The following is a 63,365-nucleotide window of genomic DNA, read 5'->3' on the forward strand; positions in this document are numbered from 1 at the left end:
GACCTCCATTAAAGAGGGATTCCTTATGGCATGCTGACTTCAGATGCACATATGAGTCGAATGAAAATAGTTGGGATTCCAAGATAGCGATCAAGGGATGAAGTCTCTGTCCATGGATAGACAATTCTCAAGGGATCACCTTCTTTTTCTTCTTGTTGCTTTATGGTGGGACACGGAGAAACGGTAAAATTATGGGACGGGTGTTGGGTTGGGGAAACAGGTTAGTGCACTTACTTTTCTCCTCTTTATAGCATCAAAAAGTGAAAAAGATTAAATATAATTTTGAAGGAAATCACCATTTAAAGGATCTGGAGAAGCTGGCATTTCAATGCGATTGAAAGTGGTTGATCCTGACAGTGGTTGATGGTTGTTAACCTGGCTGAGAGCAAGATTTATTAACTCGCCGACATCTTTGAGTACCTGATAGTCAAAACATAGAATGGCAATAACTTTAGTGTATAGGGAGTGGTGGATTTGGTAAAATACAGGTTGTTCAAATTGTACAGTGAAAATTCAGCCAACCTTCAGTGGTATCTTCTCTTTACCCATGAACTTAGAGAGATCAAACATAACATTGTCAATGCTTCGCTGACCTCCAAGTTTAGCTTTCTTATCTACAGAAGACCGTTCCTTTTCACGGGCATCCTGTTGGTTAATATCTTTCTCAACAGTAAAGGAAAATGATAAACGTCCCTTCTTCTCCATTTTAGCAGGTACTCGGAGCAAATTTTTAGTAGGCGGGCTGCTTGATAGTTTCTGCCCAAGATCACCAACAACAACTTTAAAGGCAATTTCACGTCGCTCTGCATTTTGAATAATTCCAGGATCAGCATCCAGTTCTATCACTTCTGTCTCTTCATCACCTTCAACTTTTTCTTCATCTTCAGCATCTAAACTCTCTATTTCACTATCCTTATCTTCATCATCTTCCTCAATAATCTGTTCAATCACTTTTGATATTAGATCCCTGTCTACCTTCCCTGGTGAGGTCACTTTCAAGACCTTGACCTTCACATTAGGAATCATATCTCTCAAGATACTTTGAAAACCAGAGATATCCTCAGAAAGATCAGAGCCATCATCCCCATCATTACCATCTTCAGCATCTTCACTATCTGCAACAAACAGATCACCTTTTTCTTCAGTTGAATCTATAGGATTCAAGCTGCTACTAGCATCCAATGATTTGGAGCTAACTTGTGGAGAATCCTGAAACACCCCTCCCCGCTTTAAATACACAGCCTGAAATTTATGGCATTAGAAATATTAAGTATATTAGCTGCACATCTTTAAGCACAAAAATTGATGCAATAAACAAGTATCAAGTAATTAATAAGTATCACTTCAAAATTGTCCTTTGTTGTTCCAATCCTATTCCACACCAAAGAATAATTTAAATCTTCACTAATTTACACCAAATGCCATTGCTTCTAAATTAAAAACCAGACTGGACTGCCACAAATAAAGGATTGACCAGGATCTAGCACAACTGTCCACTTCATTTCACCCCCAAAGTACTGTTTCCTTAACTAAACCCCAAAACCAGTTTGGTTAGTTCAACCAGCATTGGAAACACAAAACTGTTATTCAGAAAAGTAACCTCTTTCATATCTAGAGACTGATAGGCAACTTGAAGCACAAACTGTACCCCTATAGTTCTTTCACCCCTATGCCTTTATAATCCACTTATGTCCTATTCCCTTCCAGACAAATGATCCACCGTCAAAAGCAGTAGGCCTTGTGTTTTCAGTCAATAATGCGCAACATCCTGCTGGAACCACGCAGCTCACCCTGCCTCACCAAATAATTTTGATCATAACCTACAGCTAGTGGACAGTGCAAAGTAAGTTATCAGCACCTTCTCCCTTCTCCATACACAGATTTTTTTCTGTTACTTGCAATGTTTTAAAAGGGCCTCAGGGGGCGCCTAGGCGTCCTCTGAGGCTGGGCGTGAGGGTAGCTGCCTCTGTTTTGAGGGAGTGGGCGAAAGGCGTTGCCGGAGCTGCCTAGGTGTGCCTCAGGGGCTTTTTTGCTTTTTTTTTTTTTTTTTTTTTTTTTTTTACTCCCAAACCCAAATTTTGGGTAGGTTTTAACTGCCTCATACCTCTTCCTTGCACTATCGTCTCTCTGCTTTTTTTTTTTTTTTTTTTCTGATTTTTATTTTTTTATATAATGGATGTGTGTTGTCTATGTGCATTGTTATATGTGTGCTCATTGTGCTTTTCATCCTCTATTATATATATATATATATATATATATATATATATATATGTATAGTATGTATATATATGTGTGTATTTATATTTATAATATATGTGTACGCTCAGTGTATATATTAAAAAATTTTGGTGCCGTGAGGCTTCGCTGCACGCCTAGGCCGGGCTATCCCTCAGAAGCCTCGCCCACACCTCACGCTTTTAATACATTGGTTACTTGACATAAAAGTCAAAGAATTTCTTTTTCAAAATTTTCTTTGGAAAAACATAAAAAGTATTCAACAATCTTAATGTTTGTAGTTGAATATTCAACACTACAATTAAAATATTGATGTGTGCATATTATGATGTCATCCTAATTGAACCTCCAACCTGGCCCTGGTTAAAATCTCTATGCTTGCCCCTCGCTCTTCTAATTTGATGAAAATATAGTTTGGCAACATAACCATATTATACTACAAATCTATACAGCACATTCAAATAAGTCAACAGTCAATACTCACAGTTTAACAAAATAATTATCTTATGGTGCCAGACTGTCAAGCAAGTTAAAATTCCACAATTCAAGATTTCATTATGCATATATGATAACAGATTCTTAATTATAAAGAAAATACCTAAATAAGAACTGTCCATTTGACGAAGAACACTCAGAGGCATCTTACCAAAATTTGTTTTGGAATCTTGTGTTATAGTTTAAAAATCTTACCCTTTTTCATTATGGAATATTACCTACTATTTTTTATCTTTCATTATGTTTCACTGCTTTGTAATTATTGAAGATTAGAGGTTGCTTTTAGGGTTTGCTGCCTAAAGAATTTTTTTTTTAACGTAAGATTTTGAAAAAGGTGGTTTTGAGAAGCAATGCTAAAATAGAGTTCTGTTCTATTGTCCTATGGTTCTAGACATTCTATGAAAACAAGAAGACCTAAAATGCCCTAACTTCTGGATTCTGTCTGAAAAATCAAAGAATTTTTGTCAATGTGTTTCCCTATCTAAGTTGGTATAAGAGCCAGCATGGTCATTAATATGATGCACGCTGTGCTAATTCTTGTTTAGTTTATTTTTTCAAATGGATGTAAAGTCCAATTACGATAAAAAAAGTCCCAAGCATTCACTGGAAATGCAAGCCTATTACTGCCCATTTTAAGTTTCGACCACTAGAAAGTTGTAATTGATGCATTAGATTATACTAAAAATTTAAACATTACAAAGATACCTGCTGTCTGTATTCACCATTCTTATTTGCTGTTAAATAAATCTCAAAGAGTGGAACACCAGCTGCAGCAGTAGCAAGCTGCCTGAAGAGATGAAAGTCAATAAAATTATACACACTGCAGGAAGTACCAGTAGCGTACAGAATGGAAAACTACATTTGAAAGAAATTAATTGAAACACAGACTAAATTCATTGGAAAATACAAAATGATATATGTCTCAAGTAAAATGAAAAATAAGACATGAGAAGCATTCCATAAATATCTATTCTTCAACAGGCAACATATTATAAATCTGATGAGTCCAATATTTTACTATATATTTTACTCTAATCTTCGTATTAATTTATTGATTATTTTGGTGAGATTTTGATACTTTGAATTATATTTCTAATGTAGGACATTCGATTTCCTCTTGAGCATAAAGTAATCAAACAGACAAATTTTAGAGTGATTCCAATTGGAGGATGTTTTCGTGAGTCTTTCAAGATGATTGTATCAAAGTTTCAGATTTTTCTACTGAGCCGTTTGACCGTGGCAAAGAAATAAAGGCCCAGCGTGCAGCTTTTCCAGATTGACGTTTTTGGACGTTTTGGGTATTTTGGAGGTCAAGATGGCATACTTTGAGGAAGATTGCTTTTGAGGATTTGTTGGGGACGACTTAAACTTTCAAAAGAGACCTTTTGGGAACAAATCGGAGTTTATTTGGTTGGTCAAAAAGTCTGATTTTCTGAGAAGTCGAATTTCGGTTCAAATAGGAAACCTTTTATTTGCTGTTTTATTATTTTATTATGTTTCTTAGTTTTATTCTAAGATCTTTTCTGGGTAGGGTTTTATTTTATAGTAGAATAAATAAGGCTATTTAGGCATTAGAGTGAAGAGGGGGAAACGCACTACTTTGGATTCATGATTCAAGTTTATTTTCTAGGTGTTTTTTATCTATTTTCTTAATAATATTTTGTTTTATGATTGTTCATAACTAGTCTCTTTTCCTAGGGCAAGGCCATGAGCCTTAGCAAGAATATATAGCTTCTTTTCAATTTACTTATGATATTATGCATGTATGTTATGAATTATTAATCACCGTTGTAAACTATCTAAGTGTCTTAGTGATTTACGACCATTAAGATGTTTAGAAAAGTAATTTGATGCAATTTTGGTATGAAGGTTCCCCGAAATTGGCGCTGGCTTCTTGTGGTTAATAATTGTAATTTCACTTAGGATTAACAGCACGTCTTAAGGGTTGCATGGTTTTTCAAAGGGTTTTCATAACACTTAATGAGTCTTTCGTGTTCATATTTGTTCCGAATGTCCGAATGGATTGCATGTTAAATATACGCTCTATGTTGGAGGTTCCAATTAGGATATATATTAGGAAAACCTAACCTTCGAAATATGCATGAGTAATTCATAAGTGATTGGGAGAACTACATATGATTGTTAAGGTGACAGCGGAACCCTGGTGCTTTTACAAATAGTGTCTCTTTAAATTGTTTTTTAGTTGATTTATTTAATTGTTTTTATTTTAAATTCGTTTTTAATATTTTAAGTCACAAAATCAACCTTTTCCAAAACTTTGTTTTAATTAATTAATTAAGAATTGGTTTAAATACAAATTATTCATTCAATCCTTGTGGAAAACGACCTTGCTTGAACCGTTTATACAACAGGTACCTTGTTCTCTTGCAAGTATTTTTAAGTGTTTTTATCCCTATTTGTGCAGTGGTAAAAATCCTATCAATATCAAAACAGTGGATTTTGAAAATTTCTCATAATTCCAGTGCAAAAACTGCTGATAGAAAATTACAGGGTCCGATCCATCAAAAGTAAAAATAGGTTCCGTCCTTAGGCAGGACTTCTTTTGTAGTTTCCAATACTGACACTAGAAGTCACATGGTACCATTTCAATCCAAGGTAGTGATAAGTACGGATATAAACGGAGAATTTTAAAAAAAGTATCTTGCTACTAGTACTATCACATCCAATTCAATAGCATCCCTTGTTTAGTGTTATTTTTTGGCAAAAATATATGCAAAGCCACTCGGACAAACTAGCATCTAAAATGGTTATAGATAACAAAAGAAAAGGAGAAGGGGTTATCACTGTCCCTCGTAGATCTTCACAAACAATAACATGCCTCAACTGTTTGTCTTCTCAACCCCCATAATTCTTCCCATTTCTTCAGATTAAAACTTTAGTCTTACAACTACAAAATAAAGTAACTAAACTATTAATTTTGAACTTTCTCTTACTTTTTATTGATTTAGAAGCTACTGTTACCAAATTATCAATGCTCTGCTGGTCATGGTCACAACAAAAAACAAAAGGTATACCCAAAACTAAACAAACAACGCAAAACAACTGACCGGGGACTGTAACTCCTTGCCACATATCTTCCATGCTCTGCAGTTACTCGAATAATTATGCCACGGGGATCCTTCTTATCTTTAGAAAGACCTGCCCACCAACCCACCTACAACACAAAATCGGAAGTCCAACACAAAATCAGAAGTCCAACACAAAATCAGAAGTCCACATACAATTAAACCAAGCGCATTTTTATCAATGCCAAGTTGAAATTCTACAACCCAAATATACTTATCCAAATGCATTAAACTGAAAAACAGGTACATTTTCACATTACTAATCAGAAACTCATTTCCTTGTTGATTGACTCACCAATCCTGCACCAGCATTATCTCGAAAAAATGCAGCGTCCTGGTATCGCTCTTCCTTTACAGCTCTCTGAAATATGAAAACCAACAAAATCTATTTTCAGAAAATGAAAACCAAAATTAGAGAGCAAACGGAGAAGTGCAGGGAGGTAAAAGCACATACATTGAGATGAGATATGACTCTGCCCACGACATCGTTTGTGGCTGCAGCGGCAATTGCCACCTTGAGCCTTGCAGCATCCTCGAAGTCCTCTGCATATACAGCCCGACCCAACTGTGACTGTTCAAGTTTCAAACACAAAATTCACATAAATAAGCAAAATCATCATCGCTTCGACAAATGTGTGTGTATATATATTGTTGTGATTTGGCTCGTCAAAATACCAAGGACAAACAGGTATAGGTTTCCAGTTGATGTTGGGAAAGGAGAAAAGGAATGTGTACAGGTTATTGTCCATAAGAATTGGGAAATAGGTTTGCTTTGTAATCCCAATCAGTTTAGGCTTGTTGGGGGCTACGGAAAGCAGAGAGAATACAAGGGTAGAGAGTCAAGAGTGACAGAGAGATCTAAAGCAAGGTTTCGGGGTTTAGCATAAAGGTTTCCAATAAGTTCTTGTAACCGAGTGGTTATTCTCTATAGTGCAAGTGATTAAGTTCGCTGAACTTCACTATATTCTTTGTGTTTGTGTGTGGCGTGTTTACTTTGTTGTTCATATATTTGCATGCATCATCTTATTAGTTTGCATAACACCGGAGACTATCGATAAATAAGGATTAAAATCTTCATATATATATATATACACAGAGAGAGAGAGAGAGAGAGAGAGAGAGAGAGAGAGAGAGAGAGAGAGAGGAGCAATTGTGGTAAAAGGAGTGACCTTGAGAAGGGAGACAAGGCGCTCTTGTTGTTCGACCTCAAGGAAATGGTGGCGCCAGCGATCCCAGTCCCAATCAGGATCGTCGGTGTGAGAGGGTGCGGATTGGGCGTCGGGTTGGGGTTTAAAATTGACGTAGGAATCGAAGCTTTTGATGGCGTTTTTGATGAGGTCCTGGAGCGCAGAGTCCCACCTCCACTGAGTTGAGTCGGAGGAGGAAGAAGGGTTCTTCTGGCATCGGCAGAGGGAGGAATCGGGAAACCTGGAGGAGAAGTTGGTTTGGGAATGGGAGGAAGGGGAAGAAGGGTAGGAAGGTCTTTGGGCAACGCAGGAGGGGTATGATTTGGGGTTGGGGAAGTTGAGCTTGTGAGGACTTGGGGTCGGAGAAGATATGGAAGCCATTGATACAGCAGAGAGAGAGAAGGAAGGAGGAGAAGGAGGAGCAGGAGTAGGATATGTGTTGCGAATTTGCGATGACGCGTGCGCGCGTCTGTGTGTTGTTTGTTTTCGTGTACAAAAAAAAGAGGGGCTGGAGGCTGTAGCCAAACTTGGGGATAAGGTCGTCTTGTACTTTATACACCCGTGACATTTCAGGTGTTAAAACAAAATGGTTTAGTATCGCTGTGCTTTGGAAAAAAAAACAGCATTTGTTGTACTGTGGAAAAAAATGTGAAATAAAACAGTAAATTGTTTGGTAAACTTTTTTGTAAAAGTGCTTTTGGAAAAAAAAATAGTATGATAGTGTTTGGTAAACTTTTATGTAAAACAGCTATAACTGTGTAAAATAACCAAAAAGGGTATAATACTAGGTGTGCCATTAATTTAATTTTCTTAACCAATAAAGGTGAATTACTAAATATACTTTATTTGTAAAAGAAACATATTTATAAATTTTATCTTAAATATTAATTAGTATGACAAACTACTTCAATTGAAATATTTTAGACTGAATAGCTAGAATTCATTAGTACAATATTGTTAATGTACTTAAAAGCAATCTAATTAGATGCATTCATCAAACTTGCCGCTATTCTATTTCTTAATGCGTCTATCTTATGTGATTCTTCAATTTCATAATTTTGGTATTCTTCATCATCATCATCACTACTATCGCTCTCTTCACAATAGTCCCTAGGGTCATCAAAATGACGATCACATTTAGAATACCTCCGTATGTAGTTACGAAGAGTCATTGTAGCAATGACAATCTTCACTTGCTTATTGAACGGGTAATAGGCATATCCCTTAAAATTGCCCGTCTTTTCTTCCATACGCCAAAAGTTCGTTCAATGATGCTCCTAAGAGAAGAATGCATGTGGTTGAATACCTCTTTATGACCCGTTGGTTCAGCACCCCTACGAAAGTCCGGGAGATGATATTTTTCACCTTTATATGGTTCCAAATAACCTCTCATTTGTGGGTACCCCGCATCTACAAAGTAATATTTTCTTGACAATTGAAAATTTTGTTTTGTATTGTAATAATTATACAAAGCAAGTATGTAAAATGTTATAATAATACAAAGCAAGTGTGAAGATTACCATTTAGAGGCTTAGAAAAGTTTAAATTTGGATTCCGTAGCACGGATAGAAAAACCCTTGTATCATGTGCAGTGTCTTCCCATCCGGCACAAGCAAATGTGAATTGCATGTCAAAATTACATGCAACCATAACATTTTGAGTCGGTATTCCTTTCCTACCAATGTATGGAACTTGATCCGGATGTGGTATTGAAGCCTCAACAAGTACTCCATCTATAGCACCAATACAATCGTAAAAATAATAACATAAAAGAAAAGCGTCAACCTACACTTCTATTTTGCAAATAAGTTAGAAGACGAGTCAAATTTTACCTTAAAATAAAGCATGTAACTTGTATTTCTCCTTATTTCTTGGGGAATGCCATGAAACTCCGAATCCATCGGTTTGATAATATCTATTGTCATCTTACATACAATATCCAACATAGCACCAAAATATCTACTAACAGTCTCACCAGAATGTTGAAATCTCTCTTGCACTGATCTATTTTTCACACCATGTCCCAACATATGCAAGAACATTCATAATATTTCAATTGCACTCATTCTCCTTGAACCTTTCAATCCATAATTAGTTTGCAAGTCATAGGATAATCTATAAAAGACATATTTGTTCATCCTAAACATTCTATAGCATCGCACATGATTTCCTTGTAGTACTTCCATTAACCAAATATTACCTGTTAGGGAAGAATTCATACACGGAGTTTTGTGAACATATTTTAAATAATATGTTTCAACATCTTTAGCTATAGCGCATATAATTAGACCATCCTCCAAATCCTCAACATCATCATCATAGGTGTTCATATTGAATATACACCTGTAACATGACACATAATTCAACATTCCACAAGTCATAATCCAACGATCACTAAGAAGTCATAATCCGACATTCAAGAATAATCCAACGTTTGATAAGAAATCATAATCCAACATTCAACATATAATCCAACATTCAATAAACACAAAGTACAAGCAACATTCAATAAATACAAACCACACAGTCCTAATTCATAGTTTTAGCTCCTTATTGTTCTTTGTTGAACATATATTTCAACCAAGTTAGCTGCACATCAGGATCTTTCATAGTGGCAAACATCTCTCACTTCTCTATACTACAAAACAAACATGTAGCAAACAACCATAACTCGCTAGGTGGCTCACAACCAGGCAATTTTGCAACAGACGCTATCACTTCCGCAATACTATTGCCTATATGTAGCGGCCTCATCAATGAGTTTGCAGAACTCCAACTTTCATAAACTTCAACAAGACGGTCAATTTAACCACAAAGTTTTGCAGCATCTCCAATTTTTTTTCCTTTCTTATCAACCTTCTTTTGCAATTCTCCTTGGTTAGCCGTTCTTTTTTTTCCCTTCTTAGTAGCTTGCCTTAGATCCTGCATAATCTCACTTTCTTCCTCATCATCTAAATCAATCTGTCCTATGGATTCCTCTCTTGTCTCTGGTAGTAGTACTCCAGATGAAGGTGCCTAGGCATGTTCACCGGTGGCAACTGTGTTCAAAAACATCCTATCTAACTTTTCCTCCATCTCAGGACTAATGTCTTTTTTTTCACAATTTTCCATTTTCTTTGTTTATCTACAAGTAAAGAAAGAATATAGTTAATACATATTGCATGATATCATAATACATATTAAAAGATAAATACACAAACCTGAATTTTATTATTCCACCACTCCTCAGAGGCATCAATGGTACCCTTGCTCGAATTCCACCCTAGGCCAGTTTCTTTACCAACTAGCTCTTTCCACAACTTCCACTCATTTTTAAGTGCATCCCACTTATTTTCAGTTGCTTTCTTTTGTAATCATGTCTTGTCTCTGCCTTGAAGTTAGCTCTAATATTTGCATATCCTTCTTTGTCAAAGTGAGTGCCCGGACGATGTCCGACCTCAACCTCCTTGATGCATACATCACAAAATATAGATATATTGTGGGCATTCCATGTAGTTATAGGATTTGACGAAGATGCTCCCTTCTTTGCCATCGATACCAACTAGTGATTTGTATATATACATATATATATATATATATATATATATATATATTAAAACAAGAACAAACAATGTTGTAATATAACCAAGCAAAAAACAGGTAGTAAACCTAACATAAGCAGAAGCAACTCGCATGCAGAAAACAGGTAGTAAACCTAACAGACACCACAGTAATAGGAACATATGATTGGGCATACACCACAGTAAACCTAACAAATACTACAATTGCAACTCGCAAGCAGAAGTAAACCTGGTGGGTTATATGGAAGTGCCATGTGAGTTAATGGAATTCCCTGGGATACATGAGGGTTGGGGTTGCATAATGCATGGTATGCCATCTAAATCTCCACAACAGTTCGCAAGTCTTAGTACAGTTAGAAATTTCATAATGGGTTCATTAGATCCTCCATCAAGGAACAAGGACAGAGGAAATGTGAAACTCAAACAAACTTCCCATAACTGATACTCTTGTACTCCCTATTCCAAAAACACGACAATAAACCACCGGTTAGAGAACAGACAGGGCTCCTCACTAGCATTTGGTGGGTTTAGTGACTGAATTGCAATCCCCGAATGACAAACTCTGTTTGGTTTGTAGAATATATCGATAAAAGATGGTATTAAATATTTTATTTGTAACAATTTGGGAAAAAAAGTACGAGCCTATACAACTGTCCAGCTTAGCTAAAGTGCTCATATTCCACAAGAAGAAAACCCAATCACTAGTTCTCAAATTTTCTTTTTCCTCTCTCTTCTCTCCCCAACTATTTCTAGAAGCCAACTTAAGTATATATATGAAACTAAAAAGCCAGAACAAGGTTAAAGAGAGAAGGCCAGTTAGCAACATGTTTTCTATGGAACTGCAAATCCATGCATATATATTTTACGGGATAACAAACAAGTCAATTAAATGATTAAGTTTGGGTTCCCCAAAAATTAAAAAAATTGTTTGACTTTTGGACCTTTAACTAACATGTAGTATGATTGATTAGACTTGCAAAAGAAAATATGATCATTGCACTTTCAAATTATTTCAAAAAGCTTTTGTGATCTAACCGAAAATGCAGTAGCCAAATTTCTGCATACCATGAGAAAACACAGGCTAGTATACAAGCTTAGTCAGACGCTAAAAATAAAAAGTTTTACCCTACAAATTACAAGCTTTGCAGAGGAAGCCACAACAACATCTGATAAATGAAATGATGTATTCCTGACTTAACAAATGCTATGAGAAACCATATCATCATATCCAAATTCTCACGCCCTTGTATGTAAGAATTTATGTAGCTACGCAATTGAAGTCTCTTCTTCTCATCTATAATTTTCTCTTAACGATTTTATCTCTGCACCATGTACATTTCAAAATGATGTGTGTGTTTGTGATTGTGTGCTTTTGTCATAGTCTAAAGAGGTTGGTTCTATTAACAGTTAACACCCACTTGGAATGTAGGGGCTATTTGCCCTCTTTGCTATAACATGTGGTTTATAAGGCTCTTCTCTAAGATTTAAGTTTGTCTGGTGTTTCCGTGAAGAAAAACTAGTCACATCAATCTAACGCAAAGTTACAACTAACAAGTCACAAAGCTTTATTTGGTCTTGTAAGGAAACTTGAAAAGAGAAAAGAAAAGAAGTTATTTAGAAGATATAGTTAGGTTTCAAAATCAAAGACACATTGGCATTCTTTTCTAATTTAGATTATCCTAAGGTAATAGCATATAAGAATAAAACTCCAACAAACAAAGCAACACCATCGTTGCCAATCAAACCCTAAGAACTGAAATTGCTTCATGGATCTCATGATAATAACCTTAATTCAAACCCCAAAACTGAAAATTAGAACATAACCCCAAAACTGAAAATTAGAACATTAATTCAAACACCAAAACTGAAATTCCCACAACAATGGAAGAGAGAGAGAGAGAGAGAGAAAGATGGAGAGGGAGAGAGAAAGAGTTATGTTTACCTAATCAATGAGATCAAGCTCGTTCATTGGTTGCCACACAAAACCCTGTTTCAGAAAACCCCAAAAAATGGGTTCATCATCAGAGAGCAGTCAAACCCTAACCTAAAAATTAAATTAATTAATTATAGAAAAAATTGAAAGCAAGTCGAGTACCTGGTACTTGGAAAGCGACAGCGGTGTGGCGTTGAAACTGACGGAGAGAAAGGAAAAGGAGGAGGAGGAAGAGGTGCAGCGGCAAGAGGGAAGAGGGGCGTAGGAATGTTTTGCGAGAGAGAAAGAGAGAGTGCAGAATGTAGAGGATCGGGAGAAGGAGAAAGGAGAAATGAGGGGGCAGTTTTGGCAAATTGAAAAAATTCATTAACTGGGGTATTGTAGCTCTATGTTTTGGAAAAATAAGCGGCTTCTTGAAGCTACAAAATGCAGCTTCCACTTTTTGGCTTTTTTTTCATGTGAAACTTTGAAATAAAGCTGTTTTGGGATGTTTACCAAACACCAAAACCCTTACCAGCTTTTTTTCATCTAGCTTTTTTTTTAATCACCTTAATCTCTAAGGTCATCTCTAACCGGAGGGCCATTGACTCTTTTTGGCCTCATAGTTTTTCAAAAAATTAATATTTTAATGAATAATATCAGATTATTTTTTTTACTATCTTCAACCGAGGGGCCAGAGGGTCATAAGTTAAACATAGCTTTGTGACAAAAAATCATCTCCAACTGAGGAGGCCAAAAATTCATAGGGCTAAACATAATTTATTATTTTAATTGAATTAATATGGTTACTTAAATTAAACTACCTCAATAATTTTACGTTATGGATTGTTAATAATTTTTCAAGATGGAATCTCAATAATGATACATTCATGTGCCACAAACAAGTACCTACAACAGGATCTTATTGCACATATTTGGGCCAAAAGAAGCATGGAGTAGGCGTTTAAGTTATATATTGTTAAATTTTTTTTAATGTTGTTTAAGTTCGATGTTGTTAAATTTTTTTTTTTGTTGTTTAATGTTACTTAATGTAATTTAAGGTTGTTTAACATTGTTTAATGTTGTTCAATGTTACTTAATGTTATTTAATGTTGTTTAATAGCTTAGGTAGTTATAGGGGAAAAAATAGAATTAAATTTTTTTTTTTTAAATTTGTTAAAAAAAAATTCAAATATAACGGTTAGCTGACGTCAACAAGTAGCCGTTGGATTCAAACTGCTGAACCGGCCCAGGGCTGGCTGGACTGGGCTAGCAGGTTGGCCCTTTTCTCCTTTTTTGGCCTGGTGGGGCCCACAAGCCCCTTGGCCTAGCCCTCAGTTGGAGATGGTTTTCGTGTCATTTTGAGCTATTTTCGACCATATGGCCCTCTAGCTGAATCGGTTGGAGATGGCCTAAGGGTATCTCCAACCGTCTCGGCCAAAGGGCCATAGGTCAGAGGGCTTGTGGACCCCACCGAGCCATAATTCATCCACCAGGCCAATGGGCTCACCAAAAGGAGTCAGCTAGCCAGTCGGTTTGCATTAACCCAAACCTATACTAGTTGACGTGACGTCAGGTTACTGTTGGATTTGAATTCTTTTTTTTTTTTTTTTTGGATGAAATTTTTAATACCTAAGTCATTTCTACACTATTTCTCACCTCTTTTTCACCATTTCATACTATCTTACCTCATTTTATTTCAATTTTTCACCAATTTTTCACATCCTTTTCATTATATAAATATAAAAAAAATCCGGAGGCTTATTCATTTAGCGACAAGTGGCACTCAAAATATGTCCGAAAACCTTATTTTAATATAGTAGTTTAATTCAATCAACCTTATTATTTCAATTAAAGTAATAAATTATTGAGGGGGCTAAAAAATAGCCCCCTTTGGTTGGAGATGGGTTTTTTTGTCAAACGGGTTATGTTTTATCCTATGACCCTTTGGCCCCCTCGGTTGGAGATGATATAAAATATGGCATGACATTATTCATTAAAAAAAATTCTTGTAGGGCTATAGGGCTAAGCATGGCCCTAAGGCCATCTCCAACCGAAAAGGGATCAAAGGGCCATGTTTAGCCCTATAGCCCTGCAAGAAATTATTTTTTAATGAACAGTGCCAGACTATATTTTATACCATCTTCAACCGATGAGGCCAAGGGGTCATAGGCCAAAACATAGCCCGTTTGACAAAAAAACTCATTTCCAACTGAATGGGGCTATTTGTTAGCCCCCTCACTAATTTATTATTTTAATTGAATTAATATGGTTAATTGAATTAAATTATCATATTAAAATAAGGTTTCATACACATTTTGAGTGTCACTAGTCACTAAATGAATAAACTTCTGGATTTCTTATCTTTATATAATCTCAATAATTTTTCGAATAGGATTTCGAGTTACATGTATCGCTAAAGTGAGTAACTCTCCAGATTTTTTATCTTTATGTAATCTTAATAATTTTTTGGATAGGATTTCAAGTGCCACGTGTCGAGATGTAATTGGTTATGCAAATTTTAGATAGGATTCTTATCTACGTGGCACTTCATATCAATGTTAATAAATTGGCTAGATATTGGGGTAGAATTCACACATCTTCATCTTTGCCCTCTCCAATATCTCTTTCAATTCAAGTTTGCAATGAATTCCAACTTTGGATCCTCTTTGTATTCCAACTGGAGGTCCTTATCCAATTCCGAATTGAAAGATAAATGGGCGAAGATGAGACTAGAAGATGCGGATGTGACCATTTGAAAATTATTAAACAAATTAAAAGAAAGATTATTGGAAGAGGTAAGAGAATAGAATGTGAAGAATTGAAATAAACTGAGGTAAAATAGTATGGAATTGAAAAGGATGTGAGAAATGGTATAACACGAGTTGTATTAAGGAGTATTGATGGTTGGCTATAGGTCTCAATCGAACCAATGATGCAACATGTAAGATGGCATGTCTTCATGTAGAGACTGGCAATTTGGTTTTCATAAGCAGAATGCGAGCTATTAACTGAAGCCGCTTGATCAATGCTTCTGTTAAACCATTTTGAGTATGGACATGAGGAACTAGGTGTTCAACATCGATGCCCAATGTCATGCAGTAATCATCAAAGGTTTGAGACGTAAATTCACCAGTGTTATCAAGTTGGATTGACTTAATGGGGTAATATGGGAATTATGCTCGTAACTTAATTATCTGAGCAAGAAGTCTCGCAAAAGCTACATTCCGAGTAGATAAGAGACAAACATGTGACCATCGGGTAGATGCATCAACCAAAACCATAAAATATCGGAATGGGTCCACATGATGGTTGAATAGGTCCACAAATATCCCTTTGAATTCTTTGCAGAAATGATGGGGAGTCAACATTAACCTTTAGTTATGATGGTCTAATTACCAACTTCCCTTGAGAATAAGCCTTGCAAGGGTTATCATTTAAGATAGCAATGTGTCTGCTCATTAATGGATGTCCATTAGAGTTGGTAATGATCCTACGCATCATGGTAGATCCTTGATGACCCAGACGATCATGTCAAAGCATGTAAACTTTTGAATCAATGAACTTTTGGTTCATGACAGTATGTGATTCAACTGTCTTTATGTATGTATAATACAATCCACTCGACAAACCATGCAACTTCTCCAATATACGCTTCTGGGTATCATTGGAGGTAATGTATAGATACTCCACATTTTTTGCACTTTTCGTTTCAATGTGGTATCCATTTAAACGTATGACTTTGAAACTCAATAAATTTCGAGTAAATCGAGTAGCGTACAACGCATTCTGTATGGACAATATTGTTCCATTTGGTAACATAATCTGAGCTTTCCCTGAGCCTTCAATTACATCTGAAGGTCCTGATATTGTTGTTACCCTTACTTTTGTAAGCATCAATCTTGAGAAATACTTTCGATCATGAAGTATTGTATGCGTTGTTGCGTAGTTTACAAGACAAATATCTTCGCCATTTCTCATGTTTTGAGAATGACCATAGTTTTTATCCATGTTCTCTGAGTAAGAGAATCAAAGTTAAAAGCAAGTTATAACAAGAAATTTACATGCCACTTTTATTGAATCTGAAATGCTTTTAAACTACAAGTTCAGCATAATAAAAGTACATCAAACATCAATGATTCCATCGGACCAGTATACTTCATTTCCCCTCTCCACAATAAAGTCTGAAACATCTAGGTGGGTTGTATTCAATTATCCTGATAAGTCACACACTGGATCAGGTATATCCATTGGTCTAGCCTGGTCGAGGAAATTATTCTCGACACCTTTCTCCTTGAAGGAGGCTTGATACAGATCCACCAGATGTTTTGGGGTACGACAAGTACACGCCTAATGCCTATTGCCACCACATCTATGGCAGGCTCCATTAGAGTTCTTATGAGCATTGTTCATATAAGCTTTGCCTTTATGGCGATTCACATGTTTGAAGCTCAGGCCTAAATTATGCCTCGGAACCTGGTTGTGAAACTGAACTCTATGGTTCTTGCCTTTCCTATTCCACCGACCTCGCTTATGGCCACGTCCTCATTTATGATTATCACAACCAGAGGATGTGGCGTTCACTTCGAGGGAGCAGCATTCACTTTTGGGAATGGTGCAGATCCAGTAAGTCGAGAATTATGGCTTTTCATTAGGAGCTCATTGTTTTGTTCGGCTACCAGGAGCACAGATATCAGCTGGTTATATTCAGTATAGCCTCATGCTCTATACTGCTACTGGATGAGCACATTAAAGGCATGAAATATGGTGAAAGTTTTTTCTAACATATCTTCCTCAGTAATGGTATCCCCACAAAGCTTCACCTAAGAGGTAATTCTGAACAACGTAGAATTGTACTCAGCCACTTACTTAAAATCCTGGATCCTTAGGTGAGTCCACTCATAGCGAGCTCTTGGAAGAATCACCGTTGTCTGGTGATTGTATCTGTTTCTTAAAGCCTTCCAGAGAGCTAATGGATCTTCAACCATTAAGTACTCGCTCTTTAGTGCCTCATCAAGATGGCAACGAATAAAGATCATGGCCTTCGCCCGATCTTGAGATGATGAGTTGTTATTTTCCCTGATGGTATCTCCAAGATTTCCTGCTTCTAGATGGATCTTGGTATCCAATACCTAAGTAAGGTAATTCTTCCAGGTAATGTCCAGGGCAGCATAATCAAGTTTCGTCAAGTTCGCCATTTTCTTTGCTAAAAGAAAATGAGATGTGTAAGAACTTGCAATAATATGTATTCCTGGAGGAATATAATGTTAGAACTTCTGGCTCTTACAAAATTTTCATTTTGATCTTCAAGCCAAAATGATAAGCACTTGAAACTTCTGACTCGAGATTTTCAAGGTAAATGAGGAGGGCGATTGTACCGCACCATTTTCATTGAAATAATGTAACATAGAATGGGCGATTATTCTGCATCACTTAAGTAGCAGGAAAATTTAAATACGCAGAGCAAGGTGGGCGATTATACCGCACCACCTAAAATTGCAATGAAATTAAATAGCAGACAAATTTAAATATGCAGGGTAGGGTGGGCAATTATACCCCTCCACCTAAAATTTGCAGTAAAATTAGATCTGCAGTCCAAGATAAGAGATGATACCACACCATCTTGAATCGTAGTAAGAATAAATTTGCAATTCAAGATGGGCGATTGTACCGCACCATCTTGAATTGCACTAAAATTAACATAAATAAATATTGGATAAGTAATCAATCTCTACACCAAACAGGAAATCAAAGATATATGTAACTGTTAGGTTGAGAAGCAGGCATGGAGCAAACAGTTCATCGCGAGGGTATACCGCGCAGTTGAGGCAGAGGAAGAAGATGAACAGTAAAAACCTTAGAGGAAACATTTTTTCTTTCTTTCGTTCGGCGAAGAGAAATGAGACAATGATTATATTTTAGAGACTCGTGCTAATAACGTGTTATAAATATGTAAAAGTCAGAGATATAACCTTTACTAATGATAGGAGCGAGACAGATGTAAAATATCACACTATAATGATAACTCAAGTGAACGACAAATAAAAATGGGAGGAATGGATAATGTTATTGATCTTTTTTTCTTTCTGTTTTCTGTCTCTTGAAAGCATATGGAGCGCTCTATTTATATAGCAGCTCCGATCAAACATATTAATTATACATTTGAAATTTACAACACAACTTTTGAATCTGCATCCCCAAAGTCAATTTTGATTTGCATGGGCATTGAAAACTTCTGCCAAAGTACTGTGGGCATTCACTACCCACCAACATTTTCAACACTATGAATATTGTAACTTTTTACACGCAGATGCATTATTGGATTTTTTTTATTTATTTATTGTCCTTATTTTCTATGAATAGAGTTGAGTAAATCAAATTAAAATAATAGGCATGATTTTAGAGGAAAAGAAAAGTGTGTGTCTATTATTTTCCTCTTCTATAACAAGGATGTTAAACTCAATTGATAATGTTTTTCATTTGTTTATCTTAACAAATAATTTTTTTTTTTTTAAATACATGAGGTATCCCACCACACATTGATGATATTAATCATCATCTCATGCAGCCTCAATACGGTGGGTGTAAAGTTTTGTCCAAGCAAATCAAGAAGAAAATATACAAAAGAGACGACATTGTAAGACCAAGTGACTAATATCGATGTGGTGTTAGACCAAGACTTCGAAAAGCCTGCCCTGCATGCCTGTGATCCTCAAGGGAGAGATGTGTTGGAGTCATCAGACCATCTCTAGAGGAAATGTTAAATTTTAAGAATCAAATTACAATTGATGGCTGATGTGACAATCTGAAGTTTTATGTCAAATTTTATACTTCCCAAACAGAATTGTCAAATGTTATTTTTATTTATTTAAATAGAGCTTTAAATTATTGTAATTATAATAAATGATGAAACAAAATTTGTATTGGTTGAAATGTTAATGAAATAAGGGATCCACCATTAAAATAAATGATGTCACAAAGCCTTCAAGCCTAGTTAGTAAATAACACTTCTATTAAATAAACTTTGATATCAAATATGTACGGTGACATTTCACATGAGATTTTGACATCTCATTTGAAGATACTCTCAACCACTTATCTCGAGAGAGGGATGACAATTGCTTGTGACCCAAGTAGTCTGTTAGAGAGCTTGGCAAGTGATTTCCGGCTGGGGCTTAGGACATGATACTTATGAGCTTTTACGATTCTTTAACATGCTAGTTTAGTTGGCCCATTTAAGAAATGTGGTATGCTCACACCGTCAAGGGTATTTGTGCCATATTGAGCTATGATATGGTCTAGTCTAATTGGTCGTTGTTTATTTATGTCTTGACAAATGCCCTAACATTTCCTTCTGTTTGAGTAGGAGATGCTATACGGAGATAAAATAACTTCCTTTATATTGCATAACATCATGTCACTTAATTTAGCTCCGCCTCTGTCGAATTAAGCAACCCCAGATGGAAACTTCGTCGAGAATCATTTACAAAGTCACTTGTTCATGATTTAATACAGAAGCCCAACTTTCCCTTCAGCATGAAAAAACCTTCCACCGTTAACGTACTTCACTACAACTTATAAGCAGAGGTGCCTTGCATAAGCAAACAGAACACAAGGAAAAGTGTAGTTGTATAAGAACAAATGAATCGATTAAATTATCACATTTATCTTTACAATGCCAACATTTCACTCCTCTTCTCATCAGTTTAGCATGTAATGGATAACGTAAAGAGAGAGCATGTCAAATCTCCGGTCCAAAACAATAAAATCCGGCTAAAGTACCGGAATAAAGTCCCGAAAACAAGCAAGGAGAAGATGAAGCATGACTCGAAGGTGGTCCATTGGTATAGAAACCCTGAAAATGTTCATCTGGTGCAATGACAAATGTTGATTTCATGAGAGAGCACCACATAACAGATGAACTACTCAATTAATCGTTGCGGTAAATCCAAGTATATTAGAGAAAAGCAGGGTAGAAGTTTCACATTTTGAAACGGTGCAAGTATCCAAGTACAGGTAATGGCTCAGAAACACTAACATAATAAAACCGTGGATTCCTAACGATAAATCTTCTCTACGACATTGAATATTACAGAGAATAAAAAGAAGAATCTCAGTAAACTTCTATAAAGCATAATCTGCGATTGTGAAGATCGGAAACTTGAATGCCTTTTCAAGTTAAGAGTCTTATTCTACTTCACACACCCATTGCACAATGTACATTTGGCATATACAATCGAAATGAACATTAAAAACAGGGTAACAGTAGTTAACATGAACTTATGAATGAATGGACAACATCCGCACTAACAACTAGAACACTCACATCATCAAACTTAAGTGTAAACGCATAGCGAAGTTCATACAACCAAGTGACCAACATCGAAAATTTACCCATAACAATAGTATTACTTGTTAATGAATGTACATTTATAATGTAACCAGTATAAAAACTTTAAAAACTGCATAATTGTTCCATAGATAAGCAGACAACATATTAAATTGTCCTCTGTACAAAGGCTTTCGATACATCTCACCTGCAATAATCATTGCATGCTATTTGTGTCTGGGAGCTCGTCGAATGATCTTAGCTTCTCAAGGATCAGCCTTTCTTGCTTGGCGTCTATTTGATGTGTCAAGAGATGAACATTATCTTTGGGTAAATGCATAATAAAACTCTTAAATGTGCAAATAACTAATAGAGAATTTGATTTTTCATTCTTCTGAATGCACTTATAGAGCACATAAATCCAACAATATGATGACCTTAGGAAAAATTTACTGTATAATGCATACATAAGAATCTTAGGAAAAAATTAGTCGCACAAACTCTAATCACGTCCATGTTGACTGCCAACTTTCCAGCTATTTTTAATTACTCTATACACCAAACCAGTAACAAATTCTATAATACAGCTTTCATACATTTGACTTTCATTGTACAGTTCAAAACCATTAAGAATCTATAAAATTGACTTCAAATGTTACTTTTACGAAATAGATCTCTGTTCGGATGAATCACCTGGAGGAAACGAACACTGACTAATGCCCAAACACACTAGTAGACAGATAATTAATGGTGAAGATAGTGAAAGTGATCTCCACAAAAAACAGGACTACATATATAATTTTTTGAGTCATACGCACCACTCTACTCAGTTCGCTTTTTCAGGGCATACCAAATAGAGGTATTCATCAATTTACCCCCTGAACTTGTGACCATTGGCCAATTTCCCCCCCTCAACTTTCAAAATTAGTTAATTTCCCCCCTCAACTTTAATTTTGGCCAATTCCCCCCCCCCCCCCCCCCCCCCAAAAAAAACTCTCATAATTAGTCAATTTGCACCCTACTGTTAATTTGTTTAATTTTTCATCTATTCTTCCATTAAGTAGGAATCTGCATGACTGCCTTTGAAGGGCAAAAAAAGTCAATTTGCACCCTATTGTCATTTTTTCAATTTGCACCCTACTGTCATTTTCTGTTAAGTAGGTTTCCCTACACCTTACTAGAGGTAGACAAGGCCAATGGAGGAGGCGACGGGGTGTGGGCAACTGCAAACTGCAAAAGCAGCATATCAAATGGACTGGGCTGCAAACAGTGGAGGAGGGAGGCGTTGGCGGCAGTCACGGGCTCGTCTTGAAAAAAAGGAAGAAGAAGAGAAAGTTTGAAGAAAAGGAAGAAGAAAGAAGGTGTAGGGAAAATGACTTTTTTTCCCTTTAAAGGCAGTCATGCATCACCTTAAGAATAGATGGAAAATTAAAAAAATTAACAGTAGGGTGCAAATTGACTAATTATGAGAGTTAAGGGGGGAAATTGGCCAAAATTCAAGTTGAGGGGGGAAATTGGCCAATCCTTACAAGTTCAGGGGGTAAATTGATGAATTATCTGCTTCACAACAGTTTAGCATGCATGTATAAGTAAATATGCAAGGGCATAACTTAAGAAAAGATAAATACATGCAGAAATGACTGGCAAGGATACATTCTAGATCGGGGTTTTCAGCGAAATTTGAATGCAGAGCATTTCCAACACTGTCTACTATGGCCGAGGTAGTCATGGATGATTCAATGCATAAAATGGCTGTTATGGCATCTAACCGTGTAACCTCATTTCTGAACATCAGTCTTGCGTGTGCTGCAATATAGGCCAAGTCAATATCTTGGGGAATGAAGCAGGAGATTCACTTAAGAGAATAGTTCCATAAAGAAAACAATGTACCTTGAGCTAGGCGTATCAAACTTTCAAGCATGCGCACAGTTGTCCTAGCTGAATCACAAAAGACAGTGCAATTAATTAGATAGAGGTATAGAACAACAAAAGACAGACTTAATAAAGGAAATTTACTTCAGGTGGAACCTGCATTGCCGGTTGCAGACCTTCTTTGCAGTTGATAATAGTTTGAGATCACCATCTCAGCCTCTTTTGTGAGGACTGGTCTGAAGTACCCTTTTACAAAGTGAATATATCTGCAAGATTTCCACCAAAACTTGAAACTCTCTCTCAAAAAAAATATGTATATAAAATTTGATCCAAGGATTGCACAAAAATTTACTTCAAACAAAAGCGTAACACAAGAGATTACATTTTCAGTTACTGTACACAATAAGGTCAATTTCGTCTAGCAAGTTGTAACCCACTTGTTTTCAAATTTCAACCCAGCCTGTTGTACATGATGTCGTGATTACTTATTTAGAATGCATACTTGAAATTAGTATTTTAAAGAGTGGTAGCCAACTGAGCGTAAGTAGTTGAATTGGTCACACTTCCGATTCTTCTTCAAGCTATTGCCATTCTTTTCCCTTTAATTAATTCTCATGAAAGTGTGGACTCCTTACAGCTCACCACTACCAGAAGTTTCTACATTTTTTTTCGTTGGGTTTTTTATACTAACTAGTAAAATCCCAAATCTGCTTTGCAGACTCAGATTTGAAACTTGTCCCCCCACCAAACCCAATAATCTTTGGAAGGTGGGTAGGGTACCTTGACGAATTGAGCCCCAGATGACATGGGAGTAAACTACAGGCCTGACAACTCGACTAACCCCTCAATGGTAGTTTCTACTAGTTACTTGTACAAATAACAAACATACTAAACCAGAAAAATGATTTTCTGAAACATTGGCCAAGCCTAATCCAACCTCATTCCCCACCCTTGGGCACCACTTGGGCTTACCCAGAAAAACGAATTTATACATAGACAACTATTTGGGTACAAGAAAAATCAGGATTTTAGGTGACTTTTCTTCAACTAAAGAAAACATTTTACCTACGCAGCATCGAAAATGGCCAGATGTTTGCTAAATCTTCCTCATGGTTTCCTTTGTCTGGTTCTCCCTGCAGTTGGTAAATCAAGAAAGAGGGACAAGGTCATCATTAGATTCATCCAATTATCCACATGACAACAGGTGCAACTTACACGAGTTTACGAGCTGATTACCTCAGAAAGAATGTGAGATGACACAACCCCATCCCATTCAGGATTCTTTGTATCCAAGAGTACAAGGACTATATCAAATCTGCTCAATAAGGGACCAGACAGTGCCGTATTGATTGACAGCGCTGACAAACGAAAAATAAAATTAAGGATCATGTAAGTGACTAGTATTTTCAACCAAAAAACGTTGCAGGCTAAAATTTAAGAATATCGATAATGATTACTGTCAAATATTCCCTAAGTGATTCAAAAAATAAAATGTTTCTAGCCTCCCCCCCCCCCCCCCAAACTTGGGCAATTAAGAAATAGAATCTCGAAAAATATATCTCTAACTAACAATATTGCTTGCACCTGATGTCTCGAGATCAATTTCCCTCTCCCACAATATTGATTGTATAAAAAAATAAAAATAAATAAAGTGAAAAAAAACAATATCTTCTGAATGTAAGCAATACATTGATCAGGATCATACTGTCCCTTGGGATTTGTTGCACCAAAAACGATTGTTTTAGTACTGAGAGTTGTCACAAGACCAGCCTAGAGAGAGGTACATCAATAGTCAGTTTTGGGAGGACACACAATAAAAAGTTATATAAAACACAAATTATAAAAAAAAAAATCAATAATAGTAAAGGGAATTTTGTAAAGGATTTGGAACATGTACTTTACAGGGAAGAGGGGTAAGAATATAGAAATAGAACACATGAAAACAGCTAAGGCAATCCAATAACTGAGATCATAATAGCATCTATACTAAAGGGCGACCCCAAAACGGGAGCGGGGGTGGATGTCTATTGTACGCAGCCTTACCCTTGCTTTGCAAAGAGGTTGTTTCCACGACTTGAACCCGTGACCTTTCAATCACAAAGGAACAACCTTTCCATTGCACCAAGGCTCGCCCTCAATAGCATCTTTACTAGCAAATTTAAATAAATTTTACCCTAACTGCTCATCCTCTTTTACCATGATGTTTCTCAGAAATGCATTACACGCAGATAATTCATCAGACAAACAGATTTCCTCTTTTGAATTTTTGAAAAAAAAACACAGAAGATTCAAGAGCAACAGTGAAAAGGACCAGGATAATGACAGAGAGGAACAGGCTCAGTGATGTCCTAAGAGTAAATGAAATTTGTACTTCATTGCCCTAGGTGGGAGCCAAATGTACAAGGCCAACCTCATGCTTAATCAAGTCTGCACCAAGACTGGGACCATCAGAAGCTCTAGGTCTACTGAGGCCTCACCTATATAAGTTAAAGTGACCTTAAAGATGGCTTGAAAGTAAACTTATGCGTAACCCAAGTGTGTATGTCCATGTTGCTAATTTAACAAAAAGTATGTTGAGAACACTCTTAAATCTTGCCCGATTTTGACTTAATTACAAACTAAATGCGTCTTACACAGTTTCGAATTCCCCATAAGGACGACATACATTCCAACTATTTATAGAACATAATCTAGGATGTTTACCTTTGCAACACTTATAGTCTGCTGCTCCATTGCTTCATGTATGGTTGCCCTATCATGTTCTCTCATGCTGCCAAAGCAGAATTAACTTGATATCATATGCCAAGAAGCAAGGAAATAACATCTTCAAGATCAACCATTAAAGTTAAAGTTTGTATTAAGCAAATGTCTAGACTTTGTCAGAAAAAAAAAAAACTAAAAATACTTGAAAAGAGAGATCATAATCCCCATTCCTATTAATTTTTTTTTTTTTTTTAAACCTGCATCCCGAGTACATAAAGAGTGTAGTACAAATGCATATGTCAATTCCCACTGAATTATCATTGAAGGGAATACAGGAGAAGGAAAGCGGACATCTAAGATTAGAAATTTTCTATTTATCCATTGTGAAGTGACAGAGTTGCTTCCCTAACTAGGTTTTGTATTTAAATTAAAATATAAAAGAGAACTTCTCAGCAAAAGCATTATAAATATTTTTTATTTATAAGAAATGAAATTTTAATGCAAACGACAATAGAATTTCAAAAAGTGGACAAGATGTCCACTAGTAAAACAAAAAGCACAAGCCAAGTTCCATCCCCAGGATTTAAATTATGACAATATGCGTCTTGGTTTGAAGAAAACCAAATACCCTCACCTTGAATTAGCATTAATTTCAACTGTTTCGCTCAATGAATCCTTATCAGTTCTACCCTTTCCATTATTGGCCTAGCCAGAATTTTTCTCCTTTTTTTTTACAAGATATTGACACCGCTTCCTCAACAACACCCAAGTGTATGATAATAAATCCAACAAAATGAATGGCTCAAATAGATAGAATTAACCTCTATCTAAGAATAAGTACATTTGAATATTGAAGTGGAGACACCTTATTCTATATGAATCATCATACATATTTGTCTGTCAAGCACACATAGCAATTATGATGGCCGGCGACTCAACATAGTGATATTATTATCAGCAATGAATTATTAATGACAAACAATCATGGCATGGTAACTTCATAACTGATAAGTTCATAATATATGAATCATGTATGCCAATTTGAATGCATGATCAAAACAACTAGAAAGAAATGTTCCACAAAGCCATCAAAGAACATGCCTGTCAAATTCATCTATACAACAAAGCCCTCCATCTGCCAAAACAAGGGCTCCAGCTTCCAGCATCCATTCCCCTAGATATTCCATAAACATTGTTAATCCTTTTACTCTAATATTGGACCAAACAAAGAAAGCAAAGCAAAATAGTGCTTCTCAACATAATGATGTAAGTTAGAATATTCTTGTTTCTTCTCAAAAATAAAAGTAAAAGTAAATTCATGCTTAGAAGAGATCTAGAGGAGTCCAAAACAAATCTTTCTATTTTTATTTTATAAGAAAGATACTTTATCAAAAAAGAACTTAACAGTATAGGGGAAAAGTTGTCCAGTAGTATACCTAGTCATTTCAAATGAGGCAGCAAAACTAAGCAACAACGGAGATGGACAAACAAAAACTAGCCCCGAAATGACCTGACCCATTTAGAGGCCCTTAGTAATTTTTTTTTCTTGTTCACTATACCTGTAACCTATGTGAGCCACATGAACTTTTCTCTTTAGAATAAACAGCTGTACAATTCAACTAGAGATATGCATACCTCCATCCTTGACTGCAGTGACCGTTAATCCAGCACTAGTGCTTCCTAATCCGGTTGTTATAACAGATCGGTTGCTCAACTTTGCAGCAAACTTCAAGAACTGAGATTTTCCTGTACCTGAGAGTTTTAACTACTAATGGTTACATATAGTCCATGATCTAATTCAAAGTCTAAAGGTTGGTCATGATCCAAAGTATTCTGTAAATAGAACGGACTTTGGTAGGAAGTGTCTGCATGTTCAACATGCTTGCATGTGCTCTTGTGTGTGTATTATAGTCTATGTTGGCTGAGATTTTCTGAATTTTGGGATATTATCTTAACTATTTTCAAAAGTCTACTTAAAAACATCAATCAACTAAAAGTCTGCAATAGAGTCCCGTTCTCTTGGTCACCTGCCTTTGGATTTGATATCAGCCGGGAGAATAAATGGATGGGCTTTTATGTTTTAATCTTGATATCAAATCCTAAGGTAAGTGACAAGGCATTTTGTGGTCATCTAGTGACCAAGAGAACGTTTCTGTTGCAATACATAGCTCGACTTTAGAATACACTAATTGAAAAAGTACATGCTTGATATGTGTTGAACCAAAAATGTATTAAAAAAATGGCTAGATGTAGGTGACAGTGTAATATTCAGGTCTGAAACCCGCTAAAATGATAAAGAAATATTAGAAAAATAACCTGGATCACCAACCAAAAGCAAATGAGACTCTCCTCGAACCTTCGTCCCAGAAACATCCACATGTTGCACACCTCCAATAAGTGTTAATGCCACTAGTTTGAACAAAGAAAATGTGAATAAAATTAGGAAAATAGAAAGAAATGGATCATAAACTTAAAGGTAGAATAAAGGAAAAGGACAACCAGCCAGATCAGTTTACTTTCTTTGCCACACCTAAACCTCCAAATCAGTACTTCTGAATGCTATTAGTAAATAGATTGAACAAGATGTGGATGTCCACATACCTGCAAGCTTTACAGTAAAGAGTCCAAATACTTGTGGGCAAATACCTCGTAGAATGGCATTCCTCCCTGTTTAATTCTCAAAAGAAAAAAAAATGAAAAGTTATACTGGAAAACTCACGTTCACATCATAATATTATATACAAAGAGAAGTTCATAAAATACACCCTCTTGTAAAATAGATATTTGTGAATCAATGACTTTTTACCTTTCAAAGGGGTATCCTTGAAGTCTGACCAGAACTGCTTAAATTTCACTATAGCATCATCAGGTATATCAATTTCCGACTTTAGCGCATTAGTTCTCCTAAATAAGTAACAAACAGATATAAGGAAGAAAAACCAATACTAAGTGTTTCTGTATCCACCAGATTATACTTTTAAACAGTGAAGCTGCCAAGGCAGTTAATTATCCGTAAATTTGAAAATCCACAATCTGAGCCATATGACTGTCATCTCTCTTTTGGAAGGGTGGGACTGTAATCGATAGAAGCAGTAGTGAGCATTTTTCAGTAACTGATATCCATTTCAATTACACAAACACACAATGGTTTCCAAATATTACATATAGTACTATCAGATCAATTGATGATATAAATTCAACAAATTATCAAATTTACCTAATATAATTAGCAATTAATATAGGATCGAGGTCACAGCGCACATCTTTTAAGTCTGGAGACCACTTTGCAGTTAATATCCCAGTAACAATAACACCATCTGTGTCAACAATTAATTAGTCATTTTCACCGCTGCACAAAATAATTAGGTAAAACAGACGTGTATTACACATATTCTACAGCAAGAAAAGAAAAATATGCATTTATGCATCAAAAGCAGGAGAACTAAGAATGATAATTGAGAAACAGGTGCTATATAACAATGCACAAAAGAAAATTATGCAGGCACAATTTAACATGCAAACCACCATATATTCCAAGAGGTGGTCCAAATCGCCATAAAAGCAACTTTACTAATAGAAATGGTTATTAAAGTCAAGAATGAAGTTTGTGCCATCTTTGGTGAAGTTGACACAAAAACATACTGCTGCCCCAATTTTTATCTTCGAAGAAAAGGACTATAAATTATACAAAGTTTTGTTTGGTCTGACTGCATCAGTTTGGTAGGACTCAAGTGACAAGCAACCTAATGCAGAAATATTTTTGTTAATCGGTATTTAAGAAGTTCAAGGACCTCAGTCCACCCAGAGTCCAAAAGTCATACTGAAATAATCATAGTATTTTATAAAGTTCAATTTACCTTAACAGTCTGAAGATTCATAGGTTTTTTCTCATGGAGTTTGCAAAATAGGTTATTTATAAGCCATCTTTCAGTCCAAGATTTTTTTTCTTCACAAACAAATAAAACTAACATTTATGTGAGAAGAAATAACAGAGTAAGGAGAAATACGCATAAGAAGCGTGAAAATTATTCCATAGGAAATATGTAAAGGTTTCATGTTCTAGATACCAAACTTATTTTCTTCTGGTTTTTCGAGTACAAAGTTAAGAATCCCCTTCACCCAACACACATATTTGAACTTTGTTTCATTACTCTAAAAGGCAGAGCAATAGCTTAAATGGATTACCCCGGAATTATTCAAGCAGGCCAAGTGAAATGGTGCCACTCATTCCTTTATGAAAGCCTTGGTGCTTTTGGTAGAGATAAGGAGGCAAGAGTGTTGCAGGGTTGCTGCAGGATGGCTGCTTTTGGGGCATTATAGATAAGTGGGTGGGGGTAGAAGATCTTTGGAGAGGGTGATATTTTCGTCCTTCTATGGGCTTCAGTTCATCTGAGCCCAGAGATTTAATATTCTCTTCTATTTTTCAAAACTGGAATGCTAGTTAACTTGGTCGTTGTAGTTTTTGGTTGTAACTCTTGTAGTTGTAATCAGTTTTCAGTTGTTCTTTGTATACGGATGGACTTCTTGTTCACTCTCTTAAATGTACTTTTGGTTACCTTATGAAATTTGCTATGTCAAAACAAAATGTCAGCCAAAAGATACATTAATCCTTGTAGTTCGCATTTAGGATGTAATGAAGCACTAAAAATGATCATTTTTTCATGTTTTTTTTCTAAGGGATCACTGGAAGAATTTGACACTGTTGTACATTAAGGTGGTCACTGTTGCATTAAAAACAGAAAATCAAACATGAAAAGGTGAATATAGCTTTGGATTTGAATTGCCCTAAATGCAAAATACAAGGGTATAATAGAATATTTTTAAACTAGAGGTCAAAATAAAAAATCCTAGCAAACACAAAGACAAAAGTGATACTTCTTTTCAATAATAAAACAGGAACAATTTTTAAGCTGAACTGAAGTTTCCAGTTCAAAATAAATTTGGAAACAGTGACATCATAAGGTAAATTATTAAAAAACAGAAATGGAAAAATGAAAAACAAAAAAACAGATCGCAGGATATGGTACCTCCAGCTTTAACGATATCAACAAGATCGTCCTTTAAAATGACAGGGATTGAACGAGGAATTGCCCCAACACCCAATACATGTGTACTCTCCTGGATTTTGATTTCCTGATAATCATGGCATGTAATAGAACCTTCCAAATGCGTGAACTTGTTGCCTTCACAGGGCTTAGACCTCTGTCATCAGAAAAACAGATCAGATGTCAAACTCTAAAAGCATACTTATACCAAAGAGACTGACTCTTAAAATATTTCCAATCAATTAAGTGAGATAAAATACAAAGTCTCCTCAACAAATGCTAATCCAAACAGTGTCAAAGCCCACACTATACCACTTGAGCTAAAGCACAAGAATAAATACAGTAAGCTACAAGAATTCTATATCACGAAAATCAATTATCTAGATGACTGTTAATCTATTAAAAGTAAAATCTAATATCTTTCATAAGTATTCGCATGACCTCATTTGATAGTTTCTAGTGCTAACAACTTCTTCAAAGTAGTCTCTGGACTTTCTTGATAATAAATATCAAATGACATTGTTAGACAATCTGAATTGGATTACCTGAGAAGGGCAATATGATGGTAGTTTTATGGAGTTTCTCGATTCCAGTTCGGGATAAACCAGGAATCTGCAGACAAACATAGTAATTCAACATAAAAAGGATTTTATACCAACATAAATAGGCATAATATGAACAGGTGTATGTGTTCTCATATATTTTCCCAGTAAATCAGGTAATAAAGAATTTCTTCTCGACATAAAAGAACCAATATACCACATGAATTCACAAAACAAGATTATAGTTATTACTCTATTTTATTCTGATATCATTTGGAAACAAAAAATGGTGAACAGATGCAAAATTTATATTTGACAATCCGTAGTGTATTTTTAAAAAGTTATTGTACAATAGCAATGCCTTATTAAGGCCCGAATTCTTTGTGCTAGTCAAGAATTCTTAAGCACAAAATCTCAAATTTCATCCACAAGCACAGATGGCGAGTAAAAGTTTGGGTGAAAAAAAAAACTCACTCGTGCTTGCATTTCTGACACATATACTTCCTCTCTCCTTCATACATCTTGATTGCTCCAGACCGAATCACCGTCCCTTTAAGGGTGAGCAGAATCCCTCTATGCTTAACTCTCACACGGCCAATGCTCGGAAAGGTCTCTACTTTTACACACCCAAATATAGACATCAACCAACTATTTATGACAAAACTACGAATAATCAGTTGAAAGAAATGGCTACAAATAAATATAGTGATCTTAAATAGAAACAAACCAGGGCATTCGAGCGGCGAACCACTGATATCAATCCGGACATGAATGAATTCCTTCTTTATCCCTTTATCAAAACCATCCAAATCCCTCAATGTGACTTTCTACACACAATGCCACATAACCCACATCAAATTCCACCATCCCAACAAGTTTTGTTCAATAAATTAAGCTTTTAAACACAAAATTTACACACATACATGAGCCCAAAGAGCGGCCTCATCGAAAAAGCGCAAGTACTCAATGGGTTGAGAGAAAACGAGATGCGAAAGCGGAGGATCGGCATCCATAAGCTCTGCAAAACTAAGAAAGAAAGCACAGAGAATATAGAAGTTCAAAAATAATGGAAGTAAAATGGGTTTAATGGGGGAATGGGGGAATGGGGTACCTGACGTAGAGAGGGTAATGAAGCTTGGGGTCTCGGGAAAGAGCGATGGCGCGAAGCTGGTCTGAGTGGTGGCGTATGAGAAAGGCCGCCAAGTCTTTGACGTGAGCGGGCTGTTCATCCGTTGCCGCCGAGTCCATGAGTAACACTGCAACTAGACTAGTGTTTAAACTATCGGCCACGAAATTGTACTGCGAACCAGAAAATTACACGGAAGATATGAAAGAAATTGCCGGATTTCAGACTCCCTCCAACTGCAAGCAACTAGCGAAGAAGAAGAAGAAGAAGAAAAGGAGGAGCTGTGCCTATTTTTCCTTTTGAATCTCTCGCCTGAAACGGTGCCCGCCAAACACTGTCCCACCCACCCGGGAGAACCCAATAGCGCCCAACCGAAATTGGTCGGGTCAAGTTTTTTTAAGAAAGGGTAGTATCTCTATTAATTAATAAAACATTCATTGTCAATAAAAATCTTATGAAATTATCAATTTCATTCTCTAATTAAAATAAAACATGAATAAGAAATACGAGGCAGAAATGTAATTTCACACAACGAAAATTTTGCTGTTTTTTTCAAAGACTCACCTACATGTAATCCTAACATATTTCTAATAATAAAAAATAAAAATAAAAACTTCTCACTCTCATGTTCTCTATCACTCTCTTCCTCTCTCCTTCTATTTCAAAAATAAAAATAAAAAATTTTCTCACACACTTTTGTGTGTGCCCATATGCTAGTATTTATTGAAGTAAATTGAAATATTTAGATAGTTAAGGACACGGTGCATAGATGAGCCTCGATAAAAACTTTGTCGAGAATTTTGACCCGGTCGAATATATGGATTAAAATTTGACCACCCATTTAGTCTGTGAGTTGAAATTCGACCACCTGTCCAATTTGTAGATTTGTTATTACTCCGATTGAAACACTCGACTTGAATATCAATAATTCTAAGACATACATGTATGTTAAATCCAATGATTATTAAATTGTTGTTGTTGAAAACATTGGCATTGTTATGAATGCCCACACACAGATTTTTCAATGCCCACAAATGTGATGTAGACTTTGGAAACAAAAGGATCGTATTTTCAAAGTCATATGATGTAAATTTTTAAATGTAATAATGCGAGTTGCTTTATAAATAGAGCACTCGACTGCAATCAAAACACAGAGAAAGAAAGAAAAGATAAATAACACCATTATCTATTCCTCCCACTTTTATTAGTCATTCCCTTGTGTTATAGTTATAGTGTGATATTTTACACCTGCTTCGCTCCTATCACTAGTAAAGGTTATCTCTCTAACTTTTGCTTATTTATAACATGTTATCAGCACAACTCTCTAAATATAATCATTCCTCATTTCTCTTCGCCGAAAAAAAAAAAAAAATGTTTCCTCTAAGAATTTTACTGTTCATCTTCTTCCTCTGCCTCAACTGCTGGATATACCCTCGCGAAAAACTGTTTGCACCATACCTACTTTTAGTTCTCAACCTAACAGTTACATATATCTTTGATTTCTTGTTTAGTGTAGATCTTGATTACTAACACAGTGTTTATTTTTGTTAATTTTACTGCAATCCAAGATGGTGCGGTACAATCGCCCATCTTGAACTGCAAATTTAATCTTACTGCAATCCATGATGGTGCAGTATCATCGCCTATCTTGGACTGCAGATCTAATTTTACTGCAAATTTTAGGTGGAGCGGTATTATCGCTCATCATACCCTGCATATTTAAATTTGCTTGTTGTTTAATTTCATTGCAATTTTAGGTGGTGCGGTATAATCGCCCACCCTGCTTTGCATATTTAAATTTTCCCACTACTTGAGTGGTGCGGAATAATCGTCCATTCTATGTTATGAGAGTAGTGCAGTACAATCGTCATCCTCATTCATTATGTAAATCTCGAGCCAAAAGTTTCAAGTGCTTACATTTTGGCCTGAAGATCAAAATGAAGAATTTGTAAGAACCAGAAGTTCTAACACTACATCCCCCAAATTACATATTATTGCAAGTTCTTACACATCTCAGTCTTCTTTCAGAAAAGAAAATGGCAAACTTGGCAAAGCTTGATTTTGTTGCCATGGTCATTATTGGGAAAAACTACCTTACTTGGGTAGTGGATGTCAAGATCCATCTGGAGGCAGGGAATCTTGCAGAAACAATCAAGGAGGAGAGCAGTGCATCTTCTCAAGATCGGGCAAATGTCATGATCTTTATTCGTCGCTACCTTGATGAATAACTAAAACATGAGTACCTAACGGTTGAAGATTCGTTAGCTCTCTAGAAGGCATTAAGAAACATATACAATCACCAAAAAACGGTGACTCTTCCAATAGCTCATTATGAGTGGACTCATCTAAGGATCTAGGATTTCAAGTCAGTGGTTGAGTACAATTCTGCGATGTTCAAAATTAGTTCCTAGATGAAACTCTATAGGGATACCATCACTAAGGAAGATATGCTGGAAAAGACTTTCAACACCTTTCATGCTTCTAACATGCTCCTGCAATAGCAGTATAGAGCGCGAGGTTTCACTGAATATAACCAGATGATTTCTGTGCTCCTGGTTGCTAAACAAAATAATGAGCTCCTGTTGAAAAATCATCATTCCCAACCTACTGGATATGTACCATTCCCAGAAGTGAATGCTACTTCCCTCAAAGTGAACGCCACATCCTCTAGTGGCAATAATCATAAATGAGGATGTGGCCACAGGTGAGGACGGTGGAACGGGAAAGGCAAGAATCATGGTGTCCAATTTCACAACCAAGTTCCAAGGCATAATTCAGGACCAAGCTTCAAAAATATAAATCGCCACAAAGGCAAAGCTCATATGAACAATGCTCCTAGAAATTCTAAAGGAGCCTGCCATAGGTGTGGCGGCAATGGGCACTGGGCGCATACTTGTCGTACCCTAAAACATTTGGTGGATTTGTATCAAGCCTTCCTCAAGGAGAAGGGTGTCGAGACCAATTTTCTCGACCAGGCTAAACCAATGGATATACATGATCCAATGTGTGACTTATCAGGGCAGTTGAACACAACCCACCTAGAGATCTCGGACTTCATGGTGGAAATGGGAAATGAAGTATACCGGTCCGATTGAATCATTGATGTTTGATGTACTTTTATTATGCTGAACTTGTAGTTTAAAAACTAACATTTCAGATTCAATAAAAGTGGCATTTAAATTTCCTGTTATAACTTGCTTTTAATTGTGATTCCCTTACTCAGAGAGCATGGATAAAAACTATGGTCATTCTCAAGCTTGATGCTTACAAAAGTAAGGGTAACAATAATATCATGGAAATCAGATGTGATTAAAGGCTCAGGGAAAGCCTAGATTATGTTACCAAATGGAACAATATTGTCCATACAGAATGCGTTGTACACTACTCGATCTACTTGAAATTTGTTGAGTTTTAAAGACATACGTTTAAATGGATACCACATTGAAACAAAAAGTGCAGAAAATGTGGAGTATCTATGCATTACCTCCAATGATACCCAGAAGCGTATATTGGAGACGTTGCGTGGTTTGACGAGTGGATTGTATTATACATACATAAAGACAGTTGAATCATATACTATCATGAACCAGAAGTTCATTGGTTCAAAAGTTTACATACTTTGGCATGACCGTTTGGGTCACCCAGGATCTACCATGATGCGTAGAATCATTACCAACTCTAATGGACATCCATTATTGAGCAGGCACATTGCTATCTCAAATGATAACCCTTGCAAGGCTTGTTCTCAAGCGAAGTTGGTAATTAGACCATCACAACTAAAAGTTGATGCTGAATCCCCATCATTTTTGTAAAGAATTCAAGGGGATATTTGTGGGCCTGTTCAACCATCTTGTGGACCATTTCGATATTTTATGGTTTTGGTTGATGCATCTACCCAATGGTCACATGTTTATCTCTTGTCTACTCGGAATGTAGTTTTTGCGAGACTTCTTGCTCATATAATTAAGTTGTGAGCACAGTTCCCAGATTATCCCATTAAGTCAATCCGACTTGATAACGTTGGTGAATTTACGTCTCAAAGTTTTGATGATTACTGCATGACATTGGGCATGGATGTTGAACACCATGTTCCTCACGTCCATACTCAAAATGGTTTAGTAGAAGCATTAATCAAGCGGCTTCAGTTAATAACTCGCAATTTGCTTATGAAAACAAAATTGCCAGTTTCTACGTGGAGACATGCCATTTTACATGATGCATCATTGGTTCGATTGAGACCTATAACTAACCACTAATACTCATCAGTACAACTCATGTTTGGGCATCAGCCAAACATTTCACATTTACGAGTTTTTGGTTGTGTTGTTTATGTACCTATTACACCACCATAATGCACTAAAATGGGACCTTAGCGCAGATTGGGAATTTATGTAGGTTTTGATTCACCATCTATCATTAGATACTTGGAACCCTTGACATGTGATATGTTTACAACTCGTTTTTCTGATTGTCACTTTGATGAGATAGTCTTCCCGTCGTTAGGGGGAGAAAATACCGTTCCAGAAAAGCAGAATGAGGTGACATGGGTTGTTCTCACTTATCTCATTTTGATCCACGTAGCACTCAATGTGAAAATGAAGTGAAAATGATCGTTCATCTTCAAAGTATTGTCAATCAAATGTTAGATGCATTTAATGATGCTATGAAAGTGACAAAATCACATATACCAGCTGCAAATGCACCTGCAAGAATTGATGTCCCTGTTGGACAATATAAAATGGCAGCGAATGATTCATCTGGTGCACGCCTGAAGCGTGGTAGACCTCCAGGTTCAAAAGATTCAGCCCCTCGAAAGAGAAAGTCGAGGGCACAAATGAATCCAAATGAAATCATTCAAGAAGAAAAAATGAATGACATATCCACAATTCATGATTCTGTACTTTTAGAAAAAGAAAATGTCCTTGATGAGACATATGTAACTGAAGAAACAGAGGTACATGAAAGCAAAGAAATCTCCATAAATTATGCTTGTACTAATGAATTGTGGGATCGGAATGAAATAATCATCGACGACATGTTCGCATTCGCAGTAGCCACTGAAATCATATTAAGTGATGATCTTGAGCCCCGCTCAGTTGATGAATGCAAACAGGGACAAGATTAGTCTAAGTGCAAAGATGCAATCCAAGTAGAATTAAATTCCTTGGAAAGGCGAAATGTTTTTGGACCAGTAGTCCAAACCCCGCCTGGTGTAAACCCCGTGGGTTACAAATGGGTATTCACAAGGAAACGCAATGAGAAAAACGAGATTGCAAGATATAAAGCATGACTCGTTGCACAAGGCTTTTCGTAAAGACCTGGAATTGATTATGAGGAGACATACTCCCCTGTAATGGAAGCAATTACGTTCCATTACTTAATAAGTTTAGTGTTTTCAGAAAAACTTGACATGCCGCGTATCTATATGGAGAATTAGATACTGACATATATATATGAAAGTCCCATAAGGACTTAAGTTGCCTGAAACAACTAACAAACTATGAGGTATGCTCTTAATCAAATTAAGGCGATCATTGTATGGGCTGAAACAATCTGGACGAATGTGGTATAATCGTCGCAGTGAGTATTTGATCAAAGAAAAGTATATCAACAATGTCATGTGCCCATGTGTGTTCATTAAGAAATCCAACTCTGGATTTGCTATAGTGGCAATATATGTTGATGATATGAACCTGGTTGGAACCCCTGAAGAGCTCAATAAAACTCTTGAATATCTGAAAAGCGAATTTGAAATGAAAGACCTTGGAAAAACAAAATTTTGTCTCGGCCTGCAGATTGAGCATTGTGCTAATGGAATTTTGGTCCACCAATCAGCTTACATTGAAAAAATCCTGAAGCGATTTGGTATGGACAAGGCTTATCCACTCAGCACGCCAATGGTCGTTCGTTCTTTGGACATTAAGAAAGATCCATTATGTCCAAAAAAAGATGATGAACTGGTCCTTGGTCCAGAAGTACCATATTTGAGTGCAATATGTGCTTTATTGTATTTAGCACAATGTACTAGACCAGATATAGCTTTTTCAGTCAACTTGTTAGCAAGGTATAGCTCTGCTCCAACAATTCGTCATTGGAATGGAGTCAAAGATGAGACAATAGACATGGGTCTCTTTTACTCAAAGAAATCTACAAATGACCAGATCCTTGTTGGATATGTAGATGCTAGTTTTCTCTCTGATCTGCATAAAGCTCGGTCACAAACTTGATATGTGTTCAAGAATGAACATACAACAATCTCATGGTGCTTAACAAAGAAAACATTAGTTGCTACATCTTCAAATCATTCAGAAATACTTGCTTTACATGAAGCAAGTCATGAATATTAACCATCATGTTTGGAATTCATGTGGTCTACCTTCAAAGACATACACTCCAACTGTCATTCATAAAGATAATGCAGCATGTGTTGCCCAAATGAAGGAAGGATTCATCAAGGACGATAAGACTAAACACATATCTCTAAAGTTTTTCAGTGCATATGAGCTTCAGAAGGCTAAAGTTATTAAAGTTAGACAAATCTGTTCCAATAAAAATCTGGCAGATTTGTTCACCAAATCTCTACCAAAGTGCACGTTTCAGAAGATAGTGCAAAGTATCGGATTATGTTGACTTACCAAACAACTAAATTTGGAGAATGCAGAATCAGGGGGAGATATATATTAGGGGGAGCATCCATGATACATGCATGTTGTACTCTTTTTCCTTTGATTAGGATTTTTCCCACTGGGTTTTTCCTATCAAGGTTTTAACGAGACAACATAAGCATATTTAACATTATATCAACAATCCAAGTAAAGTTGTACTATTTTTCCCTCACTATGGTTTTTTCCCATTGAGTTTTTCCAAGCAAGGTTTTAACTAGGCAACTGATATTGATATATGGGCATCCAAGGAGGAGTGTTAAAAACATTGGCATTGTTATGAATGCCCACATATAGATTTTTCAATGCCCACAAATGTGATGTAGACTTTGGAAACAAAAGGATCGTATTTTCAAAGTCATGTGATGTAAATTTTAAAATGTAATAATGCGAGTTGCTATTTAAATAGAGCACTTGACTGCAATTATTAATCATTCCCTTGTGTTATAGTTATAGCGTGATATTTTAAAATGTAAGAAAGGAAAGATAAATAACATCAGTATCTATTCCTCCCACTTTTATTAGTCATTCCCTTGTGTTATAGTTATAGCGTGATATTTTATACCTGTTTCGCTCATGTCACTAGTAAATGTTATCTCTCTAACTTTTACCTATTTATAACAGTTGTAAGTATTATTAATTATGTGTTGTTTACAAATATGTATTTGGGCCAATATGTAATATCTTAATAATATGAATAGATATTGTGGTTTCTTCTCTTAATCTCTCTCTTTATTCCCTCTTTTCAATATTCTGTTTCGAATACATTCTCAGACTATCTCTATAGTTATTTTGTTCTATTTTAAGAGAGAATCATATACCACGATAATTTTCCTAACTTGGATTGTGTAATATTCTATTTGTAAATTACCAAGTGCATGGTGCGGATTTTTTGCTCATGCTATTATGCGTTCTCTTTATACACGAAAACCTACACATTTGTCTTTCAACACAATATTAGGCTGCAATATGATACCTTTATACATGAATTAAAAATATACATTGATGAATCATGATATGATAATGATATGTACAATTCCTAGCAAAAAACATTAAAAAGATTTTTATCTTTTATATATACTTTTACCAGCATATGCCCCATACTTTGTGTGTGAAAATAATTTTTATTTTTATTTTAAAATGGGAAGGAGAGAGAGAAAAAGGAATGTGGATTAGAGAGAGAAGTTTTCTTTTGGCCTTTTCTTTTTCAAAATTAGAGGATGTTAGGATCATTCTTGGATGAGGCTTTGAAAAAAAAAAATGTAAAATTTAGTTTGTGTGAATTTACTTTATTGCCTATGATTTTGTTTTGTTGTAGAAGATAAAGTTATATTTTTAACCTCTTTTGATTGACAAAGAGATTTTATTAATGTAGTTTTAGATTCGGATTTACACCAAATCGTTTTTGCACTTCCTAGATACCAATTTAAGTAGGGCCGGATCCGTGGCACCACTTTTTCTTCACAACTTTTGGCACAATTTTTGTGGCGCCCACTCCATAATGTATTTCAACGATCCAAACCGTCTATCTTGTAGATCTTCCCTCAAAGATCATGTTTACAAAAAACACCCAAATCTGAAATCATGTGACCTTTAGATTATGGGTTTAGTTTCTTTGTAGAACCGTATTAAGCTATTTTCTTCTCTACAAATGAGTGTCTTAATGATTTTAGATTCATGTTTTTCCCCATCTTTCCCCCATCCTTCCCATCTTTTTCTAGCCCTCCTTCCCTCTTTCCCATCCATCTCCACTCTCTGCATCTTCCCTTTTCCCTCTTATTTCCTTCATCCTTCCCCCATCCTTCCACTCAATTTTTTTTTTAATATCTGAACTTTTTCTCTTTAGGTCTTTGTTTTGGCTTCTCTTGAGTTTTGTTCTTTGAACTTTGTCAGTTACTATGAGTTGATCTCAGATCTGGACCTTCATGGCCCTCTCGTGCTCCAATGCTACTTTACATCGCGTGTCCTTAACCATCGGCCTCTGCTAGTTGACCTGTGTGCTTCTCCTCGGGTGTTGGGTGGCTGTTAAAGTGCTTTTATCACTATTTGGTAGGATTATGGGGACGCTCACTGCGGGGGTGGCTCACTCACCCCCATTTTCCGTTGATCCAGTTGTTCTGTTGGTTCGTTTTCTTGGTGGTGGGCTTGCATGGAGGCACATCTGGTAGCTGCTGGTTTTCATTCCAATATTACGGTTTTTTTTGTTGTTGCTCAGTTGGCCACGTTTGGGCCTATTTACTGAATTTTTTTATTTGTTGTTAGGCTTGTATATAGATTGTGGGTTGTCTTTTCCTTGTACTTGTCTTTTTAATTAAGGAAAGTAAATTAGTTTGAGAAAAGAAATAAAATATCAAACTTGTACTGAAAAAAAAAAACTTGTCGACCCTACCAACACGTTGCGGTTGGATAGAGTTCCTTCCTTGGCTGTTAGGTGAAAGAAAAGAAATGATCCCCGCACACAGAGAGAGGCAGAGAGAAAGGCATAGCCCATACCCAATTGCCATGGGACAAACCGAAACAGAAACAATGCATTCGCATACGCAAATATGAGCTTCTACTAGTTCTCGGAGCTCAGAAAGCGCGATAAAATGTCCACAAACGATGGAGTCGACGGAGAAAGCAGCCTACGACGGAGAACATCTCCAGTTCCGAGTACAACCAGACTGAGAGTGAGACCCGACCCTTTCTTGATCTGCTGCAGATGCTTCAGCGTCCTCACAGCTCTCACCGCCATTCTCTGCATCGTCGTCAACGTCTTCTCAGCCATTCAATCTTTCACAGATGGATCTGATGTACTCTCTCTCTCTCTCTCTCTCTCTCTCTCTCTCTATATGTACATATGAATTATGCATTAGTATGGAGTTAGTTATGAATTGGGTTGTGTGTGTGTGTGGTGGTGAATTGCAGGTTTTCGATGGGATATTTCGGTGTTACGCCGTCGTGGTTGGCATGATTGTGGTGGTGGCCGAGACGGAATGGGGATTCGTTATGAAGTTCTGGAAGGTTCGTTTTCACTTTGAAGCCCTAACTCGGTTTATGAAAATTAAATTTCAATTATTCGAGACCTAATCTGTTTAAGGCTTTGTTTGGTTACATTCAATTGTGGGGTTTAGAGGGAATTTTATTCGAAACCTAAACTATTTTTATGAAAATTAAGTAATTTTATTGAAATGCTGTATGCTTTTATTGTCTGAGTTTCTTTCCTGTAATTCTGGAAATCTTGGAATCTGGTATTTATCAGTTACATTGATGATGGCACTCTATCTGTAACCATACTTGTTTCAAGGAAAAAGTAAGGAGGAAATATTACTGGTTTTCGCCGATACACGCTTTGGCCTGAGTTTAGAGAACATTACAAGTTCCTAAAAATTTGTTTTTCCGGTCCTTGCTCTTTCATTTTCGTTGTTCTACAAGATTCAAACATAAGAAGACATCTCGATTAGGGATGTGCCCCTTGAACCTCAAATGTTGGTTATGAAAGGACTGATTCTTCTATTAAAAATAAAACCCTCCGAGGGAAAATACATAATGAATTTAGTCTACATCGAATAAAACTGATCTCTCAAATGGATTGTCACATATTTGCCATGGTGGGGGGCCCCTTTTCTCTCCAACAACTGATAAAAGGGGGTGATGGAGGACCCAAGTAGCATATAAAAGAGCTACTTTGTAAGCTTTTACAATAAGATTAAGTAAGAGAAATTCTGAGTGTCCTGCTTGTGTGTGAGGCACAGCAACCTTGGAGTGATTCCAAGGCACCTACGGTGTGAGGCTGAAGGCTGGTGTGATGCCAGAAAATTTTCTAATTTCTCTATTGGAACCCTTTGGTGTGATGCCAAAGGCTGGAGTGAGTCTGGATCTATCCTGTACATCTATCCATTTTTACTGTCCTACATCAGGGGTGTTCTAAGATGCTATTATGATCCCCACACCAAAAATATCAAAACAATAAAAATGGAAAGGTCTAACAGCGTAAGTGCGTAACAAACTATCTTTTTGAAACTTTATGTTTTTCCAGCTATGCATATCAGCCGTCAACACAGGCACCTGATAATCTTTGCTGCTAACTACAGTCATGATGAATTTTGTCTCCATTTCTCGTATTCCTACTCTGTTCAGGCTAATTCAGCAATTCACTATTGAATTGTAAATCAAAGTTTATGGAAATATTGGTGCTAGCATGCCTAATTTTGCTTCCATGATCTAATTTTACTATTTGTGTTATCTGTTTGCAGATATTGGACTATTGGGCTGGTAGGGGTATGCTGCAAATCTTGTAAGTTTGCTGATGTAGTAAGAAATATCATGTTTCACTCTCATAAGAGTATTTTCTCTGCACCATCAGATTTTGGAGCACGACTGAATTCGTCCCAATCTGAATATTGCCTAGCTTTGTAAGAGTATAATATTTGTAGTTATGACGGCAGAGAATAATGATGGATCAACATTCAAGTTAAGCTTGCTTTAGTTTCAGAATTTGGATAGCATGTGCCTGTATTCCTGTGAAGAAAATTTTTAATTTTTTTAATTTATTATTATTATTTTTTTATGGTTGTTGCATACTAACATAAATTTTACATGGTTTCTGATGTTGTGATTCTTTGTACCAGCGTCGCGGTCATGACAAGAGCTTTTCCTAACGAATCTAGTACAAAAAAGGGGCTAGTTATTCTACAGAACATAGCAAGCTATATGCTCCTTGCTTGTGGTGGGATCTATTTTATTTCGGTAGGTTTAAGTAGCAGAATCCTGTAATAATTTTGGAAATTTATGTGTGACTATGCATGTGATTTTGTCTTTTTTCTTCTTTTAATTGGAAGAATCCAATGTTTATTTGGTTTGATGAAGCTGATTTTAACCAAAACTATGATTCTTCTTTAACTAGGACTCAGCATGGCTCCTATTGCTAGCTGAGGCTAACGTTTGCTCTTTTAGGAACACGATTAATTCCCTGCGTGATTGGGTAATTGTTGCTAAGCAACTAACCCATTCACGACATTACTTACTTCAGGGAATTTATTTTGAGTTGGGGATTGTAAAATTCTCGGAGGGGCTATGGCTCCATTTAGGCTAGCTATGGGGCCGCCCTTGTTCTCTGGTTCATGAATTATGATAAAACAGCAGTAGGAGCTGAATGGGTGTTCCCTAAACTTTTACATTTTCTTTTTGGTCTGAATATATTACATCCATATGTTGAGAGTAATTGATGCAAGGGTAGTATTACAGGGGAAAAAGCACGAAAAGTTTGAAGGACCAGAGCCATTTGGCCTGCCTTTGCCGTTTGAATTATAACTTAGGAGTCTATTGTACCTTTTTCCTTCCTCATTTTCAATATTTGAATTTTAAGGGAATCCTATGCATTGGCTTTCTCAAACGGGCTCGGCAGAAGACAGAAATTTCAAGGGAGCAAGCAGTAAAGGATCTTGAGGTAAGTTCTCATCATTTGTTTATCATGCTTGCTCTTCTATCTGGTTCTTACGTTGTGCTTGTCAACGTTATGTATGTTTATCCTATCACGGAAGCTTCCTTACATTCATTCACCTGTTTGCAACAATCACAGGACTTGGAGCGGCGAAGGGAAGAACTTGAACAATTGCTTATTGAGGAAAGAGATTAGAAATAGATTGTACTGTACGTAGGCAGAAAGTGACACGGGTGAATCTTGCTCATGTTTACATCTCTGATTCTGTTTGTGAGTTGCATTTGAATTAGTATATTCTTTGTTTGTTTAGTTTGAGTGAAAAGGCATGTTGGGTGCCTCTTGATTGTGTCCAGCAAGTATTTGCCAATGTAATGTACCGAAGAAAAGAAATGCTAGTCATTTGTGAAGACAAGGGACTCGGTCCATACGCAATCCATGAATTTTTATTTTTTTTATTTTTTCAGTCATTGTAAAACGTCATATGCAAATGTTAATTATTTTGTTAATGAAGAAATAAAGTTCACAACAACAACAATAACAACAAAGCCTAATCCCACTAAGTAGAGTTAGCTATATAAATCCTAGAACGTCATGACGTTCAGTTTTGTGCCATGTCTTCTATTAAATCCAAGTAATCCAAGTTTTTTATTAGAATCTCTTTCCAAGTCTTCATAGGTTTCATGTACTCCTTTGGCTTAAGTTTCTGTCTTGTAATTACATATTCTAACCGAAGCGAGTGTAAGTCTTCGTTTCACAAATTCAAACCATCTTAACAGGAGCATCTGAAGAAATAAATTCCAATGAAAAAAAAAAATTACTTTTCCGAATATAATATGTAAAGATGTCAAAGAGGAAAGTAAAGGAATATCCTGAACGCTGTGTGGGAAAAGAAATAAAAAGCGAAATTTCCCATTTTGGCCCTGAAATCAAAATTTGAGACCATTCGAATCGAACAAAAGAGCTTTGCTTCCCGCTCAACTCAAAGATTTAAATCCCACAGACACTGTGCCACACATACAATTCCAGTCTCCAGATTCGAAGGAGAAACCCAACCCCCTCATTCCTTCCAGGTATTTCTCCCTTTTTCTTTTAATTTCTTGCTTATTTTTTTATAAATCCACTTCCAAGGTCATACTTTTGCTGTTCTAGGATTTCTTCTTGCCCAAATCTTTCCCAAACCAAATTTGAATCTACAAAATCTCGAGTTTTGACTATCGTTTAGTTCTAGATTCGTTACCTGGTTCTCCGATTCGGTGAAAATTCCTGCTACTCAGACAAGTGTATTGATAAGAAACCCTAATTTGGGTTTGCTCTGTTGCCCTATTTCTTGATTAGTGTTGCGAGAATCAGGTTCGTGTTTGTGTTCTTCATCTGGTTTGTCTATTTCCAGTAGATACTTGCAATTTTTTCGATCAGTTACATTCGGAAAATCTGATCGAATTTATGGCTGGATATGCCTGTTTCAAAACTGAATAAGGAGCCCCATTGCATTCACTGTTAGCAGCAGCAGATTCGACTTTCTATAAGTAGATAGCAATGGAGTCATAACCATACTATACCCAATTTTGGACACGAACTAGTGTATGTTTTGGTGTCAAAGGATGTCAACTCGCGAGCAGAACTTGCAAGGAAACAATGCCCATGAATCATATACTCATAAAACTAATCCCATATTCTGTGGATGTGGGATTGTGAAAAGGCACATAATACTCATGGAACTCGTAGTCTTAAATACTTCAAAACCCGTTTTTTCTTCTCATGGATCTGTCTATGTGGTTGGTTGTTTTCAGTTTTCTATATGAAAATGCTCACGTTAACATGTTTCTTCGTGCTTCAGATCTTTACTGCATTAGAGCCGCTTGCAAGTTGAGGATCAAGGGAAATGGAGGACGTATATAAAGAACTAGATGAAGTTAAAACAGAGGTGGACAGGCTTAAGGTTGAAGTCCGGGTTAAGACGGAACTTTCTGATGTCTTGAAGAAAGCTAACAATGAGCAGTTGATCAAGTTTCAAGAAGCTAAGCGGGAGAATGAGAAACAAGCTCAAGAACTAAATGTTAGGCTTGAGGAAATTTCTCAATCAAGGCAGGCTTCTGAAACCCTCCAGTCTTGTTTGCTTGAAAAAGAATCCTCGCTCAGGCATTTGACTTCTTTGCATGAAAAACTCCAAGCTGATAGTGAGAAGAAACTGCAAAAAATGGAAGAGGAAAATAGAGAGTTAGTATCTGCATTAGATGAAGCTACTGAGAGAAACAAAGAGTTGGAACAGAATTTTGGTGCCAGTACTAAAGAGATTGAGGGCCTTAAAAGACTCTTATCGACTACAGAGAGGAAGTGTTTCGAGGCAGAGCAGAAGGCTCGAGAAGCCAAAGAACTGAGACAGAGAGATGACATCATAATGGGGTTAGAGGAGGAAAATAGAAATACTCAAGATCAGTTGAAATGGAAGAAAGAACAGTTTAGACATCTTGAAGAAGCACATAGACGGCTCCAAGCTGAGTTCCAGTTGAATAAAGAGGAGTGGGAGAGGGACAAATCAGCACTGCTTGAAGAGATCTCTTTGCTGCAGACAAGCTTGGATTCCCAAACAAGAATTCTTGAAGGTGTTCAAAAACTTTTGGAGATGTGCAACCAAGCTTTAGCTCATGAAGAAAGCAGGAGGAAGTTTTTGGAAGTTGAAGTGTCTGAATTCAGATCACGTTATGAGAATGTATTTGCCCGGTGTGAAGAAGAAAGGTCAAAGTTCGATAGCTTGGCTGTTCAAAGGGATGAAGAGATTGCTAAGCTAAGAAACTCACTGTCAACAAAAGAAGCACTCTCCAAAGAAACGGAATTTAGAATTGTTCACCTTGAGCAAGAGAATCGGGAATTGAGAGACTCTGTAAAAGAACTGCAGGAAGCTCAAATCAGAAATTGTGCCCCAGCTGCTCTAACAAAGATGCGCAACAAGCTTAGGGGCTTGGAGCAGGTACATAGCAACTGTTTGACAAATCTGAAAGCAAAAGAATCTGAATTGAGCCTCCAAATAGAGAAGATGAAAGGAGATGTAAACAGGCACAACTCTGAATTGAAGGGTAGAGAGAAGCAAATAGAGGAGCTTCAGATGGAGCTAGAAAGCTGCCATTCATTGATTGACGTTTTAAATGAAGAGATTTCAGTAGTACTTGTGATCTTTAAATCAGAACTCTCAGAGGCTTACTCCAACAAATCTGATGCAAAAACTGAAACAGAGCTCTGTGACAGAATGGATGACGAGATCTCTCTACTTCAAACACAGTTGGAGATGAGGAACAGTGATTTACGAAATGCTCACCTTAAGCTAGGACAAGAACACGAGAAAGCAGAGATATTGATGAAGAGGGTAAGGTCCTTGGAACTAGCTGAGCAGCGTCAAGTTATCATGGAGGAAGAGATTCAACGACATAAAAAGATGCTTGAGGAATCATCTGTGCATCAACTTTACATGAAAGAACAGTTTGTGCAGATGGAAGCGGAGAAAGGAGAAGTTTCTTTGGCTTTAGAAAAGGCAAACCTTGAATTGGCTGAGAAAATTTGTGAAGCTAATCATTTAGAATTCGAATTACAGAATTGGAAGTCTAGTGCTGAAAGCTTGAAACTGTGCTGTCAAGAAAATCAAGAAAAATGTAGACAAATGGAGAATTCACTTCTTGCAAAAGCTGAGAATGAAGAAACCCTTAAGCACGAGAAAGGCATGCTTATCACCATTAACAAAGAGAAAATTAATAAAACTGAAGTTCTGCAGCAGAAGATTGTCCTTCTAGAAGCTACAGTGGCATCGAAGAACGAGGAAGTGGATTTTTTCACACAAAACACTGAGTACCTTATAAGCAATGCCAAGGAGAAGGATAGCTGCATAGAAAATCTCCAAAATGATATCATGAGGATGGAGCAGGAGGCCATGAGAAGAGAGGTGGAAGCAGCAATTCTTGCAAGCATAGATACAGAGAAATATGTTGGACTAGAGAAAGACAGGCTTTTCAAGGTTATGAATGAGAAAGGTGAGAACATAAAAGTTCTCCAAGTATTGGTGTCGTCATTAGAGCAAGACTTGACAAGTGCATTTATATCGTCCTTCTCAGAAGTTGTAGAAAATCTGGTTACAGTTGAAAAGCTTACTGAAGATTTGAAGAAGGCCAAGCATATGACAGAGCTAGAGATTGAAGAGAAGAACAAGAGAATTGTTGATTTGGAGAAGGAAGTATCTGGTTTGCGGAAAAGTTTGACAAATCAGGAGGAAGCCTTGTTTACTGAAAAGCGACAAGGAGATGAACTTCAAGCATTATTGGAAGTCAACAAACTGGAAAATGGTAAACTGATGGGTGAACAGAGGAGGCTGGAAGGCATAGTCAAGCAGCTTGAGTTTGAAAAACGCGTTCTCTTTCAAGACACCACAAGTCTATCAAAAGATAGGGAGGAAGTTTTTGTTCACTTTGAAGAAATATGTGAACTTATGGGTGACTTCACTTGTGAGGATGTGGAGATGATGAATCTTTTGGATACAATGTTACAAAGGTGCAAGGAAGAGGTGAAACCAGCAACTAATTTGAAAGTGGATAATGAGCTCTATGCTTCTACCTATGAGAATGCAAACAATTCTATTTCGGCGTCAGCAAGAAAACTTGAAGCGTATAGTACTGGAAGATCACCACTGAAAGAAGTGAATCAGCGGCAGTTGTAACTAATACAAGAGATACAAGTTTTCACTGAAGAATATGACACAAGGTAATTCAAAACCCATGCCTTTTTTTCAGATGTCTTCATCTACTTCTTAATTTTCATGGAGTTATCGAAAAAGTTATTAGCTTTTAACCATATTATGCATATTCTGTAATCGGCTAATGGGTAAGGGCAGGATGAAAAATTCTGCGCTTTAAAGGTTATGCTTTGGAGTTAAGAGAGCTGTTTCAGAACTTGTTTGGTTAAGTGCTCCAATGTTGTGAAACACTTTGCAAATTTGCTGAACACGAAACTTCTGTATGCAATAGCGAATTGCTAGATGTAGGATGCATATTGTATAAAGGTATTATCCTCATCCGCTGATCATGCTGAGCGCGTAACAAAGTCGAATGCAATCAATTGTTGAGGGCATTGATAATTGTTATAGTCTATAGAAATTGATAATTGTTCAATATTTGCGGGAAAATTTTGACTGTAATGTTTTCCGTTTGCGTAGAGTAGCCAGAATCGAAGGAATGTACTCCGAATGGGAATGGGCTTGAGACATCGTCGAGCTATCGAGCTTGAACCAGTTAGCAAATGGCAAGGCCAAACAAATATTTTGTAGTTTCTGCTGTGTTGTTGTATGAGTTACCACAAACCTCCTTTCTGGTCTTTCACTTTTCTTTTCTCTTTTCCAATTATTCTGTACTCTCCTTTTCCCTTCCACATTACGAAATGTGACTTGAAGTTCAGTTCCCAATGCAATCAGTCCCATTAAAATCCTTGTGTTGATGTTGAAAATTTTAAATTTCATTTCGTTAAAAAAAAAAAAAATGTTGAAAGTTACTAGCAGCCAAATGTGAAAAAGTTGAGCACTTGTCATTTGATAATGAGAAATTTGTAGACATGGTCCCTTAATTTGAACTCAATTGGAGCAATGATTTCTCAACTAAAAATCCATGACCATTGGTCTCTTAATTTATCAAAACGTGCAGTTATGGTCATTTTTATCAACCCTGTCAAAATTTTGTCAAAATGAGTCAATGTTGGAAGGACCATTACTTCAATTGGATTTAAATTGAGGGATTATTGCTTCAATTGAGTTAAAGTTGAGGGACCATTACTACAATTTTTCTCGTTTAGTTTTTCATATTTGCCCTTTAATTCAACCTCACGTGCGTGGCATGTGACTCATTTTAAAGGATAATTAATTGTGTCCGAGAATTATATTTCATCGGAATATACCCAAAAACCTTGAAGCTGCTACTACAGAAACAACAGAACGATCAATTTGGGACACAAAATCACTTGAGTACTCAAAACTCATATTTGGGAAAGAAAACTACTATTTGGTTGACTGATACTGCTTCCTGAACATTTATCTTGCAATAGATGGGAGGAATCCAGCCGTCTAGGGCGTTTCTTGGTAAATGATACAACAAATTATCACCGTAACCGGCACGAGATTGTCACATGATAATCCCTGATAGTACAGGGAACCCCATCAATATGTTTCAAGTTGTACATAATTCAACATCTATGAATTCTCCACGTTCTTCTCAGACGAACTTGAACTTTTGGAGAACTTTGTGCGCCATTTCTGCTTGTTCTTCTCAGATGTATTCACATTTTCGGTGTATTTTGTAAGACCCTGCCTCAACGCTCCAATGTTTACCCCATTATCCACCAAAATGCTTGTTACGCCCATCTTTGAAACCTGCAAATACCATCACAAGGTTTTGATTAATGGGTGAGAGATTACGGTCTCGTATAAATTAGAAATATACGAACAATACCGGGGATAGTATAAAAATAAAATCTCTTGGCACGGAGACTTGATGCGAAGCAACACTTCTGTCACACATTGTATAGATAACCAGTGGTTTCTGACAAGGAGAGGGAAGCAAAATTGGAGGGGGAAAAAGGGTGGGGCTATTTCCGCACCAAAAAAAAAGGTGAGTTGGTTCAACCCAGCTTTTATGCGTTGGAAAAGTTGCCTCTTATTAGATCTGTAAACTCCTTTTTCAGCTTTGCCAAAGTGTGCTGGAGAAAGTCACGTCACGCGTGGTGTTGACACTTAAAACTAATATCATCAATCGTAATCTTCTCTTGTATTCAGTCCACTTTAGCCAATACCAGGATTTCTTTTTCTACACATTTTGATACCAATATCCTCCGCCGGTATCAAAATTTAAAGCCCTCATAAGTTGTTGACACTAGCAAATAATTCACACAAAATTTCTCCACTATTTTTCAATCAAAATATTTTGGGCAAAGGTCATGGATTTGGAAACCATCAAGGGTCAATAGATGATTGATTCACATTTATTTCATAAAACTAAGAGACGATGGAGATGGTGAGAATCATAATAATTCAAAAGATGACTTCTTATTATGATTAAGAACAATTGCCACAGAAGAAATGGAAGGGATAATCTTACCGCTTGGATGTTCCTATTTTCGTCATCAAAGAAAAGCATCGAGTTGAAGGGGACCCCGGTCCTTGTATGAATTCGCTGAAAATGGTCTGTCTTGTGCGTCCAACTCGAAAAAATCTCCTGTACAAACAGCAAACCAGATTTACGAATAAAACTCAATCGACAGAGTTACAGTCGGCACACCCTTGGCAGCTCCCTTAATCCTAATTGAAACTGAAAAGATAAAAGGGCATTGTGCTCTGATGCGTCACCTGGGCTGCGAACATTGACTTGACACTCAATTTTTCGATAAAAGTCTTTGCTGTATCCGCAGTTGGTGACCTAGAAGCAATGGCAAGGCCAATTCCTTTTTCTTTCAGTGCATACAATATTCCTCTAGCATGGGGATACATCGATGGCATCTCACGTTTGGAGCGACATTCACTGTAAAAAGAACACAAATGTAAGTTGAAGCTGACAAACATAAAATTGTCAAGAACATGTTAAACTGTGACGTTACTTTAGAAGTAACTCAGTTCACAGATTATTTTCCCTTTCCTTTGTGTCCGTCCATGGCTACCTTGTAGGCTACAAATTTGAACCGCGTGTTCGTACGCCAACACGAAAGATAACACTTGATCGATACAAGACATGAAGCCGTGGAATGGAAGTCATTTTCCCATTTTTGCTTCACACACATCCTCGTTAATTTTTGTCTATTGATATTTTTCAATACATTCAATCCGACTGTCAGAAATTGAGAATTTTTGCCGATTGATATTTTTTTTCTGAGAATTTTTGCCGATTAATATTTTTCAATTCATTCAATCCGACAGTCAGAAATTGAGATTGTGCATGCAAAGTAAAAATGAGTGCGTAGATAGCACTATCCTGACTAATATTTTTCTCCTCGATTTTGATTTGAAAACTGATGATCTATGTTGTTCAGCAAATATCCACTTTCAAGAAAAATTAAAATTGTATAATACAAATATGCAGAATAACATCGACAACATCCCAAACCTCAAATCATCGTTTTGTTTCCAGTTCACAGGGAAAGCTGGATTATATATATTCATTAGTCGTCTGGGTTATCACAATTAATAGAAACTTTTCGCTGCTTTCTAGGAAAAGGAGAGAAAAATAAATTTTCTCGGCAACCGAACAAGTTGTGGTCGGAAAGAGAGAGAGAAATGGCGTACCAATAGAAAGGCCAGAGAGTGTAATCAAGATCGAAGACAACCAATAGCGGAAGCACTTGGAACATTCCCAATATCTCCAAAGCATCTGCCTTCACCTTATCGTCACCCATTCTCTCTCTGATACAAAGTTTCCAATTTGCCTGCGTTCTTGGATGAATTAGGCAATATAAATAAAGAGAAATTATATAGAAGGCCAGGTTTTTATTTATTATTAATGGTCAAAAGGTTTTTACTTTTTTTTTTTTCCCTATCCACACGTCATTTTTAATTCACACATATTCTTTGTTAATTTCTGTTCGTTAATTTTCTTTAATTTATTTGATCCGATGATCAAAAATTAAAAAGGTGTGTGAGAAGTAAAAAGAGGTGTGTGAATATCACACCTATATTTTTATTTCATTTCACATAGAGACAAAATTTATACACATGGGTAGATAACATGATAGACGATATTTTCGTTAGACCCAAAGTTATGAAACCCCTTTTTTTTTATTGGTTTGAAAAGTAAATTTCCTTAATTCAAAAGAAGATTGTAGGCCAACACATAGGAAGGCAAAATAATTCAAATATATTGGGGGAAACAAATACATAAAAGCTCATCCCAATTAAATAAGCAAAAACTAAAACCCACATCCCTAATCCCTGACTGTAGAAAGCCGCATTCGCCGCCGTCACTGCCACAATAGTCTTGCCAGCAACTACTGAAGTAGCAACACTAGAGAAAACGACTGAGTAGTGAAATCGACCAAGACATCATAGCACAAAAGTACCATACCCGCAACCAAAAGCACACTGCATCCATATTTCTTCACCAAAGACACAGAACTAAGAGATAGTCATTAGATCCAAATCCCTACCAATCCCTGCAAATATATACAAACACAGTAACACATGAATAAAAGATGAGGCTAAGGGGGTATGTAAAATACCCTTACTTTGGCCAAAGCTGCAAAACACTTGGCCTGGGGGGAAATCGGACATGCTGGTTGGAGGTAGGGAAAGTGAGGGAGGGAAATAAATCTGGTAACCATATCCAGCCTAGAGTCCGAGGAGAGCAAAGGACATGGTGAGGATGGATTATGAGGAAGAGAGACGGGGAAAAGTGGGGGGAGATGGAGTTTTGTGTTTGGAAAGGAACGGCCATATGAGAGGGAAGGGAGGAGAGAAGAGACATGAAGCCCAAAAGTGAGATAAACTCGCGGGAAAATTTGAGACAAAGCTCAAGGAAACTAAGATAAAACTCAGGGGAAGTTGAAAAAGAGAGAAGGGGAACATGTGGAGGAGGGAAAAAGAAGAACAAGGTGATTGGACAGGGTAGCCACCGATACCCAAACCAAAGGTTAGGGCCGGCGACAAGAGTGTTTGTAGAGTGGGAAACCAGAGAGAGAAAACATGTTCTCATTTTATTTTCTTTTTTATGAAATCCCTTCTTATAAACAACGATTTTGACGATGGTTGACTAATAACAGGATGGCATCAATGAAGTGAAATAGGAGTGGCATTTTTCCATGTGTATTATTTGAAGAATACCAAATTTAAAAAGTCATTTGTTTTAGTCAGAAAGATCCACATTTGCAATGGCATAAGCTATTTGCAACCTTAAAAATTTAGGTCCACTAGACCAAAATGTGTTACGACATGTCCCTAATTTTTCGGTAATTTTGTCCTCACTAATGTGAAATTACCAAAATTCCCTAGAAGGACACACTTTGCCTTCTGTTGACTTTGTTTTCAAGGGCATTTTCATAAATTTATTCATTTCTGGAGAATTCTAATTGGTTTGTTTAGTGTGTTGTGGAACCCAAAGGGGGATCTTTACCCTTCATTTTTCATCCCCTGACTTCTCTAGAGAACTATCTCTCACTCCCTATTTCTTTCGGTTTTCTACCTTGAGGACACCGACACCACCACCTCAACTTCCTCCGACGAATCGACCTCCTATCTCATAAACTTGTTTTCAACCTTAGTTTCTTGAAAATCGAACTTGAGATGACGTTTCTTCGAGCTCAAAAATGGACTCGACTTGCACGGCGAGATTCCTTGAAATCTGGCCAAGGTAAGGCCTAAAACCACTTTCTTTGTGTTCGTATCATCGAGTAGATAAAATTTCATATATGGATCACATGATTTGGTTGAGAAACGACAAAGATATCGTGAATTGAAAATTTTGCAGAAAATTAGCCAATTTTTCTAGTATTTGGCAAGATTTTTGGCAACTCGGCTCGGCTCCGATCAACCATTAACTTTCATTCGATCAACGTTGATTGTTGATTATTTTTTCGGGTTTTGGTCCAGGATCCTTCCTAAGATATTTCGACGCGCTGATTCTGAATCGACATACCATTTTTTTCAAATCCAATTGTTTTAATAGAGTTGTGCTAATGCGTTCATTTACAAAATAAAGTGCGAGTAGTTTTAGGGGCCCTAGAGGACAAACCTAGTTTGAAGAAGACTTCATATACGATTAGTAAGTGGACTTCTATTTCAGAATGTTTTATTTATCTAAATTCTAAGTATATGCCTAGATAAAAATGAATTTCAGTTATATTTTACGAATTATACTGATTTCATGGTATATCATCAGAGTTATGATTTATAATTTGCAAGTTAAACAGGTTTCGAAATTGTACTACCAGATTTATGATTTATGGATTATGATTATGACGATGATGATCTTATGAACGTTGGATTCTTTATTACTTATCTTATGGCATGCATACACCCATAAAGATTTAGAGTATTGCAGTACGTCCACGGTTGTAGGACACAACTTGTTGGGGGTACCACAATTGGACTCTTAGCTTGTCATTTGACACGCCCTGACACGTCCTAACCCCGATATCCATACATACCATGGTAGACACGTGCTGGTCGACACCCGAGGGTGATGAAGCCATTTAAAATATGCATACAAATAAAATATACGCAATTAGAACGGTTAAACCATAGCAGGAATGTGTTCAGAGCATACAACTACTAAGAATATTATGGAAGGATTACGAAGAAAAGATACGAACAAGGGAATGATATCGATACTGAAGAGACTCGAGGATACCTATGATGTAGAATCCTGACTCTGGGATCATGTGCCTCGATCCTAACCCCTGAGGGGGCGCAAAAACAGAAAATGTGAGTGGATAGAAGTTTATAATAATGATACTAATAATAGGAAAATATATTATTTCTGAACATAGCAACCCCTTGTTTTGAAAACATATATAATACTACGTATAGGTTTTATGAAAAACCCTAGCTCGCCATGAAAAACATTTATAAAATATATGTAAATCATATCAGCGTTGTACTCAACTAGGGGTATCATAGTCGCCCGAAGGCCAGTACCTGTCCATCACTCGAAGGTGAAGCTATATAAAATACCGTATATCCACACTGACACTAGCTGCGGCTAGTGAAGCTGTCCGACACCGCTTTCGACGGTGAAGCTGGGGGTATAATATATATAAATCATAACTCACTCCTCCATCACATGTGTCCTATAGCCATAAACATATACCCGTGGTGTGCGGATGTGCCGTATGATAACCCACTAGATAAGTACTAAAAACATGTCTCAAAAACTCATATTAAATCTCGGAGTTCAAATGCTCAAAACATCATAAAATCATATAACTTCCTAGTTCAAACTATCATCATAACCATAATAAATCCACATCCGTAAATCCACCACATTTGTAAATTCGTAATATAAATTATATTCGAAAACCATAGAATTCAATATATGCAAATCTAATAATTCATACTCTTTAGTAAAACGTAATTTCGATAAATCATAACTATGGAAATCCGAAAAACATAATATAAAACATATTCAATGCATGAAATATGAAATGCATGCTAGGTTAATAATTTATAAAAATATATAGTTAAGAAGGGGTACACTCACTAGTTTTTTCATTGTCTGAAGCCGCTCAAACGATCAAGGATGTAATCCTTTCCCACTAACGTGCCTAAACACAAATAGGGCCCTTTTAGTAAAACTCTACTAAAACGTTATAATTTGGAAAACGGATGGTGGATTCGGCATGTTGAGGAACCTCGTGTTTTTACTCCATTTGCTGTTGCACGTGGCGGTCGGCCGTCCCTACTCACCGGAAAACCCACCAACTCCAAAAATTCCTAAATTTTACAAGAATGAAGATTTTGATGAGAGGAACAACTTCCATACCTGCGGCCAAGGCCAATTTGGCCGGGAAAAGCCCCAATTTCACTAAAATCCGATAGAACCCTAGATTTGGGTGTGCTTTGATTTGTCCTCCATACTCGTTGCGACGCCTCAACCAATGCATGGACTTTGTTCTGGGGTAGAGGGTAGCCTATTGGTGGTGGTAATTGGTTGAGTTAGCTTCATAATCGTCAAATTTCCGCCATGGCACCCCCGGAACCGATGAGTTTTGTAACGACTCGTCCCCAAAAATTACAGTCTTTATAATTTTTAAATGTGAATTTACGGAAATACCCTTCAAGGTAAAAACGTTGACTTTTGTTGACCATCTTGTCATGTCATGTAAGGTTTGTTTTCTTGGTGTATCCTCATAGTACTTGTCGCTATGAACACGTAGGTGCTAATGGAACGCAATTTGGAGTTATAACGAATAAGTTATTAACGAATAATGTCAAGGGAAAAATTATAAATTTATTATTTTTTGGAATGCTCCAGATTTTTGGAGCAAAATCTGGAACGCCACATGTGTGGCCCAATTGAATGAAAGAAGAAACGGACGGTTGAGAGAAGAGATAAAGGAGAGAAATGAGGGGTGAGACGCCTAATCAGAAAGAGGAGAGAGAAGAAAGTGACCAATGGGGGAGAAAAGAAAGAAGGGTAAATGAGAGAGTAGAGGAGCACCGAATCACCTTTGACCTGGTTCCTCCTCGCTGACCCGACCCGATTTTTACACACCATGACGCCAAATCCGGCGTTTTCTAGGTGAATTGACTGTCGCCACTACCTGCACATGACTCCACGATATTTCTTCTTCAAGCCCAAACCCGATGGTTTTTGGTATTGTCTTCGTGCGGATGGCACCGGCGGCATCGTGGGGGAAGATCGGCTAAAAGCCGCCATTTCTAAAGGTAAACCCTTCGACCACTACCATTATTAGCCTTACCTTGAGCTCAGGAAAAATGCCCAATCAATGGTTGGAGCGTCAGAGTCGATTTGAGGATGAATTAAGAAACACCCTTTATAGGGTTTCTGACAGGTTTGGGTGAAATTGAGGCTTTTTTCGGCCAAATTGACCTTAGTCACATGTATGAAAGTTATTCCTCTCACTGAGATCTTCATTTCTATGAAGTTTGAGAAATTTTAGAAATAGTAGATTTTTCCGGTGAGTCAGGGTGATCGATCGCAATGTACGGCAGCACGTGGGCCGAGGCATCCCTTGACATTTCTAGGCTAAATTTGATTCTCCAATTCCATGCGTGAAGTTCGATTGATGAATTTCTGTCGTTTGAACTTGGTTCCATTAAGGTCAGCCACTTGATTATTATAGCAATCGACGATCCGACCGTTGGATCGTCACTTAACTTTGATACGTTATAGTATGTAATATTTGAGGATATTAGAAACTTACGAATCGGGAATCCAATGTACGGATCTTCTCAAATAGGATATGTAAGTTACGTGTTCTATTGATAAGAACTCTGAGATGTGATTTGATAATTGTTCTAGGTGTTGATTGTTCGTGACACCTCGATATTGTACTAGAGAGTTATAGCGCGGACCTTAGGTGAGTGGGTCTTTTTCCTTTTTATAGTATATATATATATGTGTGTGTGTGTGTGTGTGTGTGTGTGTGTATAAATAAACTTTACAGTTTCCACAAACGTTTTTTATATATGGAATTATGCTTTACTTGCCATGTCGTAGATAAGTTACATTTTAATATTGCATTGTTACACTTGTGAATTGTATTATGTGATGCTGCAGAGACTCAGGTAAGCTTCAGGTGAGTATTATGTGATTGAATGGGTTGTATTGCATTGGTATGCACACATTTCTTTAGAGCTCATCATGGCTGCACCTCGGTGTTAGTGCTCCCGACCGGGACTAGAGGCAGCTTTCACATGATTGTTCACCTCCCACACCGCATGCTCACCTTGGATCCAAGTCTGGTGCCAGCCTGTCGTACATACCACAATAGGTGGTTCCGACTCGTAGGTGACCTGCGAATTATCGCACAACCTTCATGTGATCGTAGCACTTAAGCGTACATATTTATATATAGCCTGTCATACAGGTCACACCAGGTGACTCTGACTCGTGTGCTAGCCTAGATTTATGAGCTACGGGTCCATTCGTACAGGTTACGTTAGGTGACTCCGACCGGTATACTATTTTATATTGGTTTCACACCTGACTTACATTTATTATTGCTGAAATATTATGACATGTCATACTTCAGTTTTCGCTGCTCTTAAGCATGGGTTTTTATACCTACGTAGTAGTATTATTTTTTGAAAATTATACGGGTTTTACGGCGAGGGGTTATAACGCTTTTAAAAAGGTTTTTATTTAAAACTTTATTTTTTTGGCCCACTCACCCTTGTTTTACGCCCCTCCAGGTGTTAGTAGCACAGTTTTCACACTGACGAGGATTATTGGCAAATCTTGGTGTAGGCGATTATCATCGATGGTATAATTCTCACCCTATTTTACTATACTGTACTTATGCTCTGTCATCACGTGTGAAATGGGTACATACCTGCTCACCGTGCACTTTTGTACTTGGGCACTTTTAGGTTTAAATTTATTCACATCTTCCACATCAATACACTTTATGGATTCGTCACCTTCCAGGTGTCGGCTAACACAGCTCGATTCGGAGTCCTAGTGGACATCCCGGGTCGGGGTGTGTTAGGTTCCGTTCTTCACGAATTCAAAGCTAAACCTAGTGAAATTTGATTGGAAATAAAAGATGGGAGGTCATGGAAGGTTTTCCAGGTGGTGGATGGCCGCGATTTGACGAAAAAACCGACGGAAACCATTGGAGAAGATAGTGGAACTGAGTTGGGTCGGGAAAAGGAAAACAGGTTGGTGATCCCGTGCTTCACCTCTTCCTCCTTTCCCCTCCATTCCTGCTTTCCCTATTGGTCACGCTCTCTTTCTCTTCTTTTTGATTGGGTGTCCCGCCTCTATTTATTTTCTCTCTTTTATCTCTTCTCCCAACCGTATGTTTCTTCTTTCACTTAATCTGGGCCACACACGTGGCACGTGGCTTTCCAGATTTTGCTCCAAAATCTGGAGCATTCTAGAAAATAATACATTTACAATTTTGCCCTCGACTTCCTTCATTAATAACTCCTTCGTTATAATAACCCCATATTACATTCTGTTTGCGCTCACGCGCTCGTCTCGACGAGTACTACCTGAATACTCCAAGAAAACAGATTTTGTGTGATACGACAAAGTGGTCAACATAAGTCAACGTATTTGCCTCGAAGCGCATTTTCGTAATTTCACGTATTAAAATTATAAAAATCATAATTTTTAGGGACTAGTTGTTACACGTCCCGATCCTGATGTTTGGGGGACATCAGAATGGCTACATGCTAGCCGACACTCGAGGGTGATGCAAGCCATTTAATGAATGCATATGCCGAGAACATATGAAACATGCATATAAATTTCACCTGTAACTACACAATGTAATATTCAAATACAAACCTTACCAAAATAATATAATAATATTCAAACGACAAATAAATGATAGTGATAATGCATTACATGTTCAGAGCATAAATCTAATTCAGAATACAAGCGGAAAGTGCTATTACAATGATGTTAAAGCAGAGAGGATGATACGATGTCATTGGTACGGGAATGCCTCGTAGCTCGGATCGTATGTCTTGTTCCTATGTCCTGAGGGGGCACAAAACAAACATGAGTGGACCAAGTTGATATGTATGTAATATGGAAACAGTTATTTTCAATAACATACTAACCCTCAAAGTTTATGAAAACTAATAGCATAATATGTGATAGGTTTTTCGAAAACTCTAGCATGCCATAAAACCTTTCATAAAACATATATCGTATATAATGTGCTAACTAGTGATATCAAATCACCTGAAGGCTCTCCACCATGCGTCCGTAGGCAGGACATATGCCCGTAGGCAGGACATATGCCCGTTGGCAGAATATACGCCCATAGGCAGGATCGTCATGCGCTCGTAGGCAGAACATACGCCCGTAGGCAAAACCATCGCCCGTAGACGGGACACACGCCCGTAGGTAGGATAATACACCAGTAGGCAAGATAGTGACCACTAGATACGCACAAAAACATTGAATATAGTCTTTCCAACATAAGTACATATATCTCAAAACATCTTCATAGTATATAGTCATCCATCATATATACTACAAAGAGTGTAAAAACATGTTCATAAATAATATATAGTCATCCATCATATATACTACCTAAACATAAATTCAATAAAGTATGGTATTCGAAAATATTCTCAGTTAAGCATGATAATCATAAAGTGTAAATCTAATTTACTCATAAAACAAATGTAACCATTAAATCATGCTTTTCATGTATGCATTTCTACTATTAAAACATGCATTTTAGAAGGGGTCCACTCACAGATACTCCATTCGAAGAGCCGTGCGAAATAGGAAGAACAAAATTGCTGCTAATAATCGCACCTATATCACGCCGTGTGGTGGCCGGAGTTGGCCGGAGTTTGGTTTGAAAGCCACAGGGCTCGCCCGGGAAGTTTGCTGGGTTTTCTGGGCTTCCTAGAGGCGGAGGGAGAGAGCGACTCGCCATGGGGGGGTGTGGTGGTGTCACCGTCACCGTTGTTTTCCTCAATTGGGGTGTGTGTAAATCGGGGAGAATGAGAGAGAGAGTGAGTGAGCTGAGAGAGAGCTCGAGGGAGAGAAGAGAGAAGGAGATAGGAGGTAGGGATGGTGCCATATGGCAAGCATAGAGAAAGGGAGAGTTATAAAATAATAACAAAAAAAATCTAAAAAGGGAAGGGGGATCCGGATAGGGTAGGAGGATAAGGGGCATAATGGTCATTTTATAGTTCCATTAAAATGACAATATACATAATTCGGGATGGGGTTTCACATCATTACCTTGAGATTACTCGGTAATGACATGTTTACACAATTATATTCTCAGCTAGTCATTGCTTCGAGATTACTAGGCAATGACATGATTATATTTGTAGCTTTCACTAGCTACGGCTAATGGATGATTATATTTCCATCTTTCACTAGCTACGGTTAATGGATGATTATATTTCCATCCTTCACTAATTACGGTTAGTGGATGATATTGTATAACGTGCCACCGGTAAGTATCAACTCAATATATATGTACCTATCCACTCTCAGTGTATACATGTATAACAATTTTTAGTTTTATGATATGCTTAGCTTTTCAGAAATTTTATGTAGTGTTATATGTGTTAGTATATTCAGAGGATGGAATTGTTTTAGAAACTTTTATTCAAAAAGTGTTTTCGACCCACATGCCGACGACCAAGTCTCCAAAGAATTTTTGTTTAAACTTCACTAGAGACGGACACGAGATCCAGTCTAGGAAAGAAATCCCTCCCTAGTACTACATCGCAAGTATTGAAATCCTTGATCTAAGAATTGGGGCAAGGTAAAAAATTGTCATTGATTTGTTTCTTGCAGGTTGTTTTAAATATGGTTCGAAATTCTTAAGTCCAATAAATATATTGTTAAGCATGGAGCCAAAGATTCTTCATGAGTTTAATATTTAATTCCTGGTATCAAAGTAAGGTGGTACTTCGGATATCGCGGTGAGAATACTTTATGGATGCTAAGTTTGAGAGGTAATGTTTCTTCGAATCAACATTATCGTGGGGGCTTTTGAGCTCTGTCTCGGGCTCAAAAATTTACTCGTATTCTGCTCCGTTGCTTATTATTGAAAGCTTATGAGATAAAGAGTTTTCTTATCTTCTTCTGTAGGCCATAGCCGAGAGAGATAGAAGCCAAGACGACTATGTCCCTTTACATGCGTACGGTGCTCGTAATGACAATTCTGGTGCTTAGAGAAGCGCTCGGGTTGCTCCATCATGATAATAAAAGTTGTCTTTTTCACTCATTTTCTTCCACGTTTGCACAAAGAGGACAACATACCCCTCTTCACCTTTTCTAGTATTTTCTTTCTCGCAAATTCATTCTTTTTGTTGTTTGCTTTCTGGATTAAACAAACATAAAACGAATAAACTTATCTTCTTTTCCTTTAATCTTTTCCTTCAATTGGCACAAAGTGCCTAACTAGGTAGAAAACACGGCCAAATAATCTGCGTTTCCCACATGGCGCCGAATGGTTAACACTCAAAATTGGGAGGTTAACTTAAAGGATGTAATCATTATTAGTTGTAGAATAGACACAAGGATATATAGCGGTTCACCCATAAATGAGGCTACATCTATTGTAGTGTATATCAAATGTTACATGAAATGGCTCCAAGAAGAGGTGATGTGACCTCTTTATATCCACCTAATGAATATCTAGACGGTCAACAGGTCTTCATCCAATGGTAGTCTAATTGTAGAGCACTCTGGAGATGCGGTCAGCTGGTCTCAGTAGATCACCCTGGTTTAGTGGCCCTTGTTTGGTGGTCTCAGTAGAGCACCATGGTCTAGTGGTGTCAGTATAGAACCCTGGTTTGGTGGTCTCAATAGAGCACTATTGTCTGGTGGTCTTAGTAGAGCACTCTGGTCTAGTAGTCTTAGTAGAGCACCCTTGTCTGGTGGTCTCAGTAGAGCACCCTTGTCTGGTAAAAAAATATGTCATTAGAGAACTGATCACTTGAAATAAGTGGTCAATCACATGCCAAAGGGTCTCCCCCATCCAACAATGATCTAGTCTCCAGTCAAAG

At 37.0% G+C, this 63,365-nt stretch overlaps 5 protein-coding genes and 2 pseudogenes across 21 annotated transcripts in view; 2 read left to right on the forward strand and 5 right to left on the reverse strand.

The window, feature by feature from the left end:
• Nucleotides 1–7,520, reverse strand: part of LOC137725345 (protein EXECUTER 1, chloroplastic) — an 11,093-nt gene extending 3,573 nt beyond the window's left edge. For all 9 annotated transcript variants that reach the window (XM_088694897.1, XM_088694895.1, XM_088694896.1 and 6 more), the window contains exons 1-7: nucleotides 6,986–7,520; nucleotides 6,271–6,387; nucleotides 6,112–6,177; nucleotides 5,799–5,905; nucleotides 3,436–3,517; nucleotides 523–1,242; nucleotides 297–420 (exon numbers count right to left, since the gene is read on the reverse strand). In XM_088694897.1, coding sequence (XP_088551023.1) covers nucleotides 297–420; nucleotides 523–1,242; nucleotides 3,436–3,517; nucleotides 5,799–5,905; nucleotides 6,112–6,177; nucleotides 6,271–6,387; nucleotides 6,986–7,384 — 1,615 coding nt within the window. In that variant the 5' untranslated portion in view covers nucleotides 7,385–7,520. The remainder of the gene's footprint in view (nucleotides 1–296; nucleotides 421–522; nucleotides 1,243–3,435; nucleotides 3,518–5,798; nucleotides 5,906–6,111; nucleotides 6,178–6,270; nucleotides 6,388–6,985) is intronic.
• Nucleotides 7,521–7,980: 460 nt separating this feature from the next.
• Nucleotides 7,981–9,333, reverse strand: LOC148697127 (uncharacterized; annotated as a pseudogene).
• A 147-nt stretch (nucleotides 9,334–9,480) lies between these two features.
• Nucleotides 9,481–12,431, reverse strand: LOC137730717 (L10-interacting MYB domain-containing protein-like; annotated as a pseudogene). Its single transcript, XR_015962090.1, has 2 exons — nucleotides 10,204–12,431; nucleotides 9,481–10,127 (listed from the first exon to the last, which is right to left on the reverse strand). The product of XR_015962090.1 is annotated as a L10-interacting MYB domain-containing protein-like (transcript).
• Nucleotides 12,432–20,782: 8,351 nt separating this feature from the next.
• Nucleotides 20,783–32,461, reverse strand: MCM9 (minichromosome maintenance 9). 5 transcript variants are annotated; one of them, XM_068465807.2, is made up of 20 exons: nucleotides 32,078–32,461; nucleotides 31,890–31,992; nucleotides 31,694–31,793; nucleotides 31,441–31,579; nucleotides 30,970–31,036; nucleotides 30,407–30,581; nucleotides 28,597–28,696; nucleotides 28,186–28,283; nucleotides 27,981–28,046; nucleotides 27,696–27,788; nucleotides 27,015–27,131; nucleotides 26,481–26,553; nucleotides 25,380–25,446; nucleotides 24,365–24,446; nucleotides 23,913–24,034; nucleotides 23,742–23,809; nucleotides 22,833–22,942; nucleotides 22,695–22,742; nucleotides 22,458–22,610; nucleotides 20,783–21,098 (listed from the first exon to the last, which is right to left on the reverse strand). In XM_068465807.2, the coding sequence occupies exons 1-20, from the start codon at nucleotides 32,212–32,214 to the stop codon at nucleotides 21,022–21,024; spliced, it is 1,995 nt and encodes a 664-aa protein (XP_068321908.2). In that variant the 5' UTR covers nucleotides 32,215–32,461; the 3' UTR covers nucleotides 20,783–21,021. The 5 variants fall into 5 exon arrangements, 3 of the variants coding, with proteins under 3 accessions (XP_068321908.2, XP_088551027.1, XP_088551028.1); XM_088694901.1 differs by having other exon boundaries at nucleotides 31,441–31,582; nucleotides 32,078–32,425; XR_015963082.1 differs by having other exon boundaries at nucleotides 20,865–21,098; nucleotides 22,853–22,942; nucleotides 31,441–31,582; nucleotides 32,078–32,355.
• An 8,719-nt stretch (nucleotides 32,462–41,180) lies between these two features.
• Nucleotides 41,181–44,631, forward strand: LOC137725559 (uncharacterized). Its single transcript, XM_068464285.2, has 6 exons — nucleotides 41,181–41,546; nucleotides 41,662–41,757; nucleotides 42,990–43,030; nucleotides 43,365–43,482; nucleotides 44,102–44,182; nucleotides 44,315–44,631. The coding sequence occupies exons 1-6, from the start codon at nucleotides 41,343–41,345 to the stop codon at nucleotides 44,369–44,371; spliced, it is 597 nt and encodes a 198-aa protein (XP_068320386.1). The 5' UTR covers nucleotides 41,181–41,342; the 3' UTR covers nucleotides 44,372–44,631.
• Nucleotides 44,632–45,098: 467 nt separating this feature from the next.
• On the forward strand, nucleotides 45,099–49,636 carry LOC137727142 (uncharacterized protein At4g38062). 4 transcript variants are annotated; one of them, XM_068466080.2, is made up of 3 exons: nucleotides 45,099–45,246; nucleotides 46,014–48,919; nucleotides 49,371–49,636. In XM_068466080.2, the coding sequence occupies exon 2, from the start codon at nucleotides 46,059–46,061 to the stop codon at nucleotides 48,873–48,875; it is 2,817 nt and encodes a 938-aa protein (XP_068322181.2). In that variant the 5' UTR covers nucleotides 45,099–45,246; nucleotides 46,014–46,058; the 3' UTR covers nucleotides 48,876–48,919; nucleotides 49,371–49,636. The 4 variants fall into 4 exon arrangements, with proteins under 4 accessions (XP_068322181.2, XP_068322182.2, XP_088551030.1 ...); XM_068466081.2 differs by having other exon boundaries at nucleotides 49,376–49,636; XM_088694904.1 differs by having other exon boundaries at nucleotides 45,193–45,526; nucleotides 49,376–49,636.
• A 548-nt stretch (nucleotides 49,637–50,184) lies between these two features.
• LOC137726259 (Haloacid dehalogenase-like hydrolase (HAD) superfamily protein) lies at nucleotides 50,185–52,644 on the reverse strand. The gene is made up of 4 exons (XM_068465159.2): nucleotides 52,476–52,644; nucleotides 51,546–51,717; nucleotides 51,298–51,414; nucleotides 50,185–50,573 (listed from the first exon to the last, which is right to left on the reverse strand). Exons 1-4 carry the CDS (start codon nucleotides 52,583–52,585, stop codon nucleotides 50,394–50,396), a joined length of 579 nt encoding a protein of 192 aa, XP_068321260.2. The 5' UTR covers nucleotides 52,586–52,644; the 3' UTR covers nucleotides 50,185–50,393.
• Nucleotides 52,645–63,365: the final 10,721 nt, after the last annotated feature.

This window comes from Pyrus communis, chromosome 5, assembly GCF_041283825.1.
Source record: "Pyrus communis isolate YQ-2024b chromosome 5, ASM4128382v1, whole genome shotgun sequence".
In the NCBI taxonomy this organism is placed as follows: domain Eukaryota; kingdom Viridiplantae; phylum Streptophyta; class Magnoliopsida; order Rosales; family Rosaceae; genus Pyrus; species Pyrus communis.

Excerpts from the sequence above, each read along its gene's own strand:
- MCM9 (XM_088694901.1), bottom strand. The coding sequence starts at position 32,214 with ATGGACTCGGCGGCAACGGATGAACAGCCCGCTCACGTCAAAGACTTG. Across the intron at positions 26,554-27,014 it reads CACTGCAGTCAAGGATGGAG|GGGAATGGATGCTGGAAGCT; the intron begins GTATGCATATCT and ends TGGAATATCTAG. Across the intron at positions 25,447-26,480 it reads TGTATAGATGAATTTGACAG|CATGAGAGAACATGATAGGG; the intron begins GCATGTTCTTTG and ends CTGCTTTGGCAG.
- LOC137725559 (XM_068464285.2), top strand. The coding sequence starts at position 41,343 with ATGTCCACAAACGATGGAGTCGACGGAGAAAGCAGCCTACGACGGAGA. Across the intron at positions 41,547-41,661 it reads CTTTCACAGATGGATCTGAT|GTTTTCGATGGGATATTTCG; the intron begins GTACTCTCTCTC and ends GGTGAATTGCAG. Across the intron at positions 43,483-44,101 it reads GTGGGATCTATTTTATTTCG|GGAATCCTATGCATTGGCTT; the intron begins GTAGGTTTAAGT and ends TTGAATTTTAAG.
- LOC137727142 (XM_068466080.2), top strand. The coding sequence starts at position 46,059 with ATGGAGGACGTATATAAAGAACTAGATGAAGTTAAAACAGAGGTGGAC.
- LOC137726259 (XM_068465159.2), bottom strand. The coding sequence starts at position 52,585 with ATGGGTGACGATAAGGTGAAGGCAGATGCTTTGGAGATATTGGGAATG. Across the intron at positions 51,415-51,545 it reads AGTCAATGTTCGCAGCCCAG|GAGATTTTTTCGAGTTGGAC; the intron begins GTGACGCATCAG and ends CTGTTTGTACAG. Across the intron at positions 50,574-51,297 it reads AAAATAGGAACATCCAAGCG|GTTTCAAAGATGGGCGTAAC; the intron begins GTAAGATTATCC and ends TGGTATTTGCAG.